Here is a 60948-nt window from a genome sequence, read left to right on the forward strand (position 1 = left end):
TCAGGCCTCAGGCCTCATACTGGGCCTTCATTAGGGCCTTCACTTACTACACTAGCCTCTGTATAAATGTAGTAAGCCAATCCCTGACCTAATAGCCTTGCAATCTAAATAGCAAGAGAGGTAAAGGACATATTGTTATCCTCAATTTAGACAATGGGAAAGTGAGGCACAGAGAGACTGTGGGACAGATTTGTAAAGGTATTTAGGCACCTAAAGATGCACACAGTAACTTAGTGGGATTTTCAAAGGCCCTGAGGCTTATTCCCACATAAGCACCTTTATCCTAGTATAACTACATCCACTATATCAGTTTGTAAAAATAGATATTTATGTAGCTGTACAAACACCGTGTAAACCAACCCTTAGAAACGTAACACTGATTAAGCTAATGACTGATGTTGTAGGTGGAAAGGCTCAGTTAGCATCTAGTAAGAACCTGATCCGGCAACTCCCTACCCGCTACACCTTTGTTATTAATAACAAACACCACCACCACCACCACGTTGTATGCACTTGTCAAAGCACTTTACAAAAGAGTGCTTTGTATCTGAAGAGGTGAGGCTCTTACCCACGAAAGCTTATGCTCCCAATACTTCCGTTAGTCTTAAAGGTGCCACAGGACCCTCGGTTGCTTTTTACAACAGAGGTTTGCCATGATCCCCATGTTACAGATGGAGAAACCGAGGCACAAAGAGGGAAAGTGACTTGTCCCCAGGTTACCCTGCAGGCCAATGGTAGAGCTTATAATGGAATCTATATTTACCCAGTCCCAGGCCAGTGTGCTCTATCCACTGGGCACCACCAGGGCCGGTGCAAGGATATTTTGCACCCTAGGCGAAACTTCCATCTTGCGCCCTCCTCCCCCCCACCCAGTAACATCAGTTCATTGAGGGGCAAATCACAATGAGCTTTTATAAACCCCGGGGGCCAGCCATGCTCAGAGGCTGCTCCCCAGACCATGTTCCCCCCTCCTCGCCACCTGAAATCCCCTGGAGGGAGCCCTCCTCACCCCGGCGGCCCCCGCCCAGAGTCCACTCACTGGCTTTGCCGCACTTGGGCTGCTGCAGCAGCTCGGCAGGGAGGTGCTGCCTTTTGGGGGCTCCTGCAGTAGATGCATGTGGGCAGAGGCCCCCATGCACCGCCCCCCGACTCTCCCTTCGCCGTGCTTGGGCTCTGCGGCTCCCAGGAGTGTGAGCTGCCGCTGCCGCTGCCCCTCCCCCTCCCGGAGCAGTCTCAGGGCCCTGCGCCCCAGCAGCGGCTCACATGCCCTGGAGCCACAGAGCCTGAGCGTGACAAGAGGGGAGCTGGGGGGCACACGGGGGCCTCTGCCCGCATGCATCTGCTGCAGTCTGCAGGAGCCCCCTGGGGCAGGCGCCAGGCCACAGCCTGGGCAGGAGGGGCGGGGGGCATAGCTGCTCCCCGGTAGCGGCGCCGCCGCCTTTGCAGAGCTCCTACCTCCCTGCGCCGCGCCGGCTCCTCCATGGCTGGGGCTCACTGGCCCCGCAAGCCCTGTACAGTATTATTAAACTGGTGCCCCTATGCCCGATGGCAGCTTGAGCTTGCAGCCCGGTGGGGGCGGTGGAGGGGGGTGGAGGGACAAGGCAGAAAGAACAACAAGACGCCCGGCCTGCCTCACGGTGGCGGAGAGTCACAGTTCCCCGCAGAGACCTCTGTACCCTCTCCCTCACGCAGATTGGACATGCAGAAGGTACCTAATTAAAAGCACTAAACTTGGGAATAAAAAATGTCAGTCACAGGTTTTTTGATATGCCCTGAAGTTTGTCAGACATTTATTTGCAAAAACTTTGTAGTAAGGGTGAGTTAGCTGTCTTGCAGAATACAACATTAAATATTATGGAATACATGATGCAGCTCTTCTCTGTTTTACATTTTCTTAATCAGTATTTCTAAGCTGATTTTATATTTTAAATGTACTCTTAAGCCTTCATAAAGCAATCATTCCAGATAACTACATATTTAACTCACTGAAACAGACATTATTTTAAATTAATCAGTCACAGAGGTTTAGTGTGTTCATAACAACGTTCATTGCTTTTAGAAAAAGGGAATACTAATTTACTGTGTGTGATCTCCATAACAATACACATGTTTATGAAATTTCACCAACTTTTAAAAATAAGTTTCCAAAGATTTTAGGCCTAACAAAGGATTTTATATCTTACTAAGGTACTGATTTTGCTTAAAACTAGTTCATCAGATAGTCAGAAGTAAAGAAAGGGAAACTCTGTCCAGCTATCTGGAAGCAAAGAGCTGTTGCTTCCTTCAATGGGGGGAGGAGGTGAAGGGAGAAATGGAGGAACAGAAAGGACAGGAAGACTTTGGAAGTAAGTTTTATTACTATAGTAATTAAAATGTATATTTTAGATAAGGGGGGGGTCTTTTGAAGAATGTATTTAAAAAACCATATGTCTGAAGATCCAAGCATTTAAGGCTAAAGATGATTGTGCATCTAAAAATCTATGCAAGCATTTTTTAGAGATGTGATTTTATAATCTCGCTAATGACATATTTTAAAGCAAATTTTAAACTAAGGTCCTGTAGACTGACATATTCTGAGTAAATATTAGTCATGCACAACTGTTTTTGTCAGTACATTCAGAAACTGACAGTAGATACCTGGGGGGGTTGGCAAATGCCTGTTAAATGTCTTCATTACCCCTGGAATGGCTCTTTAACAGTTTCAGTGTTGTGCTAATAGGTCTGGCAGGCTGGAGACTGTTTCTCTTTTAACTACTAGATCCTCTTCCCAAGAAGACTCGGGCCTTGGCTACACTCAGCGGCAGCGCTGTGAAGCGCGAGTGTAGTCGCGCCGCCAGCACTGCGAGAGAGCTCTCGCAGTGCTGTATGTACTCCACCTCTCCGAGGGGAGTAACTTGCAGCACTGCGAGCGACCGTGCAGCGCTGCAGGCTCTGATTACACTGGTGTTTTACAGCGCTGCACTCAAGGGGGGCATTTTCACACCCCTGAGCGCAGCAAGTTGCAGCGCTGTACAGCACCAGTGTAGCCAAGGCCTCAGAGCCTGCAGGAAGGGTCAGAACAGGGTTAAGAAAACCAGTCAGGTGGACACTAAGACCCAGTGGTGCTCTAAATTTTCAGGTGCCCTACCCAACTGCCTATGCCTGAGAACAGCCCGGGCGCGCCCAGCCACTTGCCGCCCTAGGCCACTGCCTAGTTCGCCTAGTGGTTGCACCGGCCCTGGGCACTACTACCTCTTCTTTAAGACTATCCTTCCAATAGTTGTAACCAGTTAACAAAAGAGGCCTTACTTGTCTTTTAGCCAAGGAGCAAATTTCTTTCATTCTCTTCAAGCCTTCATTGCTTTGTGTTACATATTTCTGGATCTTTTCCCAATTTCTCTTTCTTGGAGGTGCCCAAAAGAAACTACTGTATTGGATTGTGCTGTTTTATTTTGTACAGCGACTTTCATATTAAGTGGATGGTAAAATACTTTGAGACCACTAACAAAGCATAGACCAGCCCTGAACCATAGCCAGATGAGTGCAAACACTGAAGCCCTTTGGAGAAAGGAGGAGACCATCCTGCTGATCTGGGTGGGTTGATGTATGGAAAGGAGCAAACTTTATTTTAAGGCTGCCAGCATGATCCAGTCGTTAAGAGCTGAGGGAACTGTGCTCGATTCCTGGCTCTGCTACGTGACCTTTCCCTGCTATGCCTAAGTTTTTCCATCTGTAAAATGGGGATGATGATATGTATTTCTCTTTGTGAAGTACTGTGTATGGAAACTGTTACATAAGTGGTGTTATTCACCAGGAACCCACAGCCTTTTTATCTTATTCGGCTCTTTTCCCCATGATTAAGTATCAGTTATCCAGCTTTAATGAATTGCATACAGAAACTACCTGGTCGCTCTGTGCCTGCATGATCGAACATGTGCGCCTCCTTGTATGTTACTATGCCTGAATGCACCTCTGTATTCACACCCCACGCGCTATCGTTGTAATCTTTGTAGAAAATATGCCGCAAGGTATCATTTGAAAACTAAATAACTCTCTGGTCAATAATATTATGGTGAAATGTATGTAGTAGCATTGTGTGTAAAGTTATGGAATCCCCCTGTATGATGTTAAAAGCACATGTTCAAACTCATGTGGAACTGGTCAAGCAAGCATGTGTGTTTACCTCCGTTTGCATAGAAACTCAGACAGCAAGAGAGCAAAGAAAGAAACATCTGCATTTCAGCCTGCACAGGTGAAAAGAAATAGCATAACGCCTCTTCCTCATCAAATTCCATGTCCCCTTGCTCTTCGCTGGAGAGAACTTTACCTAAGGGTCACTCTCTGGAAAATGCATTTCAAAGGATAACTGAACTATAAATGGTGACAGGTTTCAGAGTGGAGGCCGTGTTAGTCTATCCTTGTTGTTTTTGCTGAACTATAAATGTGAGGGGCAAAAACACCCCAAGTTCTCTCTCCCTATCCATTGGAGAGAGTCCAACGGAGAGCAATGAAAATGATTAGGGGGCTGGGGCACATGACTTACAAGGAAAGGCTGTGGGAACTGGGGTTACTTAGTCTGCAGAAAAGAAGAATGAGGGGGATTTGATAGCAGCCTTCAACTACCTGAAAGGGGGTTCCAAAGAGGATGGAGCTCGACTGTTCTCAGTGGTGGCAGATGACAGAACAAGGAGCAATGGTCTCAAGTTGCAGTGCAGGAGATCTAGGTTGGATATTAGGAAACACTATGTCACTAGGAGGGTGGTGAAGCACTGGAATGGGTGACCTAGGGAGGTGGTGGAATCTCCATCCTTAGAGGTTTTTAAGGCCCTGCTTGACAAAGCCCTGGCTGGGATGCTTTAGTTGGTGTTGGTCCTGCTTTGAGCAGGGGATTGGACTAGATGACCTCCTGAGGTTCCTTCCAACCCTGATATTCTATGATTCTCTCTCTCTTTTCCAACTAAGATGACAAAAGAAACAGCCTACGGACTTTGGGGCAGATCCTGACCTGAAACTTGGCCAGCAACAATACTTTGAACCTGTGGCAAGAACTTCACCTTCAACCAAGTCCGGTCTGTTAAGTTTCATATTAGGAAGCATTTTGTCTTCATTTTTCTTGTAACCGTTTTTGATTTTAATACTTGTACTCACTTAATCTATTTAACTACAAAGAAATACTTTTTTTGTTCCTTAATCAAAACTAATCCAGTGTTTTGAACTTTGTGGGTAACTATTTAAGATGGCGAGTTACTGTCTATTGTTCCCTTACCGGGACACCAGGCCTAAAAGTATCTGAACTGTCCAGGAGAGTTGTTTTTTGGGGGAAATTCAGGACGGGGAGTGTATTGTTGCCACCCTGTACATAATAATCAAGGCTGGTGGGAGCCAGAGTGTGGCTGGGATGTGCTGACAGGCTGGGCTGCAGAGTTGCTGAACCAGAACCGTGGCCATCCAGAGATGCTCAGGGCATGACCTGCACGCCGGCAGGCTGTTTGTAAGCAGCTCGAGTGGGAGATACAGCAGCAAGACATTGTAAGGCATCCAAGACTACAGGGAAGGATCCCCCGCCCCCAGTGTCAGTTACACAGAAGGGAGAGAAATGAGTAGGGAGAACCAAGCAAGGATGGAACATAGTAGTGGCTGAGGCTGAATGAATCAGGGCCTGAAAGGGATGATCTAGCAGGGACAAAAATAGAATAGATAAGGGAGAGAAGAACTAAGCAGAGATAGTGGCAAGAACAGGAGAAATACGCAGAGAGAGGACAGAAAGACTTCCTTCCTGCACTGACTTGTACCCTCACATCTTATTCTCTTGCCACAGGATTCCCATTCCAATGAAAGATAATAGGAGTTGGTTGTATTTTATAGTGGACAATAAGACCCTACTTCCCCTATTGTCGCCTGTGAGGAGAGAATCAGGCCCTTGGAAACAGATTGAGGGAGAACAGTGTTAAGGACAAGCAAAGAAAACCCATAGGGCCTGTTACTTCCATTCTTGCACATGCGTATTCCCTATTGATTGCAATGGGAGTTTGGAATGTGGAAGGAGGAGACGACAAATACTAAAGATAGTTAAAAATGATTGGAATGATTCAGAGCACATTTGGGGTGGGCAGGGAGAGAAGAGAAGAGAACAGAGCAAGAGGCAGGTGTTTTTTAATGAATCTGTAAGCTTGGGTGTGCTACTCTATGACCGGAGAATTCCTAATATAGTACCTACCTTTAAGAAAGGGGGGGAAGTGATCTCAGAAACTACAGGCCCGTTAGTTTGACCTCAAGATCCTGGAACAAAGGTTTGAAAGAGAAAGTAGTTAAGGACATAAAGGTCAAGAGAAACTGGGATAAAACACGTGGTTTTAGAAATGGTAGATCATGCTGGCCCAAGCTAATCTCTTTGAGAAGATAACTGGGTTTTTTTGGACAAAGGAAATGCAATAGATCAGATCTACCTGGATTTCAGTACATGAGCAATTAGTTAAATTGGAGAAGATAGGAATTAACATGAGATTTGAACGGTGGATAAGGAACTGGTTGAAGGGGAACTACAATAGGCCACACTGAAAGATGAAGTGTCAGGCTGGAAGGAGGTTACTAATGGAGTTCCTCAGGGATTGGTCTTGGGGTAAGTCTTATTTAACATTTTCATTCATGACTTTGGCACAATAAGTGGGAGTGTGCTAATAACATTTCCATAAAGTTGGAAAGTATTGCCAAAATGGAGGAGGACCAGAATATTATACAAGAAAATCTGGAAGACCTTGAAAACTGGAGTAACAGAAATAGGATGAAATTTAATAGTGCTAAGAGAGAGAGAGACCTTAGAGTATCTGTGGATAGTTCTCTGAAAAAATCCACTCAGTGTGCAGCGGCAGTCAAAAAAGCAAACAGAATGTTAGGAATCATTAAGAAAGGGATAGATAAGACAAAAAAAAACCATATTGCCTCTATATAAATCCATTATATTTCCATGAATACTGCATGCAGATGTGGTCACCCCTCCTCAAAAAAGATATATTGGAATTGGAAAAGGTTCGGAAAAGGGCAACAAAAATGATTAGGGGTTGGAACAGCTTCCATATGAGGAGAGATTAATAAGATTGGGACTTTTCAGCTTGGAAAAAGAGATGGCTAAGGGGGGATATGATAGAAGTCTACAAAATCATGACTGGTGTGGAGAAAGTACATAAAGAAGTGGTATTTACTTAAGTATATAAGGAAGTGTTACTCATAACACAAGAAGTAGTTGTCACCAAATGAAATCAATAGGAAGCAGGTTTAAAACAAACAAAAGGAAGTATTTCTTCACACAATGCACAGTCACCCTGTGGAACTCTTTGCCAGAGGATGTTGTAAAGGTCAAAACTATAACAGGGATAAAAAAAGAACTAGATCATTTCATGGAAGATAGGTCCATCAATGGCTAGTAGCCAGGATGGGCAGGGATGGTGTCCCTAGCCTCTGTTTGCCAGAAGCTGGGAACGGGTGACAGGGGATGAATCACTTGATGATTACCTGTTCTGTTCATTCCCTCTGGTGCACCTGTCATTGGCCACTGTTGGAAGACAGGTTACGGGGCTAGATGGACCTTTGATCTGACCTAGTATGGCCGTTCTTATGGTCTTAAGAGCAATGTCAAGAATTTTTGTTATAAGCTGGGGATGTATCAGTTGCAAGCAACAAAAGAGGAGAGAGACCTGAGTGTATTGGTTGATCACAGGATGACTATGAACCTTGTCAACGTGATGCAGCCATGAAAGAGGCTAATGCGATTCTAGGATGCAGCAGGCAAGGTATTTCCAGTAGAGACAGAGAAGTGTTATTGCCATTATACAAAGTACCTGGTGAGACCTCATCTAGAATACTGTGTGAAATTCTGGTCTCCTATGTTTAAGAATGATGAATTCAAACTGGAACAGGTGCAGAGAATGGCTACTAGGATGATCTGAGGAATGGCAAACCTACCTTATAAGAGGAGACTCAAAGAGCTTGGCTTGTTTAGCCTAACCAAAGTCTGAGCGGAAGGTCTGATTGTTTTCTATAAATAGAGCACAGGGATAAATACCAGGAAGGAAGAAGATATATTTAAGTTAAGTGCCAATGTTGAAACAAGAACAAATGGATATAAACTGGCCATCAATAAGTTTGGACTTGAAATTAGAGAAAGGTTTCTAACCATCAGAGGAGTGAAGTTCTGGAACAGCTTTTCAAGGGGAATAGTGGGGACAAAAACGTAACTGGCTTCAAGACTGAGCTTAATAAGTTTATGGAGGGGATGGTATGATGAGATTGCCTACAATGGCATGTGGCCCATCTGTGATTGCGAATACCAAAAATCCCCAATGCTGGAGCTGGGGCGGACTCCAAGTTACTACAGAGAATTTTTCCGCAGGTGTCTAGCTGGTAGGTCTTGCTGACATGCTCAGTGTCTAACTGATTGCCATATTTGAGCCACTAAGAAATATTTCCCCAGGTCAGATTGGTAGAGACCCTGACGGGGGCGGGGTTCGCCTTCTTCAGCATGGGTCATTTGCTGGTTTAAACTAAAGTAAATGGTGGATTCTTTGTAACATGAAGTCTTTAAATCACTAGAGGATTTCAGTAACTCAGCCAGAGGTTCTGGGTCTATTACAGGAGTAGGTGGGTGAGGTTCTGTGACCTGCAGTGTGCAGAGGTCAGACTATTTGATCATGATGGTCACTTCTGGCCTTAAAGTCTATGAGGTGTGTCATGGGCAAAGTCTAGAGAAAGAAGAATATAGCAGAGAAACAAGAGGCTTTTAAAAGAGGGGGCAAAGGCTGAACGTGAAGTGCAATGGAACAGGTCCGTAGCCTGGGCAGAGGGTCATGAACAGCTTCAGCAGATTGTGATCAACCTTTCTTCATGGGTAGCTGGCAAGGAAGCTCAAAACTTATTTCTGTTGTATGGAATCATTGGAATAGAATAGAGGAAGTGCAAACATTCCTGCTTTTACATTTAGCACTGAGCAAGAAGGAAATAATTTTCTTCCTAGCAGAGTTTCTGCTTCCTTCACATCAAGACAGAGTCCCAGGATAGCCCTCCCATGTTTCATTGCAGCTAAATTAAATTCCATCCACTCCTCTTCTCAGTTGACTGTACAGGATGGGCAGGGATGCAAAACCATGCTCTGAAGTATCCCTAGCCTCTGATTGCCGGAAGCTGGGCTTGGGCAACACGGGATGGATCACTGGATAATTTCCTGTTCTATTCATTCCCTCTGAAACACTCCCATTGGCCACTGTCAGAAGACAGGATACTGGGCTAGATGGACCTTTGGGCTGACTCAGTATAGCTGTTCTTATGTTCTTAATTAGGTATAGTCAACAAATAGACAGGAAGTTTATACTAGTTAATCTGTTACCAAAAGATGTGGAGTGTGGAGGAAACATTGGGCCCATCTGAACAAGCTCTGCCAGTCTGAACCCAGCCACTATCAGACAGTGCAGACCTGCAGCTGGAGGAAAACAGCCTAACCTCACTGTGGCCGATAGAGCTGCATGGATTTACACCCACTGAGGAGCTGTCAATATGAGTTCAGGCTCAGCAGACCCAACACCGTGGGTTGTGATGGGATGACAAATGCATCAAGCCATCATTTATCATCACCCAGACAAGGAACCACCGCACCAGGGTGATCTTTAGCCCCCAGAAGCACATCAGTAGAGTGTGGCAAGGAGAGAGTTGCCAGTTCCCCAAATAGAGCAGTTCCCTTGTTGACCCTCACTCCATCCCCAGAACATGGGTTCTGTGGGGAGGGTGTTGCAATGTGATTTGTTTTACATCCCAATGGTGTCTGGCAACATCAAGTTATGTTGCAGAATGGAGGTGGGATTTAAAAAAAAAAATTATGCTTGAAGTGGAAGCTATTTGGAATTACTCACCCCATTATCAGTTACATACCAAGGGGGTTTAGTTTTGAACTATTGCCATAAATAAAAGGTATCAAACCTTGGCTATACAAGCAGCATGCTTGTTAGAAGAGGATTAGAACACAGGACAAGATTTTTTAAACTGGCTAGCAATTTTGGGTGTCCAACCTGAGACACCTGAAAGGGCCTGAGTTTCAGAGGGTGGATCCTCAGTACTTGCTAAATAACAGGTCCCTTTCAAGGTGACCTAGGTTGGGCCCCCTAAAACTGAGTCACATGATCATTTGTCACTTTTGAAAATCATGGCTCAATGTTCCTGGACCTGGGGATGGCTGGCTTATTTGCAGTGAGTAAATTAGCCAGCACATTTAGCCATTTGACCATTAGGTGAATTGCTGGAGAAGGAATCTTGGTCTTTGCAGAGATATTAGTTATTCCTAAATCTTTATCGCATAGCTCACTCAAACCGAGTTCAACCTATGCCTTACTTGGCAATCAGGAAACTCACTGGAGGGGCAAAGAGGAGGGGGATCTCTGTGAGGTCCATGCCACTTATCCCATTCGGGGAAGGGTGCCTTCTGCTCCTTAAAACGCTTCCCTTTGTCAGAAAAATGGCTGGATGCTTTGCATTTTTCTAAGGCTATCATTTAAAGCAACATACTCCCTGTAGGGATGGGTGAAACGGTTCAGGGAATCCCTATGTCCCAAGATGCTGTCAAGCCTGGTAAGTTCCTATTTACAAAGCACCTTGAGATCCTCCAATGGAAGGAACCATGTCAGCCCCAAAGGTGACAGCTGCATGGAATTTAGCATGTTCTGTAATGATAGTATAAAGGTGTTGCTCTCCATGAGTCGTGCTTTCCAGCTCTGACTGCCTCCTCAGTCACACATGTGAATCTGCTCTGAGAGCAAGTTCAGAGCGTTAAATTCAGGCGTTAAAACCAGATCATTTTAAATGAGTGAAGAAAGCTTACTCATTCGACAAATGACCAATACCCGCATTGAAGCACTTGTTTCACTTCTGCATTTGGAACCACGACAACCTAGTTTGTGCGCCATGGCAATAATTTCTTCTCCTCTTTATTTTTAATTGTTCCCCCGCCCCCCCACATACCCCTCCAGTCATGGTATGAGCTGTCCTTTTCTTGGTCAGCCATCTGTATTATTTGTTAGTAAACTATGGTGGGTCATGGGACCTCAGGGCCTGAAATGCACAATGTCCCAAGCCTTGTTTGATTTGCATGCCCTGTGATCCGGACTGAAACTTTCATATGCCATTTCAACATAGCTACTTATGTGTTGCAATTTCTAGAGTCAACAACTTCAGTAGAATACATTTCCACATCTCTTTCGCGCTCCGGGACGAGCGCAAAGCTCCCTGTCTACACCAACCATGAGTTGCAATTTAGCATCATCTGCCACCTGACACACACCCACTCATAGTGTCTGAATGCCTACAGGTACCTGATCCTGGGAGACAGTTACAGTCCACTGCAGGCAATGAGAGCCGAAGGTATTCACTTCACCCTGAAGCCAATTCCTTGTAAGCAAAAAGAGAGAGGTGGAAAGATGCAAAAACAAAACAAAGTCATTGTGCTTTTGGGGTGCATAGACAGAGAGAGCAGGCCACAAAGCAATGAGGAGACACTCCTCTATCCTAGAGCTACACTGAGACTTTGTCATCACTGACAAAAAGAGGTGTGTTTTGCTGGAAGGATAACTAACGTTCATTAGCTGTCTGGCTCTAAAAACAGTGGGGACAAGACACTTAATTTTACTGTGATGTAAATAAAGTGAGGTCAACCCCAGCTGCGGGGGAGTGGGGGTAGAAGAGTGTATTTACCCAAGGCATGCCCCCTTGTGGCTGGGTGTGGCATAGCAGCTCTGTTTCACTCCCTGTTGATGGTCACTCCAGTCCTGTGATGGTCCACCTCTTCTTGTGACTTAGCCCTCTGGCCAGGACACAATTTGGTTCCACACCCCTCTGGGGTATTCCAGGCCCAAGTCCACATAAAATAATAGCCAGAGTTCAGTCCCTTCAGCAAAGGTGCTGGAATTGGGGTGCTGCCGCACCCCCTGGCTTGAAGTGGTTTCCATTACATACAGGGTTTACAGCTTGGTTCAATGGCTCTCAGCACCCTTACTATACAAATTGTTTCAGTACCCCTGTCCTTCAACCTCTCTTCCTGGCAGTCACTAAGACCTATGGGTCCCCACCAAAGATCTTCAACACAGACCAGTGGTTCTCAACCTTTCCAGACGACTGTCCCCCTTTCAGGAGTCTGATTTGTCTTGCGTACCCCAAGTTTCACCTCACTTAAAAACTACTTGCTTACAAAATCAGACAAAGATACAAACAAGTGTCACAGCACACGGTTACTGAAAAATGGCCGACTTTCTCATTTTTCCCATATCATTATAAATTAAAGTGATTGGAATATAAATATTGGACTTACATTTCAGTGTGATGCTTGAGCCTGGTTTTCACTCGTGTGCCTTATCTGAAGCCCGAGTCCCAGGTGGCGGGGCTGAAGCATGTAACTTAGTTGTGCCAGGCCCCCTGTGGCATGGGATCCCAGGCAAATGCCCTGCTTACAACTCTTAATGCCATCCTGGACTTGCAACCCCCCTAAACCCATCCTGCAACACCCCAGGCTGAGAAACACGGATGTAGATGAGTTGAGTACCCCTAGAAGTCCTCTGTATACCCCCGGGGTATATATACTCCTGGTTGAGAACCACTGACATAGACCACTCAAAGAAATCCCCCTCGTGTATTTCTAGTCCCACTCAATTCCCAACCTCTCTGGGGCTCACCACTGTGAGAACCCCTCAGCTCCTGCCATCTTGGTACTTCCTCAGTCTCCATCACACAACAGATTATCTTTCCTGCCTGCTGTAGTGAGACTCACCATCTCCTGTAGTCTTCACCATTTAACTGTCCATACACAGGGTTTTCCCTTCACCGATTCCCATAGCTTCCCTCCCAAGTCCCGCAGCCTCCTTCTGCAGCACTTCTTGCTGGGGCTCAGTCTCATGTCAGCAAGTGTCTTTCTTGCTTTTATTTCAGGGTGCAGACTCCTAGGCTTCTGCCTGGCTCGGTCCCTACTAATTAGCTCCAAATTTCAGGCTTCTTTCTGCCTTTAGTCCAGGAGAAGAAACTCCCAGCTACCTCTCCTCTGGGTCTCCTCCATGGCCTTCCCTCACTACCCCGTGTTCCTTCCTTCAGAACGCTGCTCCTCTCCAGTTGGGTTTGATCATCAGTTCTGCCTAATCCCCTCCAGGTGCTGCCTACTGGCCTAATTGGGCTCAGGCTCTTCTTACCCCATTGTTAGCCAGTGTGGCATTTAAACAGGCTATCACAAGGGGGGGATAGGGCTGACCTTGCTACCTCCCAGAAAATGCTGTGGATGCCTTATCACCACCTAGGATTTTACAAGACAGCTATTGCACGTGTTTGTTATCTCACCATCAAAGGAACATTTTTGTGTCAGCGAAGACACAGCAATAGAAGACACTGTCCAGGGTGACAGAAACCTAAGGGAATTAAGATAAACTTTATTGAATTACATTGAATTGAACTAGGATTAACATCTTTGGCGTACTTTGTATTCAAAATGCAGTTGTGTATGTGTTGTTGTGGCATCATATGTACTTTCTCTTGTAGGGTGAGGGGATGCTAATTTACTTCCTCCAGTCTTTGAAACCACTTCCGGGGGAGATATGCATACACTAATTCAACCTAGATTCTCCAGAGATCAAAAGCCAAAGACTTTTGGATAAAAAGCCTGAGTTTTAAACTGACTCCGGGCCCTCTTCCTGAGCCAGCAAAAATGGACAGGACTTCTGGTCCAGGGAGGCTCCCAATCCTTAGGGGGATTGGAAGGATTTCGCTTACTGAGGCCTTACAAGACTCGATGCTTGTTCTGAGCTGAAGCTCTGATGAACATGTAACCTACAGTGAACATATTTCGAGTTCCCAAAGAGAGGACACTGCCCGGGGAGGGAGAGCTGAAGGGGAAAAGAGGCAATAAAGCAACTGCTGCTCTCCAGCCACCCAGCTCTGAAAGCAGCACCACCGCAGAAGTAAGGGTGCCAATACCACACCATGCTACCCTTACTTCTGCATTGTTACTGGTGGCCGTGCTGCCTTCAGAGCTGGGCACCCAGCCAACAGCTGCCACTCTCCAGCTGCCCAACTCTGTAAGCAGCACCGCTGCCAACAGCAGCACGGAAGTAAGAATGGAAATACCATACTTCCTGGACATTTGTTCATATTTCAAAAATCCACCCAGACAGAGATTGGAGGACCAACGAAGAGGTTACTTGTATCTGTAACAACCACTCTGTTACCAGTCTCTGAAAAGAAAGCAAGCAGGTCTGTTTAGGCAGCCTGTCTCTCTAGGAAATACACAGTGAAGGCAGAGCACTGTGTAGCCTGGGAATACCCCAGTCAGAAGGGAGAGAGACAAGGGTCTCCACCCATAAAGGTAACAGTGTGGGAGCTAGAAGCCAAGAGTGGGTGGCCCTGATGGACCTGTGAGGGGAAATCCAGATGCAGTTGCCCTTCACTGAGACATCCAGAACCTCAGTGTGAGGGGTTGGAAAATAAACACCTGCTAAATAAAGAACCACTCCCCAGAATCTTTGCCCATTTCTAACCCTCCAAAAAACTTCTCAGATTTTGAAATGTGTGATTGGCAGCATGGATCAAAGCTGGAAATGCCAAAATGCTATCAGATGGAGTTTTCTTGTGGTATTTGCTGTCGGCACCAGTTCATGGCTTGCAGCTAACAGAGTTTACTGCTTTTCTGAGAATGTGATCGTTTTGCAGAATCCAGAGTAATATTTTAGGTATGTCTCCCAGATGTTGAACTTTCTGAGGTTCACCCATCACCATTCTCAGCTGCCTGTGTTCTTGTATTTATCCAGCTGTATTTACTCATTTCTTAACCTCTGGCTATCACATTTTACAATGGTAGGTATCATAGGGGCAAGTATATTCATTATAACTGCAGCCAACGGTTGCATGAAGGGTGTGCTGGTGGAAGGAAAACAGAGATTCAAACTGGGAGTTTCCCACCCGAGCAAGTGCATTGCCAGCAACTCACATGGTGACTCTACGGGGCTATTATTCAAACATCCCAGTGCCTGAGTGGCTTGGAAAGGCTACAACTCGAGCTCAACCCAGAAAAATGTAGGAGATATTGGTATGAAGAGGGAAGCATCAGGATTTTGGATCTCTGCCCACTCTGAGAGCATCTGGCCTCTGCTGGTCACAGCGGCGCACAGTGTCTGTCTTCTTCTGGACTCATCTCTGACCCCCACATAGCAGCTTTTCCCACTCTTAGCTACATAGGAGATTGCTTCCCATTCTTTCAGAAGCAGGATTAGCCACGATGGCCCTTGCCTCTGTCACCTCCAAGCCGGCCTGTACACTCTACTTGGGTTTGTCTGCGAAGGCCATGAGGAATCTCCCATTGATCTAACATACATCAACCCTGTTATTGGGCAGCTTAGACTGACATACATAACTGCCTCATTCACCGCCTGGCTTCCCATCTAATTCCAGGCCGTGTTCAAGGTCTTGGTACAAATCTTTAAAGCCCTCAATGTTCTTGAGCCATGCCAGAAAACTCAACTGGTACCTCTAGTCCAATATCTTACCATTTGCTGCCTCTATCAGTGACCTGTGCTGGAAACTTAAGAGGAGAACATTAAATTCTCAGACAGCATCCAATTATGCAATATTAAATAATAGGATGATACTTCCTCCTGATCTCAGCTAATGATTTCCTTGTGCCCTGAATCATGAGGATTAAGAGTCCTTCTTAATTTCATCCTATTTAGTGTAACTGCAGATACTCTTCCCATTCCTGTGTCTCTTCGGGATTACTCACTGAACTACGTGATCTCCTCTGCTCCCCTCCCAAGTCCTTTCTCTCATGTCTCAACAGCCTCCTTTCTGTTGCAAGATGCTTGATGCAAGAACTTTCTCCTCTGCAAGTGGGTTGTTTAGGACTTGAGGGGCACCTGAACATAAAGCAGGAATCTAGATATGATCAGACTGTGGGAAAAGTTTGAATCTGGTGGCAGACATTGCAGCTTCACTGAGTCTAGTGCGATTTTCCTGTGTCTTCTTGCCCCTCCCTCTCTCTTTTTTCAAGACTAAAATAATGGCATATCTTTTGCCCCTGGCCTCTAATTCCTAATGCCCCTTTGCCACTCTGTATGATTGAACTTTCTGCGTTTTTGGGGGAGGTAATTTATATGACATACTGGGCGTTTCGAGGCCGCTGCACAACTGCACTGCCCAAAGGGGAGCTGGGGAAGGCTGGTCTCCCAAGAAGCTCCATGCAGAGAGCATGCTGCGGTATCTCTTAAGGATGTTGCATCAGCTCCCCCCTTCTCAGAGGCCTGTTAGCCCCGGGGCCAGTGCAAAGTGGGGTAGCTTGTCCCTGCCCTTTTCCACCTCTTTTGGGACGCATTGCTCCCCAGAGGGCAGGGGATTTCAACTGCAGCAGATGGCTACTTGCTCCTCCCCGTGCAGCCGTGCAAGAAACAGGAACCATCTGGTCCCTTCTGTGATGTCTAAAATCACTTTCTGGATCCTCTTGTTCTGTTTTGTTTTTTTCTCCCTCGGACCGAAAAAAATATATCTAACTGATGTCACTTTGTGTATCTTTGGCAGCCTCTTGATGTGCCTGCAGTAAACACTAGCTCTGTTCGCGTGCAGTAATTTACTTCTGAAGGACTAACAAGACACATGGGGAAGGCAGGCCAATGCAGACGCAGCACAGCAGATTGTTTAGCTCTTAGCTTTTCCGTGGAGGAACATAATACAGACTCTGGGCAGCAGAGGGTGGAAAAAAATAAATATTCTCCTTTGCACTTGCTCCCTGAGGTTTATTTAATCCGTCGGGACAGGGTCCAACTCAACCCATCTTCACCCCGAGGATACAAAGGTTTTGCCACAAGCCTCTAGCAAGGGCAGTGCAACTATGCACTGGAGCCGACTGGGGACCATAGTGTGATTGTCTGAGTCCATATCATCAAAAATCTGTGCCAGGCCTTTATCTGGTGCAGGTTATTTCCTGATCACATCAAAACTCTGCCCACACTGTGTCCATTCCCGACCCACTCACACAAGATGGGGCATAGGGGCCAGGCGTTATTTCCCTCTACAGGCACCTCGTGTGAGTCACAACTGTGCCTATAGAAAGGAGATCCAGATTCTGGTGTAAATTGTTATAGCTCTGTTGAAGTCAATGCAGCTCTGCCAATGCTCCTAAGCCGAGGATCTGGCCCATAATCATCTTCTCAAAACTTCATTGGACACAAAGGTTGGCTGATGAAGGCCTACTTCCCTGCTGGGCTGGGCTGGGCTGGGAAGGGGCAGTTCCAGAAGCAACGTCTGGCCAACCCCTCTGACCTGTAGGGCAACATTATTCTCTGGGTCAAAAGCACAAATTTTCCCCAGGATCCCTGACTTTTCTGAGCTCGGATGAGAATTGTTCTTAACACCGCTGACCAAAGTAGGTTGAAAGAGAATGTGTGGAAGACAGTAACTATTGTTTCTTTGCTTTCTTATGATAATGTAGTAGGTTTTCATTTTCAAAAAAATGTATATTTAGAATCCATTCTCTAGGCATTGATACTTTGCAGATACATCGCGTGAGGTCTGCACAGCTTTGATGTACTTGTCCCTTTCAGAAGACAAGCTCATAAATATCTTTTTTCCCCCTAAATAAAGGAAAGGACTTGGGGATCCTGTCAGGTAGTTTACATCCCAATTTTAGGGTTTCCTGGGGGCAGGGAGGTGAGGGAGAGATAGCTTCACAAATGTTAATATGACTAGAAACATTTTTATTGTTTAGACCGGGGTAGGCAACCTATGGCAAGTGTGCCAAAGGCGGCACACGAGCTGATTTTCAGTGGCACTCGCACTGCCCGGGTCCTGGCCACCGGTCTGGGGGGCTCTGCATTTTAATTTACTTTTAAATGAAGCTTCTTAAACATTTTAAAAACCTTATTTACTTTACATACAACAATAGTTTAGTTCTATATTATAGACTTCTAGAAAGAGACCTTCTAAAAAAGTTAAAATATATTATTGGCTCGCGAAACCTTAAATTAGAGTGAATAACTGAAGACTCGGCACACCACTTCTGAAAGGTTGCCAACCCCTGGTTTAGACCCAGGTCCTCAGCCCTTGCTCTGTCCCTAATGTGTTGCTTCCCTAATGCCCTGGGCACAGAAGCCTGACCAAAAAGGGTAACTGGAGATTCCCTTTGCTTAGGGGGAATCCCCTGGTGATATAGAGTCATTATTGCCCTTTGTGTCTCCTCTCAAGCCCGGGTGCATGTCATGTGTTGCAAACTCCTTAGAAAGAGTAGCAGAGGCTGAAGGAGGGAAGAGTTTGAAGGAGGTAGCAGAAGCCAGTCTGTGTGCACATGGCTGGAATACTAACATATCAGTAAATAATTCTACTAATGAAGAGCCAGTTTGGTTTTAAAATCATGGCACTCCTTCCCCAAAGCCCCCACCCCTGCTCTACCCCCGCCCTGCCTCTTCCCACCCCTGCTCTGCCCCAGCCCCACCCCCGCTCCACCCCTTCCCCTGAGCTACGTCCCGGGGGACTGCAGTAGGGGTTGGGCACACCCTGCACTCACCAGGCGGCGGGAAATGGAGCGACCCAGCCCCAGCCCGCTCTGCTCTGCTGGCTCCTAGTCACGCCGCTGGTAAGTGCTGGGGGTGGTTCTCCCCTACCCCCCAAGTCCCAAAGCTGGGAGCCAGGGGAGCAGAGCGGAGTGGGTTGGGGCCGGGTCACTCCACTTCCTGCCGCTCCGAGTGTGGGATCGGGCCCGCGCAACAATCACTAGACAGCAGGAAGTGGAGCGACCTGGCCCCAACCCACTCCGCTCCACCGGCTCATGCTGGGGGGCAGTTTCCCTCTGCCCCCCAAGCCTGCTGCTGCCCCCCACAGACCTTGGGCATAGCCCTTCCACTTTTAAAGGTGGGGGGCCATGGCCCCCTCGTTCCAGCACCCTGATAAGTACCACAAAAAAACACAAAGAAAGGCAGAAAGAAAAATGCCCAGTCTATGGGTAGCAGGGCCAGGGTTGTGGGAAACAGAAGCACTTTGTGTCCCAATGCTGCAGCTTACCCCGGGAAGGAAAATGGAGCAGCACATGCAGTAACTGAGGACATCCAATGAAGACGAGGACATTGGCAGGATGACTGTAGCAGACCCAACAACTGTCAATATACACATGCTGCAGAAGAAGGTTGCCAGTCATTCAAAGGCCGCATTTGCAGGTATGCTATTAGATCAATAACCAGCTTGATTCCCACTGGACTGTGGAGCCTGTCGCAATGTAACCCCTGTAACAAAGACAAACAGCAATATTAGACTGGAGAAATATGAAGAAGGAATTGGCAGATCCTCAAAGATTACATTACATTCATCACGACACCTCTCGAAGCTGACCCAGAGTAGATCTGTAGCCTAGTAGTGGCAAGAACATGGAAGATCTGCGCTGACCCCAAATCACTGAACAGCTCATTGAAAAGAAGTCACTAGCCACTACCAGCATCTGAGGGCACACTAAGCAATATATTCAAAAGTGTTCGCTGTGTCCATAATGGGTTCTAGCCTATTGAACTAGATGAGCCATTCAGCCACAAGAAAAACATTGAAGGAAAGAAGTAACAACCTACATGGAACTTGGAGCCCAGGTTGCAGGAAGGAAACATTTGGAGCAGGCACAGGAAACCAGAGTGTATGCCCTTGACTGGATTTCTAGCTGTACCTGCAACATCTCTGCAAAGACGTCTCTTAATAAAGAGTTAGAGTAATTTCACAGGCATGGAGTTCTTATGTGCTATTATCTAGCAAATGGTACATGAAACATCAGAAGTGGAAAGGTCTGAGTTGGAGGTGGGACTGGAGCATGTTCTTGGTTTCCCCAGCACCACTACCCAGCATACTGGGGAGAAGGGAGTTGGTGCGCCAAAAGTAGGATTTGCTCTCTGGAGACCCTTGGAGCACTAGAACAGTTTCCAGGGGCTTGATTTACTACCAGAATAAATCAGAGGCTGCTCTAATTTATGCTGGAACATAAACCAACCCTGGTTGCCCTCAAGGTTGGAGAACTGCTGAATGTCATGTTTGCCCCCGTCCCCTTCAGCACACACTCCAAGGATAGCTTGGCTGGACCTGAAGATCTGTGCCTTCTTTTACATTTAATTGAAAATGGTCTTGCTGGGGTTTCAGTATTCCCCGGCCGTGTTTGCACTCTCTGACTGCAAACTGGAAACTGAATAGAAAGGCAAATGAAACTGGGGGGTCTGCTTCCTTTCTCCAAGAGAAGTGAAATGCCAAAACAGCACAAAGGATGAAAACTCAGTCCATTTTACTCTTCAAACTGTTTCAATCAGATTCATCTTGGGGATTCCTAGTGACACAGAAAAGGAAACTAATTCTGTCATTTTCACAACCCACTGTAGAACCTCCGCAACTGCTCATTCAGAGAAATGCCCTGTGCAATCAAATAGAAGCACCAGTCTTTTGCTTAATTTCTTTTTCTTTCTTCCACCCCTGTTCTTTTGTTCCTTTTTCATTTTTTGTCATATGACTCTCACATAGGAAGGAATCTGATCTAGTGGTTAGAACATGAGACTGAAAGTCTAGAGAACTGTATTCTTTCGACAGCTCTGAAACCAACTTGTTGTGTGACCGAAGGCAAGTCACCTTGACGCTAAATCCTGCAAATGTAACTCATTGATGAGTTAGTGTTACAAGTCATTCGCTGCACCATCCACAAAGAAAATAAATCTGTTATAGTCCCACCTACAGAGGACTGATTCTTTAGCTCAAATTGTAGCAGTTCCTGCTTTTAGTTCTTGAGGTTCCCCATTCAATCCCTGGTGTGTTGACCAAGGTGGCAGCCATCAAACATTTATTCATTTGAGTTGTTTGTACTTAAGCAAATATTCCCATTTATTCCACTTGAACTACTCATGTTAGTCATCTGTTAGTCTTAAAGGTGCCACAGGACTCTCTGTTGCTTTTCATGAGAATAAGGGTTTGAAGGCATGGATCTTCGGGGACCTTTTACACTCTACTTTTGAAAGATGGTGATAATACTCACCTACCTCACCGGGATATTAGGATGCTTATTCCATTCACATTTGTAAAACACTTTTAGAAGCTCAGATGGAGTCAATAGAAGAAGATCTGTGTGTAAACTTGAAAGTTCATCTCTCATCAACAGAAGTTGGTCCAACAAAAGTAGGGTCACCAGACAGCAAGTGTGAAAAATCGGGATGGGGGTTGGGGGTAATAGCAGCCTATATAAGAAAAAGCTCCAAATATCGGGACTGTCCCTATAAAATCGGGACATCTGGTCACCCTAAATAAAAGATATTACCTCAGCCACCCTGTCTTACATATTCATTGCACAGATATTCAAAGTACTATTCTTGTTATTATTACACTTAGAAATATGTTAATTTCCCTCTTTCTTGATTATATTGTGGTAGCATCTAGAATCCTCCATCTGAGATCAGGGTGCCATTATGCTGGATGCTTTATGTCATTTATAATTTATATCATTTATACTGAGTCCCTAGATCAGTGGTTTTCAAGCTGAGGTACATGTAACCCTAGGGGTATGTGAGCTCTTGTCAGAAAGTACATGAGAAAAATCCTGTAATGGCAAACAGCGCATTTTATTTAGTAAGACTTGCAATCTAATCAATGTTTAATCTCCTTTTAATTAAAATGACAGCCGCCTTAGTGTACATTTCATTTCTGGCTGTGCAAGGTTAACACTATAAACACGTATAAACCCTACAAGTGTGAGGCCAATTAGGGCTCATTAGCGAGGCTAACGCTAATGAGGTCTAATTCGCCTCATTCTTACAAGCCGCTATTGACATCTGGTGTCAGAGTTAAGAGTTTTTAGGCTTCAGTTCAGTGGGAAAATATGGCTCGCTGGCTCAAGACTTGGACATTAGCAAAGGGTGGAACAAATAGAGATCAGCAGGAGCCCAGTGCAATCACATTTTCAGCTCATTCAACTACTGCTGGTCACTGTAGGGGCGCGAACGCAGAGGAGGCCATGCCTGATTTACAAGTTCAATCTGGGAAGCATGCAACAGAGCAGGACAAAGAATGGGGGCGGGGGGTAAAAGAAAAGCAAGTCTGATGAAAGTTACAATGAACTTGGATTTATATGGAATGGGGATACTGGATATCAAAGATTGATCAAACCACACAGTCTTAACTCATCCCTTTTTTGCTGGCATCTAGAGACTAAATGTAACCCCCAAGGAGATGACCTAGATTCCTGGGGCTCTGTCTGCTGGCAGCTCAGGGAGGGGAACCCTGTCCCTGGTACGAAGGGGGAGTCAAGGCAGACTCCGAGTCTGCCCGGCAACCAATAGGTAGTGAGAGGCCCTCCCAAGGAGTTCAGGAGAGGGGAGAAGCCATTTTTTGAATCCATCTGGAGCCAGCCAGGGCAAGGGCAGGACTGGCTGTGTGGGGAGCTGGGGAGTCCCAGGCCTGCAGGCAGGGTTCCCCCTGAGAACTGGCCTCTAGGGACCTGAAAGCCAGATCCCTCAGCTGGGCTTTTCCCTCTCCACTGATGATTCCCAGTTTGTAGAGTTTTGCTGGGAAACTTCCCCAGCCAGGCTGAGTTTTCCCTCCAGCTCCCTAAGTGAGTCCAGTCACCACATGGTCAGCTCTGCTCTGACTGCTAGTCTAGGGCTGCTGCCTGCTGTGTGTGTGTCTGGACGCTGGGCTAGGAGACTACAGTTTGGATGTTAGTGTAGTTGTGTAATCTGCACCTTGAGCCCTACACCACTTTGTGGTGAGGGGAAATCCTGGGACTGAAGCAGCCTGACTCCTGCCGGAAGAGGATCCCGGCCGGCAGAGATCAGCCCCTCTGCAGTGACTGAGGAGTCCAGAGTCATCTCTGAACCTGAGGATCATTCATGGAGATTGTGAGTGCACCATCTTTTAGTTAGTCAGTCAGGAAACTTGTTTTGGGGACCCCCTACTCCCTGAACTGTGTCCTCAAGCCAGGGAGTGAGGGTTTGGGGATTTTATAAACAGCTGCATATTAAATCTGTGGAGGGACTTACCACCTCCTCCCACTTGCGAGTCCTTTAGGTTGTACTGAACCCAGTCAGCCGCACTGCTAAACCACTGCAGAGAAGATATCGTGGTCATAGGTCATGAAGGGCCCCAACAAATTACACGTACCAATGGGACACTAATCTTACATTTCATACATCAGGTCCCATGACTGGGGAAAGTCACGGGTATTATTAGCGTGGGCACCAGTGACCCTAAGAATAGTGTTTTACCCTGTTATTTTAAATATGTCTCCTGTTTAATAGAATTACTGTGTTGAATACATTGTATGTATTTGTGTTATTTCTTGGGAGTCTCCAACTAGCTGGCAAGTAAGTGGGGGTTACCCCGAGGTTAGAATTTTCCTCCCAAGCTGCCCTGGTGACCCTGATAGGAAGGAGCGAGGGGGGGTGGAGGCACTGCCAAATAAATTCATAGGAAAAAATAAAGAAGATACACCCTGCTGAGTGGGTGGCAGGATCCAGAAGAACCCAGACCTGTCCATCAAAACCTGTAAGCAGATTGGCATTAAAGAAGGTAACCGGGTGGAGAGGGGGCGCTACATAAACAAAATCAATTTAAAGACAAACCAACTCAGTTTTTCAATGGCTCTGTGGAAAAGCAGGAAAAACTTCATACCGTACTCTTCTCCAATAACACTGTGTCACAGTGCAGTGCTGATATGGCTGAAAATGGTCTCTCTTTCACATTAGAAACAGTGACTATCATTCTCTGCAACTAGACAAGTCCACAGATTTAGCTAGCCTAGCTAATCTTTTGGTTTATGTTAGTTATATGTATGAAAGCCCCTGCCTACCCGAACAACAGAAGAAGGGATTTTTTTACTGCTTGATAACTTCCTGAGTGAGAATGGAATTGACTGGTCCCACTGTGTAGGGATTTGCACTGATGGGGCAAACTCGGAGACGGGAAAGCACAGTGGAGTTGTAGTTTGTATCAAGGCTGTAGCAAGAGAAGCCACATCGGTGCACTGCAGACTCCGCAAAGAGGTCCTTGCTTCCCCCAAAATGCCTGACTACTTAACGTCAGTGTTATCTAATGCAGTCAAAACGGTTAACTTTGCTAAGGCTCAGCCTCTAAATTCGAGAATTTTTGCTACCGTGTGATGAAATGGGAAGTGACCATTTGATGCTACTAATGCACACTGAGGTTCACTGCTTGTTGCGTGGCAAAGTGCTGACATGACTCTTTGAGCTGTGCAGCGAGCTTTACGGTTTTTTTTACCAACCACTCCCCTTTGCACTGTCCTCTTGCTTGGAAGATGCTGCCTGGCTTCAGTGATTAGCCTACTTGGCAGACATTTTTTCTTGCCTCAACGAGCTCAATTTAGGCCTTCAGGGCTTAAACATCACTATTTTCAAAACACAAAACAAAACTGAATCCATGATTAAGAAACTACTATTTTGGGCTAGCTGCTTCAAGAGAAATGTGATTGACTGCTTTCTAATACTGCAAAAACGTCTCGCAACCAATGGCAATATGCAGTGATGGGAGTGTGAAAGCTGACATTATGGAGCACTTGCAACAACTTAGCCAGCAACTTAGAAAATATTTCCCCTACATAGACAATGCAAATGCCTGCATACACAACACAATCTCTCCCAATCCCTCATCTGTCAGTGCATGTGCAGGAGAAACGTTTAGATCTCTCTTCTGACAGTGGGCTTAAATAAGAGTTAACACGCAAACCTTCGGCAGATTTTCGGGCACAAAGGATGGAAGATTACCTGAACCTGTCACAATGGGCGGTCAAGTTCCTGATGCCCTTCTCCACAACGTACCATTGTGAGATTGGATCCTCTGCTCTCATGGTGATCAAGACCAATTACCATCAGAGATTAAACGCCGAAAGTGATTCACGAGGGAAGTTCTCTCTCCAATGCTCCCTGCCGTCAGTGATTTTTGTGATAAAAAGCAGAGACATCCATCATACTGATAGGTAAGCATTTTATTATTATTATTTTTAATTAATATCAACAAGTACTGTATGTTAGCAAGTATTTTAAAATGCCAACGCTATATATTCTTATCACCCAAGTCAGCTGTAGGAATGCGTAGATAGTGAACTTTTCTTTGCCTCCTTTCCTGTATTGTTTTATTATCAACAAAAATACATGACTGGCATTTTTTAATGCTTAGTCACAAACAGGCTCTCACGGGTTATGTTCGTTCTGAGTGCCTGAGACCAGAACAGAGGCTTCTTTCATTTTAATTAATTACAATAAAATGACAAAAACAACAAGCACCTTAAAGACTAACATTTATTTGGGCATAAGCTTTTGTGGGTAAAAAACCTCACTTCTTCAGATGCATGGAGTGAAAGTTACAGATGCAGGCATTATATAATGACACATGAAGAGAAGGGAGTACCTGACAAGTGGAGAACCAGTGTTGACAGGGCCAATTCAATCAGGGTGGATGTAGTTCACTCCCAATAATAGATAAGGAGGTGTCAATTCCAGGAGAGGAAAAGCTGCTTCTGTAATGATCCAGCCACTCCCAGTCCCTATTCAAGCCCAAATTAATGGTGTTAAATTTGCAAATGAATTTTAGTTCTGCTGTTTCTCTTTGAAGTCTGTTTCTGAAGGTTTTTTGTTCAAGAACTATTCTTGTTCTATCCACTTGTCAGGTACTCCCTTCTCTTCATGTGTCATTATATAATGCTGGCATCTGTAACTTTAACTCTATGCATCTGAAGAAGTGGGTTTTTTACCCACGAAAGCTTATGCCCAAATAAATTGGTTAGTCTTTAAGGTGCCACCGGACTCCTTGTTGTTTTTGTGGATACAGACTAACACCGCTACCCCCTGAAACTTAATAAAATAACCTTGACAACTTAATATTTACAACAGCTAGTAACTTGATCAATCAGACCTTCAGAGAGAGAGCACCAATCACAACACATCATTTGTATTGTTCTAGCCAGTCCTTCAGCCACTCACTGGCCAGGCTCTCAGTGGCACTGGACACCCAATTGGCATAGCACACTGCAGCCTAGAACTCTTGAACTCAAGTGATCCACCAACCTCAGCCTCCTATGTAGCTAGAATTACAGGTTCACACCACCACATTGGACAAGAAACTTGTTTGAGGTGCTATTTTTCATCCAAAGCAAAAGTATATATAATAAAATTGTTCTTTACAATAAATTATAATAATTAATTAATAATAATATTATCCAGAACAACATACTCCAGGCCTTGTGCATTGTGTTATCCCTTACAGACCTTTATTTTTTTTTTTTCAGTTTTCATAGGTATATTATGACCCTATCTCAGATGGGGGTACGCAGTAGACTACATTATTTGGAAAGGGGTACCCAGCCTAAAAAGTTCGAAAACCACTTCCCTCCCACCTTTTTTCTAATCCTGTTTTCTTCTTTTACTTTTCTGCTGTAACAACTCATTCAACCCACCCATAGAGGTTTCTTTTCCTCTTTCTTCAATTCCCAAGGCCCTGATCGTGCAGTGAGAGGGAAGCAGACAGACTCTGTGGATTTCTCAGTGTAGAATTAGGACCTAAATGATGTATTCTGTACAAAGTAGGATTTTTAGTTTTCACCAGTATAAAGGGCACCACAGGATTACCTGTAAGAGGGCGAATTATAATCTTTACTTCCCCAAATAGCTACTGAGTAGAGCTGGCTGAAATTTTATTGCCAGAATTTTTTTAATTGAAAAATGGGTTCTGATTACAATTTTTTCAAGGGCAAATTTGAACTATTTTGTTTTTTCAATGAAATTTTGATGCAAAAATGTTCAGCAAAGTATTTGAACACTTCCACTTTCCCTGAACAATCCCATTTTCACGCACTCTTTAAACCTTCCTCCACACATTTTTTTTTCCTACTGGGAAAAAGGAGAATAAAAAAGTCAATGAAAATGTTGGGTTTTTTCCTCCTACTTTCTTTCACTTTTTAACTTTTTTTTCCAGTGGGGAGGGTGGGGGGTGGGGGGGGGGGGGGAAACAAACAGAAAAAAAAAAACTTTATAAAAAAAATAGGAAAAAGTGGATTTTTTCCTACCGAAATGAGAGGGGTAATCTTGAAAAAATGGTCTCCAATATATTTTTTGAGAAGAAAAGATAAATTGTGAAAAAGTGAAAATACAATGGAAAATCTTTTGGTATACATACATATTATAGGTATCAATTTGGCTAACATGAACTAGAAAATTGGTCGATATAACCATTCAGGGTTTCTGAATCAAATCACACAACCACCACAGAAAATAACACATTCAATTATTGCCATAGGAAGGTGACTTTGTTTAGATTTTTGACTGAGTCCCACAGAATAGGGCTTCACTTGTGATAGTTGGTGATCAACTCCTGTGTTGCTAACACAACAGAGGAAAAATAATCCAAAGGCAGATTACAAGATAATTTGGTCAGATACTTATATGCCAGTTCACCAATGTCTCCTACACAACAGATCTATAGTAGTCAACCCTTGTTACCTATTTCCCAGTGAATTATATTAGCCCCAGGATCTGACGGACTTTCCTAACTATCCCACAAAACTCCAACATTTATGACAGACTAAGTGCACCTGGAACCTGAAAAGCAGTATGAAACCATAAATTACACACAAGTACAGTTCTACAATCTTAGAATATCAGGGTTAGAAGGGACCTCAGGAGGTGATCTAGTCCAACCCCTTGCTCAGAACAGGGCTAATCCCCAAACAGATTTTTGCCCTAAATCCCTCTCTCAAGGATTGAGCTCACAATCCTGGGTTTAGTAAGCCAATGCTCAAACCACTGAGCTATCCCTCTTAGCTAACAAAAGTAACTTGTTCAGTTTTAAAGTTACTTTACAACAATCTTGACTGGCACCTGTTACAAAACAAAGACACACATGAAGTTTGTGACAATCTCCACAGTAGACACACAAGCACTTACATTTCCTTGCTAATTAGGTACTCAGTTTCAGGAACTAATCAATTCGCTGATATGGGTTATCACCTGAGAGGAAGTCTGTGTGTTGCTTATCATGAGATCTTGTTCATCCATCAGCTTTCAGCTCAGTTATCATTCAGAGCAGGAGCTGACACTGCAAAAACCGGTGGAGTGAAGGACAGACACAACTATAGTCTTTTCCCAGTGGGCTAATGGGCAACCCAAATTGCTGGAAAATAAAAAGAGACATTTGAAAGTTCCTATCCAAGATAAATATTGTAAGTGTCACCAGGAGGACTCAAAGGTGGCTGGCCGAGGACCTCAGTCTTCTCTCTTCCAGGTGTCTTCAGCTTTGAGAAAGCAATGTGCTGAAGGAGATGGACCATTTTATCCAATTTCTGCTGGGTGATCCAACTTGGCTCCTCTTCTTGACGGTGCTGGCTTGGACAAATCAGATGGTGACCTATACTTCTGAAGATTCAAAAGATCCAACCAAAAGGAGAGTTGTCCTCTCTCACCATCCCGTCAGGGAATGAGACATCAATTTTTGAGTTCTTGTAAGTTATGCTTGCTCAATTTTCAGTTTCTCCATCAACACTCCGCTAGCTGCTGAAATATCCAGTTTAAAGTTAATATAATTTATACAAAGTTCCTCCATATTCTTCACTGTTTTTAAACTTGTTTCGACAGTTCATTATACAATGCAGAGTCCCTTCAAGAACTGTTGTGCTCCAACAAGCCAGAACAGCTGAAGTGATTCTCCTTGTTTAAATTGCAATGGGTTGGACCTTGGTAGGGATGGCTTGCCAATTTTGGTTGGACATATTCCTGGAAGTTTCATCACATGACATAATCTTTAATTAAAGATTAATCTTTAATTCCTCAAGACTCCAGGACAATCCTGGAGGGTTGCCAACCCTGACTTGGCTGAGTTTGTGGATTATTAACCAAACAATTACGTTTCTAATTATTCTACTCTATGGTCAGTTGTCCATATAAACACACTATTTGGTTTCAATTCCATTTATTTAGTACCTCGTTCAGCACAGGTGTATTCCACTAACTTGATAGCATAAGCATGCTTGACTGCAAACATTAGCCTTACTTCTTCACTTTATCACTTAACCTAAAAGAAATCAGTATGAATGCAACCCCTTTCTTTCCTAACAGGACTGTTCATAAGGAAAACCCTCTCTTGAAAGTTTGTATATTTTGCCCAAAGCTGTACCACTTACAACTGACTTCCCTGTTATATGCATTTTCATTATAATATTGGATTCCATCATGTTCCCTATTTTACTACTGTATCTGGAACATCATATAACATCAATGTTTGATATTAATTTATCAGGACTTTTAATTCATTTACTTTTTGACAGCCAGCGATAAAGGGGAAGTCGCTTTCATTACACCAGCGGTACGCTCTTGCAAAAGGCTGAAGCAACTCTGAGCTTCCTTGTGCAGAAATGTACCCATTTAGGGTGACCAGACAGCAAATGTGAAAAATCGGGACAGGGGGTGGGGGGTAATAGGAGCCTATATAAGAAAAAGACCCAAAAATCGGGACTGTCCCTATAAAATCGGGACATCTGGTCACCCTATACCCATTAGATCTCGGATTTTTATTCTTTTAGCCCTCTGTTCTATCTTTTCTCCAAGGCTGGGTAATTCTTAAATAGTAATAACAGATCATTTCCGAGCCCTAGTTACTACACAATATAGCAACTCAGTTGAGAATTTCAATGCACTAAACTCACACAGACCAATATTTAAAAGGAGAGCTTCTGATTGGTCACTGTTTTCTGCCTCCTTGTGAGGGCTTCATCTAGAAGGGGTGAGCACGGAGTTCAGTGGGAACTACAGGGATACAGCTCTTATCAGGATCAGGTCCTTGCTGAAGCTGCTAATCTGCAGTCTTCCTTCGCCTCTCCTCTGATTGATTGTTTCTAACTCATGCATGGACGCATGCAGTGGGAGGGAGGGTAGCAGCAGCAGCCTCGCTCTGTATTTGCATACAGAAATCAGGCACAGCAGCAATCCCATTATTTAAGGATGTGCTGATAAGTCATGCCAATGTAAGGAGGAAGGATGGGCACACATGATCTACTGTCCCAAAGTAAGATACAGCATGTGCAATTCCTTCAATAGTCCAGAAAATCTGGAGAGGGATTGTGGCTCCCAAGCACTTCCTGGATCTCCCTGAGGGGCAATGCCCCCCTGCTTCCAGGTGGGACTGTTTAAATCACACCATATGGCCTGATGGTATTTTATTAATTTTATTGGGGTTATAAGCTGGGATCCTGATCTGCTCCCACTGAGATCAATCACAAAACTCCTGGTGGCCCAGGACTGGGCCCCTAGCCCTTTTTTCAGCTGACATCACCATATCAGCCGACCAATAAACTAAGATGCCCCTAAAGCATGCAGTGTGTAGCAGAGACACTACCCTTCTCCTTTCCCTTCCTAACCAGTGACAACAGGTGCCCGGGAATTTGCACTGAAAAGAACCCCTCAAACACAGAAACTGGCCCAACATTTTTCCAACCTGCAAAGAAGTTTGGTTTCACCTCAGAAACAGGCAGGAATCCAAATCAGCTCTTGTTTTGGGCCGGATCCTGGGAGTGGTTGCCTGAGCACCTCCAGATGGGCACAACTCACCCTGCACACTCCCACCAAAGTTAGGAATCACTCAGCATCTCTCAGGATCAAGCCCTTTCTCAGAGTCGCTTTACCTGTCCCTAAACAATCAAAGGACACTTGCCCCCCTCCTTCCTAGAGTTGTATGATGTGACTATCCTCAATTAAATTAGTGACAGGTTTCAGAGTCGCAGTCGTGTTAGTCTGTATCCGCAAAAAGAACAGGAGTACTTGTGGCACCTTAGAGACTAACAAATGTATTTGAGCATAAGCTTTCGTGGGCTACAGCCCACTTCATCAAATGCATAGAATAGAACATATAGTAAGGAGATATATATACATCCAGAACATGAAAATGTGGAAGTAGCCATATCGACTCTAAGAGGCTGATTAATTAAGAGGAGCAATTATCAGCAGGAGAAAAAAAACTTTTGTAGTGATAATCAAGATGGCTCATTCCAGACACTTGACAAGAAGGTACGAGGATACTTAACATGGGGAAATAGATTCAATTTGTGTAATGACCCAGCCACTCCCTTTGCCATGTACATTGGCCAAACCGGACAGTCTCTCCGCAAAAGAATAAATGAACACAAATCTGACATCAGGAATCATAACATTCAAAAACCAGTAGGATAACACTTCAACCTCTCTGGTCACTCAGTAACAGATTTAAAGGTAGCAATTTTGCAACAGAAAAGCTTCAAAAACAGACTCCAATGAGAAACTGCTGAACTAGAATTTATTTGCAAACTAGATACCATTAATTTGGGCTTGAATAGAGACAGGGAGCGGCTGGGTCATTACACAAATTGAATCCATTTCCCCATGTTAAGTATCCTCACACTTTCTTGTCAACTGTCCGGAATGGGCTATCTTGATTATCACTACAAAAGGTTTTTTTTCTCCTGCTGATAATAGCTCATCTTAATTAATTAGCCTCTTAGAGTCGGTTGGGCAACTTCCACCTTTTCATGTTCTCTGTATGTAAAAATATCTCCTTACTATATGTTCCATTCTATGCACCTGATGAAGTGGGTTGTAGCCCATGAAAGCTTCTGCTCAAATGAATTTGTTAGTCTTTAAGGTACCACAAGTACTCCTGTTCTTTTTAATGAAATTCGTATACTCGAATTTTTGAGTACAGTATATTATTTCTGTGCTGATCGCTCTCATCTCTCACTTTCACTCCCATTGGTTTCATGTTCCCTTTTGCTGGGTGGAAAAGCTTTTAATCTGATCCATTTTAATTTATCCTGGTTCCACCCCTTGGGACTTTCCTAACTTCCTTCTGTAAAGGGAGGAAAAACTGACACAAGCATAGTACGTGCACCTCTCCAAGCTTAGCAAAAGTAGTGCTCTGTCTGTCTCCCTGAACTGGGTTTCTATGTAGGCGGTGCATTCCATGGGAGGGAGGGTGCATGTGTGTGTAGGGGGGGAGAGCCATCCCACACTCAAGTGAGCTCTTATTTAATGGGGGTCTCCATGCAGGACAGCAAGCAGAAGAGATTTTCCTCCTCCGAGATTCTATTCAGAGGGAGAGGTACACAAGCCAGTCAAAGGCATGCCACACATTGCTGAAATATCCCTGGAGGAAGCAGTTCGTATGACCAATCAAGAATCCGGAATGGGTGTCAGGGAGGATCTGAAGAAAATACGCTGTGCTGTGGTTTTTTGCTTGCTGTCTGTTCTAGTCCTGGCATTACCCACAGCCTATCTGCTGGTTGGAAATCTCAGAGCCCATAAATCTGGCCCGGCTCAGGTAAGAAAGTGCCATTTCTTGGTGATCTTAAGGAAAGGTTAAGAAAAAGAGAAGAGAGTTTCTTTAAATATTTGGGTTTGGAGAAAGAGTTTGTGGCTTCTTGCTTTATGGATTTGCAATTTTAAGGAAGAATGTTAAACAAACGTTCTGTTTCTTTCTTGCTTGCTTGCTTGCTTTTTCTTTCTTTCATGCACACAGTGAGGAAGGAGGAGGAAATGTTTTTTAATAGGCAGATTTTTCTCCATTTCTCTTCCTTGAGTTGAACAGGGTCAGAAGAGCAGGAACAATATTAAATCCTAACTGGCAGACTAAAGAAAACTCTATGGTCCAGCTCCTCAGCTGGTGTAAATTGCTGGTCGTGCCATTGAATTCAGCTGGGGATCTGGCTGCCCATCTCCATTCCCCCTTTTTCTGGTTCAAGCTGAGAGCTCTCTCGTCTCTCATTGCAGGCTGAAAGGACCCTATTTCACCAGCCACCTGTTAAATGTCATTCGTGTGTCCATCCGTCTATGTGTGGGTTGTGTTTGTGTCAAATACCCATGTGTGTGTGTGTGTGTGTGTGTGTGTATCAGATGGGTCAGAACTACCTATTTCAGCTCCAGAGTCGCATGTGAATTCAGATTTCCCTGAGATTTGGGATGCTTACATATGAGGGTCCAGTCTGGGCTCATTATTGAGAGTGACGCCAATCCCAACATTCAAATCCTCATCTAAATCCTGATCAAAAGTTTTCCAATGTTCAGGGGCATTGGATTCAGGGGACAGTTTAAGGTCTATCTCTAATAAACAGCTGAACATCTATCTCCACATGCATACCTCTGTAGGTATTTGTCTTTAAACCCTCTGCTGCTGGCATCCACAGCAGCTTTTTAAGCAGGTGCATATTCCCCCTGATGTCAATGGGATTAGCCACCTGCTTAAAGGTAAGCAGATGTCTGACTGTTTGCAGGAGCCAGACCTTAATGAATTTCAGCTTGATGCTTGAAATTCACTCTTTGCTAATTTGTATGAACAAAGTTTTAATTGAATGAATACTATGAACAACAATGATCAAGAGGCACTAATATGCTGAATACGACCTTATTTCTATTCTGGCAAACTTTTTGCCACTAGGATTTTACACTCTTTGACATGCAGTTGTGTAGATATATGTACAAACACACACACACACACACAGTGAAATCAGAGCTAGGGGCTTATTTCTAATACATACAGTTCTTGGTCAAAGACTTTATAATCTCTCCAGGGTGTCAAACACAATATTAGTTCTAGACCCTCTTTACTTACTGTGTTTGCTGGTTGCTTAGATGAATGCTTAAGGCAGAGTTCCTATTTATATCCACATCTGTACAATGTGTGTGAGTGCATGTTTGTATACGGAGAAGCAGTTTTATACTGCTTAAAAACACGCAACACTTAAATCAGCAGTTCTCTTCCCTTCTTTCACTTTGACTCACTATGTGGCCTCGTGACTTTGGCGAGTCACTGAACCTCTCAATGCCTCTCACTGTCTGTTGTAGTGGTTTCTATAGTGCCCATTATTGTAATAATTACTTAGGTGTCGTGCCAAGTAATGTTGTGCTTACACTGAATTCTGAATGGGTGGACTTCTGTATCTGGGCAGAGTTTACTGCTGACTTTAGTCCCTATAATGTCCACCTATCAGTGCAGGGACTGTGTCCTTCTATATATTTATACAGCACCTAGCACAATGGGGGTCCAGATCCTGGTCGGGGCCTCTACATGCTACCACAACTGAAATAATAAAATAATCTGTCAAATGAGATTAATACTTACCTGGCTCACAGGTTGTAAAGGTTAATGAAGTAATGCTGGTGAATGCCTCTGGGATCTTCAGATAGAAGGTGCTTTGTAAGCATTAAGGATTGCTTCATTCTGGACAATATTATTATATATTATATTTATACAAGTATATGAAAGGAAATTAATGCATGTCTCTTGATATTACTCTAAAAATTGGCTGTTATGATCAAATGAAAATCCCAGTAGGCAAAAGTAAAAAATCATCATAGCTGGAAACTTGTCATCTGTCTCTGCCAAGTGGAGTGGGCGGAACATACTTATCCTGCTAAATTATTTACTACACCCAATAAACCTTTCACTTGCTCCACTGAGAGCTGAGTCAGTCAGCAGTGACTAGCAGCCGTGAAATAGTTATGGGTGTGTTTGACTTGCCTTGAGAACTTTCTTCTCATGCCTCCAAAAACCAGTGCTCTGAACTGAATTTGGGCTCCTCGTATGTGCCTCATCCTGTAGCCATTATTCATAGGAGCAGCTCCTTTCATTCCAATTGGAATGCTATCAAAGTCTTTTCTTTTCTAAGAAATTAAAAAAAAAACAAAAACAGAAAAATCCCTTTTGATCTAATTAATTCCCATTGGTCTTTTAAAAAATTCAAATTGTGCTGGTGAAGGGCATCTTTTTGTCAGACCACTCTCCACCATAATTAGCCGTCCCAACTGAGAAGCAAAGGAGTGAAGGCTAAATGGTGGTTGGATCTCTTAGAAGGGAGCGAGAGCCCCTGCCTACCCCCAACCATTTACAGTTCTGCACAGGTTCCCTGGACCTTGGGTCTGGGCATGTAGGTGTGTTCCCACTGATTGCCCCTGAAAGCAGGTGAACAGGTAGGAATCAGCAGTGACCACATAATTGCTTGCTGCCCTCTCCAGCAGATTGGTGATGAGGAGACCAGTGGAAAGGACAACGGGAAGAGCCTACTCTCTGCTCAACAACAGTGCTGGGTTGCTCGGCGGAGCTGGCCTGAGGGTGTGCGTGCATTTTTTGCAATGTTATAAGCTAGCAGTAACTCTTTTCCCTCAGGAGCTAGAGGGAAGTGCGTGAGGGAGCTGTGCCGCAAAGGAGTGTCTCTCCTAGGTCTTCTGCAGGGCTGGTGCAGATTACATGCCACCCCTCACGCATGCATGTGCCTAAAGTCATATTCCAGCCCGAGACAAGCTTAGACTGTTGCCTGATCTTTAGAGGCAGCCCTTCTGGGATAGAGCACATGATAAGGACAACATGGGCAAACCGGAAATTCTGCTTTCTTCATCGTATTGCACCTGGTCTGTGTAGAACTATGGGGTTCACACTCCAGAGCTTCCTGCCTGCCTTCCACCATCAACACCCACCCGCTTTTCAAAATAACAGATACTTCTTTTGTGCTCTAATTCTGAAACAACTGTACCGCTGTCCCTTAGCGGTGTGGTGGCTTCAACAACACATTTGTTTCCCTGGCCAAATTCCATTTCATTGAGTTTATTTAGAATATAACTTGAGCACACAGTTCCTGCCCTAGAGCGGACTAGCGGAGTGACACGGCAGCTAGGAATGTGTAGGTTGCTGCCTTATCAGTCTTCTCAGTTAATCATCTGTAAATGGGTAGCAAAGTCTTAATTGCTGTTCTTTGCACTTAACTCCCATTGATGGCATTGAGATTTGGACAGGTGTGTCAAAGGCATCCTGAGGCAGGCAGAATCAAGTTTAGAGGGAAATTCACCCAAATGGAGAAGGGACAAGGGTCTGCAGCCCACTTTGAACTCAAGTGGCGACGGTGGGAGTGGGCTGCAGCAATGCAGATGGGCCTCCAAAGCCGCCAGCTGTGGCCTGGATCTCTCCATGCCAGATCTGCACTGGCCAGCAGGGAGGCCAGTGATGAGGGTCAAAAGAGGAGCCGAAAGGAACCACATTTTGCAAAGCCAATGGCCTCAACATACCATGCAAGTGGCCGAGGGAGGCTGAATCAGCTACCCAGTACATAGGCTGGAGGAACGGCTGTGGGTGGGCTGAGGAGAAACCTCACATTCTGGCCCCAGGTGTGTGGTTTTCACCTCCCAAACTTTGCCTGCATTATCACCACTGCCCAACTGGATAGTAATGACTCCAGCTTTACGCAGGTATCATGCATTTCCCTTGGGGCCCGATCCAACTCCCATGAAAGTCAGTGAGTCTATTGATTGGCTTACATGGGAGTTGGATCAGGTCCTTACAGCACAGGTCAAGCTTAGGCAATATTCCATGCCTGGAAATGACACAAAATAAATTTGGTGCATATATTATATCAGGAAGAGGAAGTGGATGAGGCATTTCTAGAACAAATAAAAGAAATATCCAAAACAGGAGATCTGGTAGCAATAGGGGACTTTAACAACCCGACAACTATTGGAAAAGTAATACGGCAAAACACAAACTCTCCAGTAAGTTCTTGGCCTGTATTGTGGACAATTTTTGTTCCGGACAGTGGAGGAAGTCACCAAAGGGACAGGTGTTTTAGACTTGATTCTGACTAACAGGGAGAAATTGGTAGCGAATCTGAAGATGGAAGGCAATTTGGGTGACAGTGACCATGAAGTGATAGATTTCATTATTCTAAGGAAAGGAAGGAGTGAGCGCAGCAGAATTAGGATAATGGACTTCAGAAAAAAACAGACTTTAACAAACTCAGAGAACTGATAGGGAAGGTCCCATGGGAAGACAATCTAGCAGAAAAAAAATTTAGGAGAGTTGTCAGTTTCTTAAGGAGACAATATTAAGGGCACAATTGCAAACGATTCCAATGTGAAGGAAAGATAGAACCATATTGGCCCCTTCCTATTCTTCCTATCAGGAGCATTTTAATGACCCCCAAATCAAAAATGAATCCTACAAAAAGTGGAAATATGGACAGTTGCTAAGAAGGCTTACCAAAGAATAGCCCAAGCATATAGGAACAAAATCAGAAAGGCTAAGGCACAAAATGAGTTACACCTAGCAAAGGACATAAAAGGCAATAAGAGGAGGTTCTTTGAATACATTAGAAGCAAGAGATACACAAAGGAACATGTAGGTCCTTTATTTAGAGGAGAAAGAGTGCTAATAACTGATGACATTGAGAAAGTTGAAAAGGTGTTCAATGCCCATTTTGCTTCAGTTTTCACTGAAAAGTTTAATGCTGACCAGATACTCAACAGAATTAATATTACCAGCAAGAGGGAAGGCATACAGAGCAAAATAGGGAAACAACAGGTTAAGAAAATTTAGGTAAGTTAGATGTATTCAAGTTAGATGAAATCCATCCTAGGATACTTAAGGAACTAACTGAAGCAATTTCAGAACCATTAGCAATTACCTTCAAGAACGCCTGATAAATGGGTGAGGTCCTAGAAGAGTGAAGAAGGGGAAATATAATAACTATCTTTAAAAGGGGAACCAAGAGGATCATGGGAATTATAGGCCAGTCAGCCTGACTGGTCAGTATCTGAAAAGATACTGGAACAAATTATTAAACAGTTTTTATGCACCTGGAGGATAATAAAGAATAGCCAGCATGGATTTGTCAAAAACAAATCATGCCAAACCAACCTAAGTTCCTTCTTTTTCAGGATTATCGGCCTAGTGGTTCCAAGGGAAGCAGTAGATGTGATATATATCTTGATGTTAGTAAGGCTTTTGAGACAGCCCTGCATAATATTCTCATAAGCACACTAGGGAAAAGTGATCTAGATGAAATTACTATAAGGTGGCTGCACGACTGGTTGAAAGACAGGACTCAAGGAATAATTATCAATGGTTCGCTGTCCAAATGGGAGGGTGTACCTAGTAGGGTCCCACAGGGATCAGTCCTGGGTCTGGCACTATTCAATATTTACATTAATGAGTTGGAAATGGAGTGCAGAGCACACTCATAAAATTTGCAGATGACACCAAGCTGGGAGGAGTTGAAAGCACTTTGGAGGACAGGATTAGAATTTAAAACAACCCTGACAAATTGGATAATTGGTAGGAAATCAACCAGATGAAATTCAGTAAAGACAAGGGCAAAGTACTGCCATTAGGAAGGAAAAGTCAAATGCATAACTACAAAATGGAGAATACCTGGCTAACGTGTAGTATTGCTGAAAAGGAACTGTGGGTTACAGTGGATCACAAATTGAATATGAGTCAACAATGTGATGCAGTTGCAAAAAAGGACAATATCATTGTGGGGTTTATTAACAGGAATGTTGTATGTAAGACACAGGAGGTAACTCTCCTGCACTACTCAGCACTGGTGAGGCCTCAGCTGGAGTACTTTGTCCAATTCTGCATGCCACACTTTAGGAAAGATGCGGACAAACTGCAGAGTCCAGAGGGCAGCGACAGAAATGATGAAAGGTTTAGAAAACCTGACCTATGAGGAAAGGGTAAAAAACACATATTTAGTTTTGAGACGAGAAGGCTGGGGCGAGGGACACCTGATAACAGTCTTCAGATATGTTAAGGGCTGTTATAAAGAAGACGGTGATCAATTGTTCTCCATGTCCAGTGAAGGTAGACCAAGAAGTAATGGGCTTAATCTTCAGCAAGGGAGATTAAAGTTAGATATTAGGAAAAACATTCTACATATAAGGGTAGTTAAACTCTGGAACAAGGTTCCAAGGGAGCTTGTGGAATCCCCATCATTAGAGGTCTTTAAGGGGTAGCTTAGGTATACTTGGTCTTGCCTCAGGACTGGGGGCTGGACTTGATGGCTTCTTGAGGTCCTTTCCAGCCTTGCATGTCTATGATTACCCATGCATGTGCACTCATATGCACACCCATATAACACGCACAGAATCTGGCCCCCAAAAGGCTTTTTATCTTCTTGTGTAAAGAGCAGGAGAGATGGATGTGATCTGAACACAGCTGCATATTAATCTTTATGACCCCACCATTCCTAACTATTTTGCTGCATTCAGGTTTGTAATGTTGATGCCCCCTTTCAAAAGGGTACAATAAAACAAGATGTGTGGGAGGGGGATGTTTAGCTGTTTTCTTTTTATTTAAATGTTAAACGGTTATAAATGGTATTTTTGGAGACTTTTGGAATTGAAGGCCTGTGGCAGCTTTTTGCATACCACAGTCTTCACAGGAACTAACGCTGCCATTTCATAGAATCATAGGACTGGAAGGGACCTCGAGAGGTCATCTAGTCCAGTCCCCTGCACTCATGGTGGGACTAAGTATTATCTAGACCATTCCTGACAGGTGTTTCTCTAATCTGCTCTTCAAAATTTCCAATGATGGAGATTCCACAAACGCCCTAGGCAATTTATTCCAGTGCTTAACCACTCTAACAGGAAGTTTTTCTTAACGTCCAACCTAAACCTCCCTTGCTGCAATTTAAGCCCATTGCTTCTTGTCCCATCCTCACAGGTTAAAGAGAACAATTTTTTCCCCTCCTCCTTGTAACAACCTGTTATGTACTTGAAAACTGTTATCATGTCCCCTCTCAGTCTTCTCTTCTCCAGACTAAACAAACCCATTTTTTTCAATCTTCCCTCATAGCTCATGTTTTCTAGACCTTTCATCATTTTTGTTGCTCTTCTCTGGACTTTCTCCAATTTGTCCAAATCTTTCCTGAAATGTGGTGCCCAGAACTGGACACAATACTCCAGTTGAGGCCTAACCAGCTCCTATTCGGGAGATCCTTGTCTTCCAATCAGCTCTGGGGTGGGATTTTTCAGAAACACACAAGGCTGGTTTAACTGTGTTCCCAGTGCAATCAATAGGTGTTTTTCCACAAACTTCAGTGGCAGCATGGTTAGGGTGATGCCGAGGACTTCTGAAAAATACCAACCAAATCAAGAATGGGGAATAAGAAACCTCTCCAGTATAATTTTTAAAAGGACTAATTTTTAAAAGTATTTCATGATGGGGTCTATAAATGGTACCTCCTTATTGTATGATAATACAGCTTGTATTTAAATAGCATCTTTCAGCCTAACTGATCTTTACTAAGCAGTATATACATGAACAAACTATTCAAAAGAACTAGCACTTTTCATCATATGATTTCAAAGCAAGTCAATATCATTATCCCCATTTCACAGTTAGGGAAACCGAGGCAGAAATAAGGTTTGCCCAAGGTCACCCAGCAGGCCACTAGCACAGCCAGAAATAGAACCTAGATTTCCTGAGTCCCAACCAAGTGTTCTATCCACTAGGCACCACTGCTTCTCTTCTCCGTTATTCACATTGGGGATCCCCCCCCTCGGAAAACTAAAACTTTTGGCCTAAAATAGAAATTGTTTTGATTTTCAGCCAAACATATTTCAGTTGTTAGCCATTCCCTCCACCCCCAGTTTTTGTCCCAAAACCACTCTACGTTTTTGACAAAAAGTCAAAACTTTTCAGGGAAACAATCAGCTCTAATTAAATCTCGAGGGTTCCGCTTATGTAAGGTTTTTGAGCAAACTACATAAGCAGGGATCTAACTTTGAGCATGTAGTCCCACTGAAGTCAATAAATAGAGCTGTTCACATGCTTAAAGTTAGGTGTGAGCTGAAGTATCTTGCTGAATCGGGGCCGAACACAGCTTTGATATGGCATATGTAACTACCTTGACATTTAAGTGATTACAACTGTCATTAATGTCGCATGGGGGAGGAATGTTCCCAGCGGAATTCCCGCACTATGGCCTTGTAAAGTCCCTCCAGGGAAATGACACATTCAGCTGACCATGATGCTGTGCATTGTATCATAAATTACAATTGTATTCAAACATCCCAGCAATCTTGTGAGCTCTTGCAGACCATGCAATATTCAGTACCGAGCACCTGCCCCATCTCAAACAGTTTAAGGTCAACCTCAGTAGGGGAGTTCTTCCTGATTCCTTCCTATCTTGCAGACTGTGCCCTACAGCTTTCACAAGGGTCTTTTAGATCATGCTGCTCTTCTGGGCGGCACGCGGGAAGGCAGGGGCAGAGGCGGGGTAGCTGGGGAAGGGATGGAATTTTCTGTTGCAATGTTTTTCTTTTCTAAGTAATTTAACTATTGGGAAATTACCATTTTCTAAGTGGTTTAGCCGTCTCCTGACCTAGACCACACACGCCCCTCAGCTTCGGGCACCAGTTTTAAAATCTGAAGCCTCAATGCAGCACACACCAGATTCAACTCAGTTCAGGGCAACTTGTGCCTGTATTTCCCCTCAGTGGTGCAAGCAAGGGCCCCCACCCTCAGGCTTCCAGCTCCCCAGCTGTTGCCTTTTTGGGGGGGAGGTGGGGAGAGGCATGTCTCACTCCCTTCTGAGCAGGGTATTTCCAGGCTGTACAGTTGCCTTCACTTTGTTATTCTCAGCAGACACCGGCTGTCCCAGCACGTGCTGGCTTTCTGTTCAGGGACTGATAACAGAGCGATTGTCCGCAATTATAAGTTGACGGGCAGCTCTTTCTTTAATACAAGCCTATTTTATTCTTAAGGTAAAAGCACTACAGAGAAAACCGTTACAAAAAAAAAAAAAAAAAGCCCCTACACCAATGCTAATAAGCTTAGCAGACATCACCCCAATTCGAACATGCTCTCTGGCCGGAGCAGTCCTTCAGCACCACACCCAAGGGATTTCCTTTGTGGTCTCAAATTCATCACAGCCTCAGCTCAGAACTAGCCCACTCATAACATGTTTAGTTCCAGTGACCAGATGTCCTGATTTTATAGGGACAGTCCCGATTTTGGGGGCTTTTTCTTATATAGGCTCCTATTACCCCCCACCCCTGTCCCAATTTTTTACATTTGCTATCTGGTCACCCTATGTTTAGTCCACCCTGTATACTGTTTAGGCATCTTTGATCTGGAGTTTCCTAGAGCAGGTAATAAATATACAGTAGCTTCTCCTCAGGAAGGTATAGCTTCAAAAGGGTGGATTAGAGGCGGGTTATTTGCATTTCCTTTGCCCCCAGGTACTTCCTAGGAAATCCATTTAACAGGTATTGTTTCAAAAAGCCCTTTGAAGTTCCTAATACCTTCCAGACATTGCATTAGTGAGTCGACCTCCTAGAGAAGGTACAAACATACAATTCCACAAGAACACAGACACAACTGCACTTTTTAAAACAATGGACCCCAAAGCTGTTAAAACTAATTCAGCAAGGTTTAACTTAATTCAGTAAAGTTAATTCAGGATATTGTCCGTCTGCCACAAAGCTAACTCAGCCATTCATTCACCTTGTGCCCATAGAGTCATAGACGCATAGGACTGGAAGGGACCTCGAGAAGTCATCTAGTTCAGTCCCCTGCACTCCTAGCATGACTAAGTATTATCTAGACCATGTTGGCATGCAGCATGTGTCCTGTTCCCCCAGAAGCAGCTGGTGTGTGTGTGTGAGAAATAATCCAAGCTGGATAATATATGTATATACACATTAATATGTATATACACATTAAATATCATCACTGTTTTCTAGTAGTAATTGTCATTGGCCAGATCTTCAGCTGGAGTTAATCAGCAGAGCTCCTTTGAAACCCATTTACAATGAAATCTACTCTGATTAACACGGAGTGAGAGTCTGGGCCCCAAAGTGCACAAGCATACAACATAAGTAGGCTCCCAGCAGACTCTGTACTGCAGGGCTTCTCGCACTTTTGCCTAGCCCTCATTTTAACAGAGCGAGTTGGGTCAGCACCTCAGCTGCTGTAAATCAGTGTATTACACTCATTCACACCTGCTGGTGATCTCGCTGGTTGTTGTCTCCTGGACACCTGCTCTCCCTTTCATTATTGCCGAGGCCGCCTTTTTTTGCCATTTCTGTAGCAGCTACTGGAATTGGGCCTGGGGAGAAATAATATTAGAAGAGTCTTTAATGTAGACAGGGCCGGCTCCAGCTTTTTTGCCGCCCCAAGCGGCGAAGCAAAAAAAAAAAAAAAAAGATAAAGCCAATTGGCGGCACTTCTGCGGCAGCTCAATCACGCCGCTTCATTCTTTGGCGGCAATTCAGCGGCAGCTGAAAGAGGAAGAGAGGGACCGAGGGACCTGCCGCCGAATTGCCGCCGAAGACCCGGACGTGCCGCCCCTTCCCATCGGCCAGTGATACTAACAGATGTATTAGAGCATCAGCTTTCATGGGTGAATGCTCACTCATGCATCCGACAAAGTGGGCATTCACCCACGAAAGCTTATGCTCCAATACATCTGTTGGTCTTAAAGGTGCCACAGGACCCTCTGTTGCTTTGTAAGCATTGTATGCCTCTAGGCACTGCTATTAAGGTTTGGGGCAGGGGCGTGCACATGCACAAACTATAGACCAGATCTTCAATCAGCCTAGCACCATTGGCTTCAAAATTATGCTGATTTCTATCACCTGAGAAGCTGGCTGAAAAGAACCAAAGTCTTGCACGAATGCATGCACTCTTGTGGGTTTGAATCGGAAAAGCGAACACCATTGGCAGGACTGGCAAGTGGTAACCGCCCTTCCTGCTGCTTTGCATAAATGCCTTCTGTATTTGGCACTGACCGAGTCAATATTATGTTGCAATATTTGCTGTGTGAGTCTGAATGCACGTCACAGGGACTCTGGCTCTCAGATAGAGAGAGTGATTTAGCAAGTGATTAAAAAAACAAAACTGACCTTTCCTCTGTCAAGTGCTTGTTTACTTGCAAGGTTAGGTCTCTGCCACTGAGAGGTCTCGGCTCCTTTTCGTTACTGATCCGTCTTTCACACAAACTCTTTCCCCAGTGCCTTAGAGAACGAAACGATAGAGTTACAGAGTCACATAATAAAGAGCACAGGGAGAGAGAAATTGCAAGGTACAGAAGTAAGGGAGAAATTATGGGGCAGAACCTTGAGTGCTGTACATCAGTGTACCCCTGTTCAGAGGAGGTCTGCTACCAGCTGAGGGTCAGGCCCACTATGTTTTCAGATAAGAAAGAGTCAGGGTCAGATCCTGGCTTCCAGCTCTAACCCCTGTGTATTGTTTCACCTCTGCATGACGGGCGCCCCTCCCTGATGTGTAGGAGATGTTCAGTGGGAGGCTGGGGATGGGAGGGAGTGTGGCTGGATGGAGTTGTGCTCCACACGCCGTGGTTGGCAGAACTGTCCCCAGATGACTGCTCTGTGTGGCATAACTTAGAGTAGCCCTTAGGCCTTCCTGAGTTATTCTATGGGCCATTTCAGGCTCTGGTTGAGCCAGGAAGCAGGAAGGTGCCTTGGAGGTAACGTTCTCCCATCCCAGGTCCCATGCTTAGCACAGATCGGCCAGACCTGGGAATCTGGCCTGTGTGTGTGTGAGGCAGAGGGATATTGGAAGGCAGTTTCAAACTAACAGGAGCTGCGGAGGAGAAGGCTCTTGCACCAACAACCAAAGCTACTTGGTGGCTTGTACTTCAGGCTCAGTTCAGATATAAACAAATATTGCTGCCTCCTCTGTCTCCTGAGGCAATTGTCAAAGGCTTTGATGGACTCTTTTGTTGCAAATATTACGTACTCCATGATTTGTCTTGTCTCAATCAACTGAACACTAACTGCTTGTGAATCTATTCACAGGTTGCAGATGAAAGCATGTCTAGATTCCTAAAGCAACAGGCATCACCGATTTGTAAGTTTGCCAGTCCTTTCCTTCTTCTATAAAAGCTTCTGTTCACTCATGTGTCCATGTGGGGTGGTACCTGCTATTGCAAATTCCTCACGGCAGCTAAGTGTAGGAGAGATAGGGTGGGTGAGGTAATATCTTGAAAGAGTTTCTCTCTCACCAAGGAAGTTGGTCCAATGAAAGATATTACCTCACCCTCCTTCTCTTTCCACTATACGGAAATGCACTTTCCCAGGACTATCAAATAGAGACAGCTGCCTTCTCTACTAACAACTAAGTAGGTCCCAGGATTCCAAGGGGTTAAAATGCCCATGTGTAACTGTAACACCCACAAACCCCAGTCATCAGCGGATAGGATCGAACCTGGGACCTCAGGAGTTTAGTGCATGAGCCTCTACCGCGTGAGCTAAAAGCCAACTCCTTCTTAGCTAACGCTATAGAGCAGACTCATTATCTCTCGCTCCACTAGGTGGGACAGAACGCCACACCCAGAAGGTGTGAGGGTTACCTAATGACCATTAAACTTCTCTCCTCCCTGCCAGAAATTGGGAACAATACAAGTACAGTAGAGGGGGCGTGGGAGGGTGTGTAGAGAACTATGACCCATAAACACAAACATCCGAGGACAAGGCTCCTAGGGACAGATTCTGAGAAACCCAGGACAAAGAGCACAGGAGGGGTTGGGCAAAGGTGACTTTCTGCCTTCTTTCTGCGGGCCCGATTGGCTGCCTAGGAGCCGCACTGCAGCCCAGAATCACTTGGAGTAGGAAGAGCTATGTGCATGCTAACCCTTTGTTTCCACTATTTCTGCTTGCTATGATTTGACTCGCTGGAGGGGGGCCAGAGAACTGTTCCTTTTGGAACAGAGGGTCTGGGAAATCCAGTGGATCAGGGGCTGGGCACTCCACTGAGATGTTCGGAGATTGCAGGTTGACTATCGTTAACCTGTAAAGAGAGAATGGGACCTATGGAGGCCTGGAAGGCCCTAGTTCCCAGAGACTAGAGGGGTAGAGGAACTGACCCACTGCGGTCACAGACAAGCTTTCCTGCTGTTAAGGGCAGGTGGTAGGGAGGCACCTCACGCCACTGGGTAACCCTTGAGAAGCATCACAACATGCCTCTTCCTGACCCAGCTACGCTCCCAGCATGTCCCCTAAAGTTGGACTTTGAGGACAGTGTGCAAGGTCACTAATACCAAGCCTATGCTCCTTCTGCCCAGAGGGACTTCTTCCCCAGCAGTTCCTTCATGGGCGCTGTACACTGCTGAAACAGCATATAGGAGCCAGAGTGGGGGCCAGATCAGGTGCCTTTAGAGGAAAAGGAATTGCTTAGTGTGGTGCAAAAGGTGTAACTAGAAGCCAAAGGAGATTAAAGTCTGGGAAAGTAAATTCAGGCTGAATGTCAGGAAAAGCTTCCTGCCAGTGAGATCCGTTATGCTATAGATCAGTCTCACCCGCAAAGGGTGCGAAGCCCTATCACTTGGATTATCTTAAAATTAGATTTCCCAAAGGAACCGCCTGGAGGAGGATGGGCTAGGTGACTTCGCAAGGATGCGGTAGCTCTTTGTCCTGCTAAAGGGGCTTCATACTGCTCTACAGTGCAACCCAGTCCTAAAGCCATCACATCTGGCAAGTGGAGAACGGCACAAGGGAATCATCTAGTAGCTTCTATGCCAACTCCATCCTAGTTCCCAGCATAGGGGACATATCTGGGGGACAACTCTCCCCCGCAGTGATGCCCAGATGCTGGCATGGGCAATAGGCAACCAGGTACAAACAGCCCTGTGGCTACTCTAGTCCAGTGATTCTCAAACTAGGGCCACCGCTTGTTCAGGGAAAGCCCCTGGCGGGCCGGGCCGGTTTGTTTACATGCTGCGTCCACAGGTTCAGCCGATCGCAGCTCCCACTGGCCACGGTTCGCTGCTCCAGGCCAATGTGGGCTGCAGGAAGCCGTGCTGGCCGAGGGACGTGCTGGCCGCCCTTCAGATGCGGCAGATAAACAAACCGGCCCGGCCTGCCCGGGGCTTTCCCTGAACAAGCAGCAGCTCTAGTTTGAGAACCACTGCTCTAGTCTACAGCAGGAAATAGTCCAGCATCCACAAGGAACCAGAATTGAGGGCCGCAGGGTGTACATGTGGCTTAAAGCTACCTTTGCAAACCCTCCCCTGAGCACAGCTCATCTGCAATGCTATGGGCTAAATCCTCTTGCGGCACACACTCCTGCAATCCCATCAAAGTCCCTGGAAGTTTGGGCAGGGTTAGAGCTGAAGGGTTGGGCCGAGAGTGAAGGTTTGAGTCAATAGAAAACATAAATGAAGGGAAAGGCTCGGGGTAGATAACAATCTATATCTGAATCTACTTCCCTGTACGGTGTTATCTGTGGATATGTATTAGCAGGAGTGTTGTAAGCAAGACACGAGAAGTAATTCTTCCACTCTACTCCGCGCTAATTAGGCCTCAACTGGAGTATTGTGTCCAGTTCCGGGCACCACCTTTCAGGAAGGATGTGGAGAAATTGGAGAAAGTCCAGAGAAAAGCAACAAAAATGATTAAAGGTCTAGAAAACATGACCTGTGAGGGAAGATTGAAATCTTGAAAATCTGATTTGTTTAGTCTGGAGAAGAGACAACTGAGAGGGGGCATGACAACAGTTTTCAAGTAGATAAAAGGTTGTTACAAGGAGGAGGGAGAAAAATTGTTCTTCTTAGCCTCTGAAGCTAGGACAAGAAGCAATGGGCTTAAATTGCAGCAAGGGAGGTTTAGGTTGGATATTAGGAAAAACTTCCTAACTGTCAGAGTGGTTAAGCACTGGAATAAATTGCCTAGGGAGGTTGTGGAATCTCCATCACTGGAGATTTTTAAGAGCAGGTTGGACAGACACCTGTCAGGGATGGTCTAGATAATACTTAGTCCTGCCATGAGTACAGGGGACTGGACGAGATGACCTCTCGAGGTCCCTTCCAGTCCTATGATTCTATGATATTAGTGCTGCTAAGGACTCTGTGCAGGGAAAATGTAGCTGCACGTGAAAGCCAACCCCAGCTCACTCTTGCTCTGTGGGCCAGACTCACAGGGGCCCTGTGGTCCCTTTCATGCCAGTGCAGCTGGTGCAAAGAAACCAAAGTCCACCATTCCCCCACGCACTCCTTTCAACACAGGAGGTCTATAGAGGCCTCCTCAGCAATGGTCACGCAGTGCAGGGAGTGTCAGGGAGAATCATAGGCAAGCGCTGGGCTGGAGGAGAGAGGTGTGGATGGGAGGCCAGGTGGGGAAGGAAGGGAGGAGGAGAGGGTGCGACTGTGGCAAAGCCCAGGCAGGCTCGAGGAAGCAGTGGAGGGCTGGGGGGACAGAAAGATGGCATAAGAGGGGGAGTGGCTGGGTTGGTGCTGCATGCCCTGAATAAGGGATGTGCAGACTTCCTCCTCTGTGCATTGGTGGGGGGATAAACCTGCCCTGTGGCTTTTTGAGGACAATCTGACTATATTAGTATTGAAATGGCAGAACAACAAAGGATGCCCTGGTGCATGCTGAAATCTAATTCAAAGAAGAGGTTTTTGCTTTGCTTTTCGCGGGGGTGGGGAGGGGGAGGGCAGTGTTTGTTTTAAAAGGATTTGCCAAGTTCTCACAAGCCTTGCAGTGCAATTGACATGTCCTGGTGCTTGTTCAGTGATCGCATCAGCTCTGTCCAAAATTCCATTCCTGCCTGCCACACAAAAAAACAAAAAAACCAGCCTAGACAAATAACTCGTAAAACAGACCCAGGCGGAAATGAAGAGGGACTGCACAGATTCTCTCTCTGTGAAGAATCAATCAGACTCGGATGTTTGCAAATGTTCTTTTTTTTTTTTAATTACAGCTTTAGTATCCAGTGCAGGAAAGCCAAGAGCACACCTGACAGGTAATGTAACTGTTCAAAAATAATATGCCTTCCTGGGTTGTTGTCACTAACATTTGCACTGCACAAAAGCTGAGCGCCAAAACGCACATGCCCGATGGAGACTGACAGTCAGACGTTGCAAGGCAGGAAATGTAGGGGAAAGAAAGTCATCTCCCGTTTACACACTCTGGGCCAGAGCTCAAGCGGGTATCACTTGACTTAGCCTTACTGAGCTATGCTGATTTATACCAGGCGAGGATCTGGCCCTGTGTTCATACAGAGTGTCTGCAAAGCTGGGCACTTTATGAAAGATTCTCGTTGTGGTTTTAAAAGGCTGCTTACAAACTGAACACTCGGGCTGGCGGCCGTTAGCAACTGCTAGAATTATCTTGGTGCTTAAATCAATGGCTGGTATTTTACTCTTCTGCTGAACTTAACGGGAATATTTAAACATAAAGGGCCTAGTTGTAGTCTCATCGTGATGTGAATCAGGAGTAACTCCACACCTGTCAGTCAATGGCTCTAGAGCAGTTTAAGGGACAGGAGAACCAGACCTTTAATATTCCATAAGCATCACAGTCTTGATTCTCTTCACTTGCACCTTTTCCCCGCCAGTATAACTCCATTGACCAGCGTGTGCAGAGGAGAATTAAGTTCAGTTGTGACTCTCACGCGTCTGAGCAGTGCTGAGGAGGGGGGGCGCCGGGAGGTGTTATGCCTTTCCCAAGGGCAGGAGTGGGGGGTGTCACAAGCAATGAGAAAGGCTAAGGGAGCAGGCTGAAGGGTGCTCTTTGCTACGCCCCGCTTAACAGGTGTGGCCAGCATTACCCCCAGCCATGCCCTCATGGAGCTCGTCAGGTACATCTACTCTGCAATAAAAAACCCATGGCACCGACTCTCAGAGCCCGCGTCAATGGACTCGGACACACAGGGCTTGGGCTATGGGGCTAAACACTGCAGTGGGCTCAGGCTCTGAGAACCAACCCCCTCTCCTCCCCACCATTGTGGGGTTTCAGATCCCAACCTCCAGCCCACGCCTGCATGTTGACACTGCAATTTTTAGCCCTGCAGCCCGAGCCCTCCAAGCTCAAGGCAGCTGACATGGGCCAGCCACGGCCATGCGGAGGGTCTTTTATTGCAGTGTCAAGGTACCAGACCAGGGGATGATCTGGTTCCTCTGTAGATGGGCTGAGGGGCAAGCGACTCTCGGCATGCTCTAAACCCCTTCGTAGTACACCCTTTGAGGGAGGGGCAGAACTGAGCCTTAAATTATTTCTACAGCCCCCAGATGAGAGAACCCGGGGGCAAGGACATGATGGGGAAAGTCAGTGGCAGAAGGGCGGCTGGCATGGCTGTGATGGTTCGAGACCCTTGTGGACGGCTTCCAAGATCCACTCCCTTTCCCTCTGCCATGGCCTGACCCAGCGGAGGGGACTCTGGCCGTGATTCCAAAAAGCACTCAAAGCACACGAGTAACTTTAAGCATGCGGGTAACCCCACTGAAGTCAATGTGCAAAGTTGTGCATGTGCTTAAGCACGCCACTGAATCAGGGCCTAAAAAAAAAAAAAATAATAATGGAGATATCCCATCTCCTAGAACTGGAAGGGACCTTGAAAGGTCATCGAGTCCAGCCCCCTGCCTTCACTAGCAGGACCAAGTACTGATTTTGCCCCAGATCCCCAAGTGGCCCCCTCAAGGATTGAACTCACAACCCTGGGTTTAGCAGGCCAATGCTCAAACCACTGAGCTATCCCTCCCCCCCGATAAAGTCCAGCCTCCTGCCTTCTAGCAGGACCAAGTACTGATTTTGCCCCAGATCCTGAAGTGGCCCCCTCAAGGATTGAACTCACAACCCTGGGTTTAGCAGGCCAATGCTCAAACCACTGAGCTATCCTTCCCCTAGGTTCCTATAGATCTCAGCAGCAGGATTTTGCTCTCTGGGTTTGTCCTTAAGTTCCTGGCTAATGCTAGACTGTGTCTTTTGACCCTTTTCCATACTAATAAGGCAAACCTTTCCAAATTTTTCAACACAACAGTGCAGATTTGCAGGAGAACAAGGTCCCCTTCATTGATAAAACAGTCCTGTGTGGTGCACAGCCAGTGTGACAAAGTAGCAAGAGACACTGGGCAAGAGACAGCCCCTCCTGCACGACGGCTGGCTCAGAAGATAAGGCTGTAGCTCTGTACGCCTGATTAATTAACTTCAAAAGCTTGTGTGATGTTCTCTTTACTTCAGGGAAGCACCCAACAGTTGAATAAAGTTTCTTTCAATCCCTTGAATTTACAAAATCTAGCTGGAAATCACCAAAGATTTCTGGTCCTCCTTGATCTGCCGTTTGGGCACATTCACTAGCTTGTACCTCCAAGTAGAGAGGAGCAAGAAAAGGAAAATGACAAATATGTTTTCCTGTCTGTTTTGAAGCTCTGGAAAAGTTTGATTTGAGCCATAGGGTCTGTTCTTATTTTTCCTGTCCCTAATCTCTACCCTTGTCACTGAAAGTGCATTCATAGAATATCAGGGTTGGAAGGGACCTCAAAGAGGTCATCTAGTCCAACCCACTGCTCAAAGCAAGACCAATCCCTAAATGGCCCTCTCAAGGATTGAACTCACAACCCTGGGTTTAGCAGGCCAATGCTCAAACCACTGAGCTATTGCACCCCCTTTGTTCCAATTGCTTTTTGTGGGGAGGGGGGAAAATGATAGTCACTACTAAATTGTTAACGAACAGCTATCACGGTGTGGTGGTATCTGAGCATTTCCCTAAGTCAGTTTAGGAAACGACTGTCCTGTTACTGGTTGGGAACAACTGGCCTTTTAAGGGTGATCACTGAACTTCCAGAGCCTGATTTAGGCCACTTTGGTAACACGCATTACAGTCACACTCACTTTATGATTGTCAAAGGGCTGGTCTACATTGAAAACTTACCTGGCATAGCTGTGTCCATCGGGAATGTGAAAAATCCACACCCCTAAGAGATGTAGTTATGCCAACCTAACCCCTGGTTTAGACAGAGCTAGATCAATGGGAAAATTCTTCTGTTAACCTAACTAGCGCTTCTTGGGGTGGTGGCTTAACTACAGTGATGATCTAGTGCTATAGTGAATAGAATCAGAATCATAGATTAGGGTTGGAAGAGACCTCAGGAGGTCATCTAGTCTAACTCCCTGCTCAAAGCAGGAACAACCCCAACTAAATCATCCCAGCCAGGGCTTTGTTAAGACGGGCCTTAAAAACCTCTAAGGGTGGAGATTCCACCACCTCCCTAGGTCAAATACATATTTACCCTTAAAATACTACAGCTGAGCTGCTGTGGCATTTTAAGTGTAAACACAGCCTCAGATAAATAAGAAAGAGGGCCTACCAGAGTCAGATCTGTCCCCAGTAAATCCAGTTTAATCTTACAGATTCTGGGCCAGATTCTGAGGCTGCTTGGAGCTGCTACAGTAGCACAGAGGAGCTTTAAATTTGTCCTAAATACCAGGCACAGGTGATGTGGCACACTCCAGTGTAGGGGCCATGCTAGGGTTGGTAGGGAGCTGCATACATAGAGATCCCTGCACTCCAGCCTCCCCAGCTGCTAAATTAGCCCTCGGGGAGGGGAGGGGCTATTGCAAGGCCTAAGGCTGGTCTAATTTATACCAGGGTTTGAACACCCCCAGGAAGCCCTGTGGAAGTGTGAGGTAACAGACAGCCATTTGCTTCCCCTAACCTCAGTTTCTATACAGCTGGAGCCAAAGATCTGAGAACACTCTTCCTTCCTTCCATACCAGATGCTATTGCAATCCTTGTCTTCCCCCACCCATCTGTATGCTTTACCTTTTTCTGGAGAAAAGTTAGAATGAACTAGAGCTCAAAATCCATTATTGCAGAGGCTACTTCCCGCCATCATAGCGTTATATTGCTCAGCGAATACGCCAGGCATTACGGCTCATTCTCCGCTTATGGATTACATATTACCAGAGGAGAAAACCAGTGCTAGCCAGTAGTTGCTGCAATGTTCTGGAAATGGGGTTTCAGACCAGATTGGGTAGGTTTACACAGCCTGGGGCAGTGAGTCTCCCAACCCAGGTCTGGGCTAGCAGGGCTCATGCTAGTGCTCTAAAAAACTGTGGAGACAGTGCTTTGAAATTGTGACTTGGGCTGGAGTTCGGGCTCCGAAGCCCACTCCCCTGCCCAGGCTTCAGAGCCCAAGCCCTGACTGCAAAGCGCTGTCTACACGTATATTTGTAGAGTGCTAGCACATGCCCTGTCAGCCCATCTGTCAATGTGGGCTGGGAGCCTTGCTTCTGCAGGCTGTGTAGACCTACCTATTCTGAGCCCCCAGTACTTCCAGTGACATTAACAGGAGCTGAGGCATCTCTCAGCCACACGCCCTTAATCCTGTTCCTTGTAGTAATTGTGTGTGATCTTGTTGAATCCCGTACCACACAGGGCATACTTAGCACTTAAGTCTGGAAGAATTCCAAAGTTTTTCTTTCCTGTACCTAATTCATCCACTTACCCCGAAACTGAATGATATGGAAAGAGAGCAAACATTCAGTATTAACCCACGCTCACACAAAAGAAAAGGTCTCATCTCCTGGAAATCAGTTGCCTCTGTCTTTCTTGTTTGTTTATCAATAGCCTTGTATGTTTCTTTTTATTACCCAGAGAAGTCAGATGTTTTACTTTTCTCAGCTGCAACTTTACCACAACAATTTTTTGTGACAAACACAGTTACTAGGAAAGCTGACGGCCGTTCCCTGGCAGAAATCACTCCTATAAATAAAATATAGGGCTCTTGTTTTCCTAGCTACTTGCCTGAGCTGTATTACAAATGGGGGAAGAGAGATGATTAAAACAGGAAGGGTAAAAGTCCCACTATGCCTCATCTCCTCCCTCCAAACTCTGCAAAAACCAGAACACGAGAATTGCCAGACTGAATCAGACCTGGGGTCCATCTGCTCCAGTGTGCTGTCTCTGACAACAGCTGGCACCAGCTGCTTCTGAGAAGGTACAAGATACCCCACAGTAGCGAGATGTGGGATAATCTGCCCCCAATAGAAACCTCATCTGAATCCTTCATAGTTAGAGATAGGTTTAAGTCACAAAAATAGTTTTGTATGGGACACGCAAGGAGGATAATCTACCTAGATTCCACATGACTTTGGGACAGTGTTTGCAGGTGGAGTTGCCACCTACACCTCTACCCTGATATAACGCAACCTGATATAACATGAATTTGGATATAACGCGGTAAAGCAGTGCTCCGGGGGGGGCGGGCTGTGCACTCCGGCTGATCAAAGCAACATCAATATAACGCGGTTTCACCTATAACGCAGTAAGATTTTTTTGGCTCCCCAGGACAGCGTTATATCGGGGTGGAGGTGTATTTGGATTAGATTAACACCAAGGTGCTGATCATTTGTGGTCAGAAAAGATTCCATGTCACTTTTTCTCAAGGGCTGTCCTGCCTAAATATAAGTTAGGGTAATTATAGACTGAAGGGTCCCTTGGATATGGGGTGTCTCATTGATTACTGTCCTGCACCATTATGTACAGTTGCTGTAATCATTCACACAGGTGCCCCAGAGTTGGCTGCATTTTAGGATGATGTGTTGTTATAGACCTGAAACTGGTGTGAAATGGTGCATTGGGCCTTGCGGGGGGAAGGGGGGCAAATCCTTCTACACACTGGAGTGAATTTCCCCCTTTGATGTGACCAGACTGCACCCTGAGGAAGGATTGTCTTGTGGGTAAGTGCTGGCCTAGAATTCAGGAGAGCTGAGCTTTATTCTCAGTTTGCCAAAGACTTGCTGTGCGGCATCAGGTCTAATGACACCAAGTGGCTTAGTTCCTGGGTGCTCAAACTGAGACACCTTAAAGGGGCCCCGGCGTCCATTCTCTGAAAATTAGGTCCCTTTACAGCATCTCAAGATGGGCACCCAAAATGGCTAGTTGTGTTTGAAAATCTGGCCATAATCGCCCTGTGCCTCTGTTTTCCATATATAAAATGGGAGTAATAATATTCCTTTTCTCTGACCCTTTGTTTGCCTTGCCTAGCCTGTAAGCTCTTTGGGGCAGATACTGTCTCTTAGGCCCGGTCTACACTGGGGGGGGGGTCGATCTAAGATACACAACTTGAGCTACAAGAATAGCATAGATAAAGTCAACGTACCTTAGATTAACTTACCTCCCGTCCTCATGGCGCGGGATCGATGGTCACAGCTCCCCCGTCAACTCCACTTCCGCCTCTCGCTCTGGTGGAGTTCCGGAGTCGACAGGGAGCACGTTTGGGGATCGATTTATTGCGTCTAGATGAGATGCGATAAATCGATCCCCGATAGAAAAATCGCTACCCACCGATCCAGTGGATAGTGTGGACGTACCCTTACAGTGTGTATGTAGAGTGCTTATCCCAGTAGGGCTCTGATTTCATGTGGGGCCTCTGGGCACTTCAGTAATATACAGAGTGAGCCCTTACTAAAGAGAATGTGCTGGCAGGTTGTTTTCTTTGAAGGACTCCATCATCTGAGTTATGCTCAGTGCCACACATCCTGCTTGAACAGGTGAACTAACTGATTTCTTTCCTTTCTCCTTTACCTCCTCAGTTAAGAAACAAGATATTTCTCCCCCGACGGGAAACCAGCTGCCAGTTCTCCAGTGGGAACACGAGCGAGGCTTAGCCTTCACCAAGAACAACATGAACTACACCAACAAGTCACTGATGATTCCAAAGGCCGGGGATTATTACATCTACTCTCAGGTCACTTTCCGAGGGCCCACTCCAAATCACAGTAAACCAGTTTCCATAACGCAGACCATCACCAAAGTCACGGACAGCTACCCTGAGCCTACCCAACTACTGACTGCCACCAAGACTCTGTGTGAGATGGGAAACAACTGGTTCCAGCCTATTTACTTAGGGGCAGTGCTTTTCATGGAGGAGGGGGACAGGCTGATGGTCAATGTTAGTGAAATCCAATGGGTGGATTACACTAAAGAAGACAAAACATTCTTTGGTGCTTTTTTACTGTAGGCTTCTGACAGCAACTGCTCCTAATTAGGGTCCTGATCAAATGTATCACTAAAGTCACACAGGAGTTTTGCTAATGATTTTAGTGAGTGCAGGATCAGGGTGTCCTAGTGCCGAGCATCTGTGCTCTCAAAAGCCTGTATTCTCCTTCACCTGTGTGGCTGGGTGCCCATCATTGTCCTTTGGGGGAGGAAAGTTGAATTAAACGACACATCACCGAATAGATCACACCACACCAAACCACCAAAAAACATAGGGAGGCAGAGGAGAGAAAAATACATTTCCATGCTAAAGCTAGGAACCTCTTGAATACCTACAAGTGGGGCATAAATAGTTTATAGGTGATGGGGAACAAACAAATCAATTAAGCCTATATTCCACCTCTAATAAACAACCCCCCTTTGCCTTAAACAACCACTTTAAACTGTTCAAGTTTCCAACGTAAGTTTGTTTGACCTTTCTTCAGATTGCCCCTTTCAACAGGCAATTACTTCTTGGCACTCTTAAAAAGAGATTTGCTCAGTACTTTGTACTAATATAGAAATGTAAATCTTCAAGGCACTGTGTAAATCATTAACTGTTTAATGAATCCCTAACAACTGCCCTGGAAAGTAGATTAAAATAATTTCTTGCAGTTTGCAAAACAAACCAACAAACAAAAACATTACTGATATTTTTTTCCCCCAAGAAATTTGGCAGAAATTGTGGGCTATGTTGTTCTGCTGCCCAGAAATGGCTCTTTTTATACCATTTCGAATGGGTTGTCCATTTTTACACTGGAGCATGCAAAATGTTAATGTTTCATTGTAAAAATTCATCTCACTCTGAAAAAAGTCCTATTAGAACGGGTTGGAAAACTGGGTCAGGAAGAGAAATCTTGGGGGGAGGGGATGAGATTTTTATTGAAATTTTGAGCAAAACTTTCAGAAAAATTTCAAATTTTGAAAACTTTCAACCTGCTGTACAGCAGATAAGTGTAGTCACTCAGAATAGGGACCATTTTGAAAATGTGTTATGTTCCCTCAAAAGTGATGTTTTAGTTTGGTTTGGTTTGGTAGCTTTTTGAGGAAAGAAACCACAACATTTTAGAAATTTCCATATATTGAAAACAAAATGTTTTCTCCTCCTCGCCCCCTCCCCCGCCAAGATGGCCAGAACTCCCCTATACCCAGATGCTCACTCCGGCAGTGATTTCTGAAAGGAAAGGCTGCTGTAACTTTTTCTAGGCACTAGGCTGGCTAGCACTAGTGGTTCCTCTACACAGAGAGCGGGGTCGATGTCACGGCAACAGTGGGAGTAGGAGGTGTAGCCAGGAGCAGAACTCAGGAACTTTCCACTACTAGTCTCTTGCTCAGTCTTCTAGGTCATACTGTCTCAGGGAAATTCCCTGGCTTTCCCACCACTCCCGTGATAAACAATTCACTGATGACTATTCAAGTCATGTTCTGATAGACTCGAGCTTTATATTCTTAAGTGCCCCTAGGCCCCAAGCTCAGTCATGTAAAGAACCCAAAGAATTAATTTTGCAGCTAGACACACTCCTTCTCTCTCACTGGAACTTCCTCCACTTTCAACATGTCTTTCCATGTGATCAGTGAAAGTGACACTGCGTTATAGATGTACTCAGAGTGCTTTGCTGGATTGCACATTGCTAAATGTAGCTGAGATATATTTTCCTTCCAATGCAAGTTCATGCCTCTCATAAACCAATAATGGGAATCACACACATTAGAGAATTCTAGAGATCCTGACAAGGTTTAGTTGATGAGTTCTAATTTAAGGTATACACACACACACACCATATATAATGCAGCTAGACTGGCAAGGAAGCCAGTCTGTTCTCTCCATTGCATTCCTCCTTCTAACGTAGCTGACAAAATTAATAGAATATAGGCTCTACAAGAGTGCGGTGGAGGGGAGGAAGAGAAAAGAGCCAAGGCAAGTTGAGACAAGCGGGTGTGGGGGAGATGGAGAGAGAGACGCATGGAAGGAGACAAAATGATGCAACCGTAGCATGGTCTGAGCATTGCCTCCATGTCTCTGTACAAGCACATCAGTGCTGGAAAACTGGCTTTGCTTCAGGTTGGTTGCAAAGGTTCTCCATCTTTTTCTTACTGCAAACCCCTTTGTAAGAGAAGAACCCTCCCATGGCCCACTCCTCCACCCTTCCCATCCCCCTATCACCTGGCTCTCTTAATATCTATCTCAGAAGGCATCTATCCCCATGATACTGCTGCATCCAAAAGCAATTAAGAAGCACTGAACATGCCCCACAAGAGCTTGGCTATTGCAGTGCTCCCAGCTTGCAAGTTTTTAAAAAAACCTGGTCTTTTCTCTTTTTGCCTCCTGCTTTTCTCCTCCTAGTTGCCTCGTTGTGAGTTAAGCCCAAGGAAGGTACCACTGTTAAGCTAAGATGCTCTCATCACAGCGCACCTGTCCAGGACAGGTAATTTTCAGCAGCCTGATATTAGCACTTCTGTGAAGTGTGTCCGTGAAGGCAAAATTCAAGCAGTTCTATGACAGTTATAGAAATCCACATTAGTTCTTTGTTTCTAGAATGGGGTGCTGGGGCATTATTCTTTGATCATGATGCAATCCCAATAGATTTCTACACCTGATTGAAATATAGATCAAAATCAAGTCATCAATTCTTAATGCCTGGTGCACTAAATCATGGTAAAATGAGTTTAAGGGAAAGGAGTGAAACGTACAGTACATGGTACATAAAAAGAGACTATTGGAGATATTTATATACAGATATAGATATTTCTGTTCATGTTCTAGGAAGTCCTAGAGCAATAATAAGTCTTTCCTCACATGAGACGCATACAATTTCTTTCCAGTGTATATTTATCATACATTTCACAGCCCAAAATATTACCAGCCGCAGTCCCAGATTAGCTATCAGTACGCCTCACTCCCACAAAACAAACCCATATTTATTTATTTTCCAGGAGTCTGTATTTATAGTCCACTTATTGTAAGCTTTCATATGCAACTCCTCTTTGTGCTATCACATTTATGTACGTAAGTGATTTTTCTTCCGTCACTTGTTTTAAAGTGGCGGTGGCATATTAACCCTGCACATAATCTCCAGTGGAAACTTTCTCTGTTATTTGTGCTTCTGTAACAATGATGGTGACCAGTATGTATAAAAAGAAACTGATTCTGATCTCACTTCCACTGGTGTATATCAGGAGTATCTCCACTGAGAGGATAATCAGATCCAGGCAGTTAAGAATGCTTGCAAAAAGCATGTAAAAAGTACAATGGGAAACAAAATTTTTAAAAGTTGACTGAAACTTTGAGACACTGTCAAGTAGCTTGAGCTGAAACTTTGGATTTTGTAAAAGTTTTTTTTTGTTTTGTTTTACAAAAGTGAATATGAACAATAATGTTCTTCTAAAGGATTTTCTGATTCGATTCAATGGAAATATTTTTTTCCTAATTTAAATCATCCCCTCACAGATTTGGAAACCCACAGACATCAGAATTGTTCTAATGCACGAGCAACAGAGAATGAAACTGACTATCACCCCCAGTCCTGCACACACTTAGGTGTGCATAACTATAACTACATGAGTCTTTCCATTAAACTTAATGGGCTCCTCACATGTGACTAAGTGTTTGAAGGACTGGGGCCGACAGGCAGAAAATGAAATTGAATAGCCCAGTGAGTGAAATGCATAAAGGAAACAACCGCCACAAATAGTGAAGAAGAAATTATGTTTTTTTAAATGATTTAGACCATGATCCTGCAAGGCAATTCTGTTGGGCAGACCCCTGACTGCAAAGGGAGTCTCCGTGGCCATAAGGAAGTGCCTGTAGAGATCAGATGAAAGGATCAAGGCATTAAATCTCAATTATGTGTTATTAGAAACACAGATTATGACAAATTTTTAAAGAAATCTGATTTTTCACCTTGACAGTGTCTCCCTCCAACCCACAATGTGCTTTGTTTAATTAACATCCTGACTGGCCCATCATTTCAAAAGAGAACTAAGGAGAAACGTCATTCTTTAAAAGAATCAGATTGAATGTCACAAATATTTGCCCGATGTGGGTGTTAGAGACCAGTATAGCATTTTGCTATAGTAATATATTTTCATATAAATAACTGTATTATCTTATAGTACAAGCTGTTTCCTTCAAGGTAGAGTAGACTTGGCTTACTGTTTCCAAAGTTTTATAATAAAACTAAATAAAATGAACTATATGCAACGGTAATTCGGAGCTGATTTCTGTGTGAAAATGCTGCTGTCATTGGCTACTCAGCCATTTGAATTGTTTGATTTTGCTGGCTAATATGAAAGAAACCATGTAGATCCTGTATAAGAAAAAGCAACATTTTGTAACATTCAAAGATTTTGGTGAATATCATTTTAAAGTGCATTGAAATAAGAAAACATGCCCCCAAGACAAAGATGCCCAAACAAAAGTGAACTCAGTACAAGAGAAACCAGAAAATGTAAAGCTATGGCAGGTGTCCCAGTTGGGGAATCTATAATTGGTTACCTGACAATAACTGGACAACTAAAATTCTCATGCTTCTGTCTGCCTTTCGAAATGTAAGAAACTTTGCAAAGTCAGATTTTTCTGGGTTTCTTATCTACTTTCAGTCAGGGGAAACAGTTGTTTCCTGTTTTGTTTTGTTTTTAAACACTAAAAGAAGAAGCAGTTTGTGGAAACCTGTGGAAAACCAGTGCTCATCAGATGACACACTGAAACTTTACTCCAATGTACCGTGTCTATTCACTTAGATTTGGTAGAAACTTTCAGGCTGTTACGATTTATTTATTCGTTGATCGGTTGTCTGCCTGAAAGCAAAGGTTTGCTTTAATCATAGCTGGCCTTAATGTACGTAAACATGCATTGGATGCTTAAAGCTTTCATGTGCAAGCTTCAGCCAAAAGAGAGGGTCAGATGTTCTGAAGGAGGCAGCAGAGAGGAGCTCTTCTGAGCAATTTTAGCTGAGTTATTATCCTGAGCAATGAATTAGACTCGTTGAATGTAATGGTAACATTCTCTCATTTTTGGTTCTCTTCTCTCATCCTGGCCAATTTTATTCATCATTCCTCTGACAATATGGAAGCGTTCTCTCTCCACCAGCAGAGACAAGAAGTCTTTCTCCCACTGGACATGTCATTTTTGATTTCCAGGCTTTCTAAAATCTTCTTGCCTTTGAAACCAGAACGTCTTTTTAAGATGGGTTCAGAAATGGTTGGTGGGGTCCTCTACTCATCCATAGCTCTGGTTTAACTAAGAGTTGTGCTTGAGAAGTCTTTTCAAAGGGAAAAACATTTTTATATTGTGTTTCCTCCTCTGTGACATTCTTAAGATGGGTGTTCTATGATTGGCAGACTCAGTAGAATACCCACAGACTGAGTGAGCCATGGAGAATGAATTATCCCTTA

At 44.8% G+C, this 60948-nt stretch overlaps 1 protein-coding gene and 1 long non-coding RNA gene across 2 annotated transcripts; one reads left to right on the forward strand and one right to left on the reverse strand.

Moving 5' to 3' along the window:
- Positions 1 to 18503: 18503 nt before the first annotated feature.
- LOC128825360 (uncharacterized) lies at positions 18504 to 28636 on the reverse strand. The gene is made up of 3 exons (XR_008442658.1): positions 27927 to 28636; positions 24753 to 24911; positions 18504 to 19247 (listed from the first exon to the last, which is right to left on the reverse strand). It is a non-coding gene; the product is annotated as an uncharacterized LOC128825360 (long non-coding RNA).
- Positions 28637 to 31921: 3285 nt separating this feature from the next.
- TNFSF15 (TNF superfamily member 15) lies at positions 31922 to 59753 on the forward strand. Its single transcript, XM_054007814.1, has 4 exons — positions 31922 to 32322; positions 44595 to 44646; positions 48496 to 48537; positions 55110 to 59753. Exons 1-4 carry the CDS (start codon positions 32125 to 32127, stop codon positions 55535 to 55537), a joined length of 720 nt encoding a protein of 239 aa, XP_053863789.1. The 5' UTR covers positions 31922 to 32124; the 3' UTR covers positions 55538 to 59753.
- The last annotated feature ends 1195 nt before the right edge of the window (positions 59754 to 60948 follow it).

This window comes from Malaclemys terrapin, chromosome 17 (genome assembly GCF_027887155.1).
Source record: "Malaclemys terrapin pileata isolate rMalTer1 chromosome 17, rMalTer1.hap1, whole genome shotgun sequence".
Classification (NCBI taxonomy): domain Eukaryota; kingdom Metazoa; phylum Chordata; order Testudines; family Emydidae; genus Malaclemys; species Malaclemys terrapin.

Excerpts from the sequence above, each read along its gene's own strand:
- TNFSF15 (XM_054007814.1), top strand. The coding sequence starts at position 32,125 with ATGCCACACATTGCTGAAATATCCCTGGAGGAAGCAGTTCGTATGACC. Across the intron at positions 32,323-44,594 it reads ATAAATCTGGCCCGGCTCAG|GTTGCAGATGAAAGCATGTC; the intron begins GTAAGAAAGTGC and ends ATCTATTCACAG. Across the intron at positions 48,538-55,109 it reads GCCAAGAGCACACCTGACAG|TTAAGAAACAAGATATTTCT; the intron begins GTAATGTAACTG and ends TTACCTCCTCAG.